The 70,341-nt window shown below is 45.0% G+C and overlaps 5 protein-coding genes across 8 annotated transcripts; 3 read left to right on the top strand and 2 right to left on the bottom strand.

Moving 5' to 3' along the window:
* Positions 1 to 11,828: 11,828 nt before the first annotated feature.
* LOC121989223 (glycine-rich cell wall structural protein-like) lies at positions 11,829 to 13,141 on the top strand. The gene is made up of 2 exons (XM_042543123.1): positions 11,829 to 12,380; positions 12,513 to 13,141. The coding sequence occupies exons 1-2, from the start codon at positions 11,864 to 11,866 to the stop codon at positions 12,941 to 12,943; spliced, it is 948 nt and encodes a 315-aa protein (XP_042399057.1). The 5' UTR covers positions 11,829 to 11,863; the 3' UTR covers positions 12,944 to 13,141.
* Positions 13,142 to 13,467: 326 nt separating this feature from the next.
* Positions 13,468 to 19,250, bottom strand: LOC121989218 (neutral/alkaline invertase 1, mitochondrial-like). The gene is made up of 6 exons (XM_042543116.1): positions 18,488 to 19,250; positions 16,543 to 16,708; positions 16,227 to 16,438; positions 14,884 to 15,377; positions 14,545 to 14,593; positions 13,468 to 14,424 (listed from the first exon to the last, which is right to left on the bottom strand). Exons 1-6 carry the CDS (start codon positions 19,142 to 19,144, stop codon positions 14,098 to 14,100), a joined length of 1,905 nt encoding a protein of 634 aa, XP_042399050.1. The 5' UTR covers positions 19,145 to 19,250; the 3' UTR covers positions 13,468 to 14,097.
* Positions 19,251 to 19,548: 298 nt separating this feature from the next.
* On the bottom strand, positions 19,549 to 21,669 carry LOC121989220 (polygalacturonase At1g48100-like). Of its 2 annotated transcripts, XM_042543121.1 has the most exons (5): positions 21,256 to 21,669; positions 20,996 to 21,163; positions 20,847 to 20,891; positions 20,467 to 20,756; positions 19,549 to 20,388 (listed from the first exon to the last, which is right to left on the bottom strand). In XM_042543121.1, exons 1-5 carry the CDS (start codon positions 21,667 to 21,669, stop codon positions 19,884 to 19,886), a joined length of 1,422 nt encoding a protein of 473 aa, XP_042399055.1. In that variant the 3' UTR covers positions 19,549 to 19,883. The 2 variants fall into 2 exon arrangements, with proteins under 2 accessions (XP_042399055.1, XP_042399054.1); XM_042543120.1 differs by having other exon boundaries at positions 19,549 to 20,756.
* Positions 21,670 to 21,706: 37 nt separating this feature from the next.
* Positions 21,707 to 39,361, top strand: LOC121989219 (cytochrome P450 709B1-like). 3 transcript variants are annotated; one of them, XM_042543118.1, is made up of 7 exons: positions 21,707 to 21,847; positions 21,938 to 22,038; positions 36,849 to 37,555; positions 37,640 to 37,863; positions 37,984 to 38,234; positions 38,324 to 38,687; positions 38,777 to 39,361. In XM_042543118.1, the coding sequence occupies exons 3-7, from the start codon at positions 37,291 to 37,293 to the stop codon at positions 39,206 to 39,208; spliced, it is 1,536 nt and encodes a 511-aa protein (XP_042399052.1). In that variant the 5' UTR covers positions 21,707 to 21,847; positions 21,938 to 22,038; positions 36,849 to 37,290; the 3' UTR covers positions 39,209 to 39,361. The 3 variants fall into 3 exon arrangements, with proteins under 3 accessions (XP_042399052.1, XP_042399051.1, XP_042399053.1); XM_042543117.1 differs by having other exon boundaries at positions 21,938 to 22,043; XM_042543119.1 differs by having other exon boundaries at positions 21,714 to 21,853; positions 21,938 to 22,043.
* An 833-nt stretch (positions 39,362 to 40,194) lies between these two features.
* Positions 40,195 to 42,103, top strand: LOC121991456 (cytochrome P450 709B1-like). The gene is made up of 5 exons (XM_042545455.1): positions 40,195 to 40,456; positions 40,566 to 40,789; positions 40,891 to 41,141; positions 41,227 to 41,590; positions 41,669 to 42,103. Exons 1-5 carry the CDS (start codon positions 40,195 to 40,197, stop codon positions 42,101 to 42,103), a joined length of 1,536 nt encoding a protein of 511 aa, XP_042401389.1.
* The last annotated feature ends 28,238 nt before the right edge of the window (positions 42,104 to 70,341 follow it).

Genomic DNA, 70,341 nt, shown 5'->3' with positions numbered 1-70,341 from the left:
GTATCCAGTCACTCATTTGACCTACTTGGACTTTCTAACACCAGGTGTCCGGTCAACCTTGACTCACCTAGATTTTCACGTGTCTGGCTTCACTCACCCAGTTTTTCCATCTACCTTGCTTCACTCACTAGGACTTTCCATTTGTCTGACTTCACTCACTAGGTCTTTCCATCTGCTTGGCTTCACTCACTAGGATTTTCCCATTACCCAGCTTCACTCACTGGGACTTTCACCTGCCTAGCTTCACTCATAGGTCTTTCACCTGACATCACTCATCAGGATTTTCCAACTGCCTAGCTCCACTCACTAGGTCTTTCACCTGGTTTCACTCACCAGGATTTTCCTTTGCCTAACTTCCAGTTATGACTTTCTTAGTCAAGTATCCAGTCAACGTTGACCTACTTGACTCTTCTTCATATCAAACTAGTCATCCCTTGACCAGGGAGAATTGTTCCAACAATCTCCCCAATCGGGAGATCGTTTCTGCAATATCCATATATTGTCAAACATTAAAATCTAAATATCAAGACTCAAGCTTGAGCTAACTCAAGTTCTGTCAACTTGGTCAACCTTGACCCAAGGGATATTGCACCAACACCAACAACACCGTGTTGCTGATCTTAAGAAATCAGCAATAATGTGTTGTTGACTTAAACTTTGAGAGACCATAATTTTTTACTCAAATTAAACCATGGAATGCACAATATATTAAATCGAAGAACTCTGAATGAGCTTCGACTTGATATATTGTGTGTTTTATGGTTCAAGCTAAATCAAAAGTTATGACCTCTCAAAGTTTATGATTCAACACATTATTACTAATTATTGTTGTTGATCTTTCAAAAATCAGCAATATGTTGTTGCTAATCCTTTGAAGATTAACAACTCGTTGTAGTAGCTACGAAAATGTGGCTACTACAACTATAAATTATATCCTTGAGAGGACATAACTTTTTATTTGTGTTGAGCTATGGAACACATATATCAAATTGAAGATCTCTGAATAAGTTTTGATTGGTTATATTGTGCATCTCATGGTTAAATCCGAATAAAAAGTTATGACCTTTTAAAATTGAACTTGTAGCAGCCACGACTTATAGCTACTACGTGTATGTTGGGTAAACTTTGAGAGGTCATAACTTTTGACTCGGATTGAACTATGGGATGCACAATATATCAAATCAAAGATCTTTGAATGATCTTCGATTTGATATATTGTGTGTTCCGTAGTTCAACTCTAATCAAAAGTTATGACCTCTCAAAGTTATAACTTATAGTTGTAGTAACTATGATTTCATAAAAAAAAAAAAGAAGTAAATCTATTACCTTAACGACCCTCCTAGTATTGGCCCCACAGATATGGAGGAAGGTAAATGCAGGTATACAGGTGTTAACTTTATGGTAGTGTAAACTCAGGTCATCAGTTCCTAAGAATCGACCCCTGACCATTATGCCAGAGATGGCATACGCCCACCTCTGTATTATGCCCTGGAGACAATAACTACGATTTCATAGTTGCTACAACATGCTACTAACCTTAAGAAGAACAACAACAATGTGTTGCTGATATTTTGAAGACCAACAACACAGTCTTTTACAGACCGACAACCATAAGTCAGTTTCGTCCCAAAAGCGGCTGATGGACGTAGAGATGTCTAATTCTTTCCAAACAATGTTATATGCGCTAGACTCAATCTCCTTATTACACCCATGCTATCAAACACCATCGTGATACACTATATTGAGAGCAGTGATTTTTCTTCAACTCGATTCAAGTATGATAAATGATGTCAAAAGTGCATATAAGGGTCGCGATGATCATACTCACTAACCAACATCACAAATGAGTTCTTAGGACTTCCATTTTTTCGAAGACATCAATTTTTTTTTATTTTTTTGAATAGCGTAGGTTGATAAGTAATTTCAAATGAAGACCTATGCACTCATCTAATGCTCCTGAATATATTCACGCCCTTAAATAATAATGTGATACACTATATTGAGAGCAGTAATTTTTTAACTCAATTCAAACATGAGAAATGATATTAAAACATCATTATTAGGGCCACGACTAATTTTCTTAACATATGCATAAACCTCATTAACAATATGTTGATTACTCAACTCTAGTTTTTTTTATCCTTATATTTTATTGTCGTTATTCAAATGTTCTACCTTTTGAAAACAATGTGAAGAATGACATTATCGTGGAATAAATTATGTTATTAAACGTCATGATCTTGTATTAGATTTGAACAGTAACACTAAAAGATTTTTTTATAATTATAATAGTATTAATCATGCTTTATTCATTTTTCTTTTGAATTAATAGAAGCATCTTTAATGAAAGGATATGAAGCAAGAGACATACCAAGGACTATCTGAACTATCTTACCACATAAAATCATCTAAGATACTTAAATGTACTAGAGAATTTGATTTTTCTTTATTGTATGATATGGAGAACTTTGCTCTTCCTAGCCAATATAATCACAATCTTGACTGATTGTAATTTTATGATATGACAGTTGTCTTTAATTAGATTATTTTAGTTGTTGAAATATTATAGTTTGTATATTATAAATTGATATTTGGTATATTATAAAATGATGAATTATTGATGAAATTATATCAAACAACTTATTAATATTATTATCTTAACAAGTGAGTATGATCGTCGTGGCCTCTAATAATGTGTTTTTGATATCATTTCTCATGTTTGAATTGAGTTGGAAAAAAATACTATTCTGAATATAGTATATCACATTATTGTTTGAGAGCATGGATACATTTAGGAACATTATTGTTTGAGGGCATGGATACATTTAGGAGCATTAGACGAGTACATAGATTTTTGTTTAAAATCATTTTGAGTTTTCAAGATCCATCAACCACTTTTGGATGAAACTAGCTGATGGACATTCACTATTCAAACAATTAAAAATTTGATATCTTCATAAAACAGAAGTCCAAGGAACTCATTTGTGATGTCAATCCGTGAATATGATCGTTGTGACCCTTATAATGTTTTTTTGACATTATTTATCATACTTGAATCAAGTTGAATAAAACTTGTTTCGTTGCTCTCAATATAGTGTATTGTGATGTGTTTGACGGCATGGGTGTAATAAGGAGACTGAGTCAAGCACACAAGATTTATTTGAAGTGAATTAGACATCTCTAGATCCATCAGCCACTTTTGAGACTAAACTGACTGATGGTTGTTGGACTACAGAAGACTGTGTTGCTGGTCTTTAGAAGATCGATAACACATTGTTGCTGGTCTTTTGAAAATCAGCAACACGTTATAGCGTCTATGAAATTATAGCGGCTACAACTACAAGTAATAATTTTGAGAGGTCTTAACTTTTGATTCAGGTTAAACTACGAAACGACCAATATATCAAATTGAAGCTCATTCAAAGATTCGATTTAATATATTATGCATCTCATGATTCAATCTGAATCAAAAGTTATGACTTCTTAATATTTACCTAGCATACACATTGTGCCAGCTACGAAACCGTAGTTGTTATAACTACAAGTTTAACTTTAAAATATCATAACTTTTGATTTAAATTAAACCATGGGAGGAACAATATATCAAATAGAAAATCTTTGAACAACCTTCAATTTGATATATTGTGTGTTTCGTAGTTTAACTTGTAGTTATACAGCTATAAAATCTTAGTTGTTACAACGTATTGTTAATCTTCAGAAGACTAGCAACAAAGTATTGTTGATCTTCTGAAGACCAACAACACAGTCTTCTACAAACAAACAACCATCAATCGATTTCGTTCCAAAAGTGATTAATGGACCTAAAGATGTCTTATTCACTCCAAACAAAACCCTATGTTCTAGGCTCAGTATCCTTATTGCACCCATGTTGTCAAACGCCATCGTTATAAACTATATTGAGAATGACGATTTTTTCAATTCGATTCAAGCATGATAAATCTTTTCATACGAAGACCAACAATAACATTGTTGCTAATTTAAACATTGAGTTATCATAACTTTTGACTGGAATTAAGCCATGAAACATACAATATATCAAATCGAATCTCATTTAGAGATCTTCAATTTGATTTATTATGCGTCTCGAGGTTTATTCTGATTCAAAAGTTATGGTATTTCAAAGTTTAAGTCAGCAATATATTTTTGTTGATTTTCTAAAATTCAGCAACACGTTGTTGCTGACTTAAACTTTTAGTGACCATAATTTTTGATCGGAATTGAACTATGGGATGCACAATATATTAAATTAAAACTCATTCAGAGATCTTTGATTTGATATATTATGCGTTTGTGATTCAATCTAGGTCAAAAATTATGATCTCTCAAAGTTAAGTCAGCAATACAAAGATTAGTAACATGTTGCTGGTTTCTAAGGATTAGCAACACATTATTGATAGTTTCTTAAGATCAGCAACACAAAGACTAACAATAACGATGTTGCTTTCTTAAATTTTAAGAGATCATAAATTTTGACTGGGATTGAACCACGGGACATATAATATATCAAATCGAAACTCACTCATAGATCTTCAATTTGATATATTGTATGTCCCATATTTCAATTCGAGTCAAAAGTTAAGGTTTATCAAAGTTTAAGTCAGCAACACGTTATTACCAATTTCTTAAAATCAGGAACGCGTTGTTGCTAGTTTCTTTAGATCAACAACACGAAGACAAACAACAATGTTGTTTCTCAATTAAACTTTAAGAGACTATAACTTTTAATTATAATTGAACCATGGGACACACAATATATCAAATCGAAACTCATTCAGAGATCTTTGATTTGATATATTACGTGTCACATGGTTCAATCCAAATCAAAAGTTATGATCACTCAAGAAATGAAGTTGGAAGCTCACTATAAATGGTATGACAATGATACTCACTATCGGGCACCATAAATAAATAGAATTTCCCAATGTAAGACAAAATTAAAATTTTATTTTTAGAATGTCTTAGATCCAAATGACTAAAAAAAACTTAATAAAAAATAATTGTCATGTTATAAATAGCATCAATTTACAATTGTCATACCATAAAATTACAATAACAATAGCGACAATAGTTTTATTGAATTTTACAACAACACACATTACAACAACACACAAAAAGAGTAGAGTAGTTTAGACAAAGCAACAATTAGATTTATATATCAATAACAATTATATAGACAACAATAATAATAAAATATTTTGAATATTTCTTTTCAAGATATATAGCAAACTAGCATGTTTGTGATAATATTAGCTAGAAAGAAAAAAAAAATCTTCATATCATCCAATAAAAAAATTAAATTCTCCAGTCTTTTCAAGTATCCTAGATGATTCTCTATAGTAAAATAGTTCAAGTGGTCCTTACTGATTCAACAATTAAAGATCAGATCTAGAAATATAGAAAGAAAGATAATAAAAGCATAAAAAAGTTAGAAATAACTTACTAGAAAAATTCATAATCAATACAAGTAAAACTCAAAAAATAGAAAATAGAATGCTAATTCACGTATGAAAAATTAATTATTTTCTTTATTATGAATATCATAATAGATAATTTTTTAAAAAAATTACATAATTTTTAAGTAAGATAAATGGAATTTATTACCATACATGTTAAATTACCGATACATCATTACTCATGAAGAACAAGTGACATGCACTCATAGTTTAAATTTAGCCTGCATACTATTAAGTATGTTTGATCAAATGTATACATAGTCTTATTTTTTCCTTTAAAAAATCTAATCTTCTCTCCATTCTCCTTCATTTCTGTCTCCACAAGTTTCCTCTATCATCATTTGCCTTGTCATTTTATCAAACAACTACTGGTAAAAAAAATAAAACCACCCTAAAACACACAAAGTTCAAATCTATAATCCGAAATAAAAAACTTACTGCACCACAGAAGATGCACTGACACTCTTGTGTCTGGAGTCACCCGCTGGCAAAGAATCGATGAAGTGAGTCTCATCCTCTGGAAGTGCTCATTTTTCTCCTCTCATGATCGACTTCTCCAACTCGTTGGGTGTTACCTCTAAGAATAACAAGAAACTCAAAAAAAAAATCAAATGCTGAAAAATAAAAATAATAAAAATGCAACGCAACGACACAGGAATCATGAAAAGATGGCAAATGGAGTTTGGATAGAATGTTGAGGAAAGATTAATGACAATAAAAAAATAGTTATCAAAAATAATCTCGAATTGATTTTAATTAATTAAGATTTATCATATTTAATATAGATATTTCACTGTGCACCAATCTTCAACTGTTGTTATTTTTCTCTTTCTTTCTAATTTTCTTCTCCCATAATCTCACGTTCCTTCCTCTTTTCTTCTAGCCAACCACCACGCAAGTCTTCCTCTTCTCCTTCCTCTATTCCAGCCAACAGCCTTCTTCTCTTTTTCCAGCAATTTGATCAACTACCCTCCTTTCCGGCAATTTGTCACCCCAGAGCCCCTTTTAAAATCTACTGAGTTGGCCACCACAAATTAGTAAAAAACTCAACATTGATTTCAAACTGTCGTCAATTTGGCGTGTCTCTTTGTGCTGCGAGGCGGAGGTAAAGGGGCGACGATGAACAACCGTCATTGGTGCTTCAACGATAGAGGAAGCGGAGATGAAAGAGGAGGGATGAAAGCAAAAAATTTAAAAAAATGAAGAGGAGTATTATGGGAAGGGATACGTGATTTGGTCAATTTCAAAATAGTTACTCTTTTTGGGTAATATACAAAACTAGGTACATGGTTTGATAAATCATCGTTATATATATATAGTTTGATAACCACCCATGTGCACCTAAATAACGCGAGTGAGTCTAGACGCTTAGAAATTATCTGGACACCCGAGTGAGTCGGAGTCGGAGCATCCCAATAACTTTCGGATGCCCTAACTCTCAATCGGCGGAGGTACTCACGAACCGCACACGACGTATCAAATATATATATTTCCCTTTAGGATCAAACTTAAAATCCTTTTAACAGAAGCATTGTTAATTGATTTTATTAAGCTGTCGTGCTGAGGTGTGGTGGGCAAATTAATAATAATAATAATAATAGTAATAATGAGTTTCTCTTCTTTAGGGCTGTAAATGAACCAAGCATTCGTGAACAAGTTTGGTGTTCGGCTTGGTAAGAGTTTGTTTATGTTCGTTCAATATACATAAGATTAATTAAACAAACAAGCTTGAACACATATGTATTCAGCTTGTTAACGTTCGTGAACAACGTTCATGAACAATGTTCGTGAACAACGTTCGTGAACAACGTTCGTGAATAATATTCGTGAAGAATGTTCACGAAACATATTTATTAATAAAACTCTTTTCAATATGCTAAATAAAAAATAAAATAAATAAATAAATTTAAATTATCAATTTTAATAATCAATCAAACAATTAAAAGCTTCAAACAATCAAACAAACTTGAATTGAGAGATTGATAACATCTAAACGAACCAAGCTCGAACCAAGCTCAAGCCAAGCTCGAATTGAGAGCTTGATAACATCTAAATGAACCAAGCTCAAGCTCATAGAAAATAAACCAAGCCAAGCTTGAACACTCATTTCAAAAGCTTGGTTCATTTTAAGCTTGGCTCAGTTCGGCTCGGTTATCTTATCAAATAAGCTTAAACACCCCAAAATTCGGCTCAACTCGGCTCATTTACAGCCCTACTCTTCTTCTCTTATTATTTTTATTTATTTGAATGATGATTTATTTTCTGATAAAGAACTAAAAAAACTTAAATGGTGATCCAGTTGTAATGCAATGAAATGTATTGACCAATACTTTGCTACGTCGAACATGTGATGAATTAAATGCATTTGAATGCTCCCTTCCATCATATTTTCAGTTAAATTGTTTGGTCAATTCTAAAATGTCGAGTTCAATTCCTCGAGTCTTTAGTAAATCAAATATTTATAGTCAATATGCCAATCTTACATTGTGTATCCATCTTCAATACTGTGTCGTTTGAATATATAAAGATTCAAGTTTATCTTCATGATTAGAAACTAATTTAAATTATTTCTCCTCCATATGTGTTTTCACTTTATGTATAAGATTATGTCCTCTCGGATGGGTCTAGTGACTAACGTATGAAGTATTGTCACAATGAGATCTGAAGTTCGAATCTCGGTAAAGTCGAGGTAAATGTCTCCCTTATGTGCTAGTTACTATTCCAAATGCTAGTAGTCGTCCGTGATTTACCTCCTTTGTATTGATCTTGGAACGGGTTGGCGGGGGCGTTGGGCAAATATATTTATCTTTTGCCACAACTTTATGTATAAAATTTACGACTTAATTATGATGTAGGATAGAGAATTTATTTTCAATAAACAATAGATCTAAGAATATTAACTATTTGAATGAGCCTCTATTAATATTTTATGATGAATCGATTATTTCTAAAAAAAATAAGCAATTCGAATAATTGGATATCTAAATTTAACAAACACACACACAAAATATCTAAAGTTGACATAAAATAAAGCAATGATCAACCCAAGTTTGTTTTTCTTTTGCAAGTGAAGGAGAAGAAAAAGGTTTTATACAATTAGTAAATAAACTAAGTAATTGATATAATTTATTTGTTTTCATTTCACTCAAGTAGATAATAAAGATGGCATAGAAAAGACTACAAATATTTAAATCTATTTATTTTTATTCTCTTTTTCCCTAACATTTCATGTGAAAGATAAAGAATATAATAAAAAAATATCTATAACAATTAATTCATGCATGTGGATAAAGTTATTTGTGTGCAAGTGCAACTATAGGAAACTCGAGCTGGCTAGCAGATCAGACTAATTAGCTAATTGCATTAAATAGGTTGGTGGTTGTTGGGGGTGGTAATTATATATGTACATGAATACTTCATTTTTAATAACAGATAATTAAATCATTTAAAAACTTATATATATATATATATACATGGGATGTGTATATGGGGTGTGCACCAAGAAGTGAACATGATAACAAGCCTTATATTGCTCCCTCTCGGACTCGATCCCAGTATCCGATGAGTAGGTGGGACATTTGAAAATAATCTGAGCATATCACAATTATATCGATACCGGTTGATCTTGGGACGGGTTGACAGGGTGCTGGGACGAACGTATTCATCTTTTACCATAATATCACAACTATATCAAAATATAATAAAAATCTTCTTATTTTCTATCGTGTTGCCAACAACGCAATGATGTCCGGCTCAAGGCATAGGTCATTAAGGCCAATGTCTAGGGTTCTAATAATATTAGGGTCCATTATTATTAAAAGAAATTTAAATAGATTTAATGATTAAAATTTGTATTCAATAGAACAATATGCATCATGAGCATGTAATGTTTTGATTTTGCCACAAATGGACGCTCAAAATGTATGTCATTTAAAGTCATTTATTGTAGCTCCACGTTTAGATTTTACTCCATGTTTTGATTAACCCAATTTTATTTCCGCTCCAGCACTCATCAATTAATTTCAAATTTCAATGGCAACTATCAATTAATTACATATTAATTATAATTATTATATTCTCTAGTTCTAAAATTCAATCTAGAGCTAAATATAAGATCAAATTTTATTTTGTTCATCCCATTTTATATTAATTGATGATCTCGTAACTTCATTGACTCATTTTCTGTTTTATATTTTTTTTTCCTGATTCTCTATTATCTAAGAAGACATCCTTTCCCTCCCTCACTTGGTAATATTTTTTTTAGTCTTTTATTCTTTCTTGAAATATTATTTATTATTCTATATAAATGATAAATTATGGATGGAATAGATTATGTATCTAAACATAGATGGAAAAATAAATTATTAACAATTAGATGTAATTTTTTTTCCTATTTTTCTTTTTTCGGTGCAAGCAAATTACTATCATCATAAATATGATTTATGCATTTAAAAATTATAAGATATGATTCATATATTTTTTAAATACTTTTTAAATGCACTTATATGATTTATTATATACTTTTTAAGTATTGATTTATTATATACGGCTTAAATTAATGGATTGAAATCAAAATTAATATTTTTTTATTTTCTTATTATTTTTGTGCAAGTAATAGTCGAACTAAATTTAATAATAATTTTACATTTCAAAAGTTAGAAAACTAAATTTTATATAAAAATTTATTTTAAAATTAATATTTTATTTTAAAAAAAAATTAAACATGTCGTTTTCAATCCCAAGTCCGAAAAAAAATTGAGGAAAAATTTTAATTTATTTAAATTTCTTTTAAAATTGTTAAAGGTCTAAAAAAAATTTGACTAGGACATCATGAAACCTTAAGACGGCCCTAACGCAATCTAACACTGTTCTTGCTTGACTTGACATATGATCAAGTTATAACTCATGGATCTTTGCTTGGAATGAAATGAGACTCATGAGGCTCTCTTTTGTTGTTTTTGGTATTTGTTTTTGTAAAGTTTGCTTATCAGGGAGAAAATCTTAATTTCTCTATTAACTAAAAACTATAAGGGTGGATTTGGTGACGTGGACATTTTTATTTATTTATATTTTTATTTATAATGCAGGCATCCGATTAATTCTGAAGACTATCTAGACCTCATATAAATTTTCCATTGATGGTTAAAGATCAACCATGTCAGCACTGTAGTAAACCATCTACAGTTGAACCGTGGTCTTTAGTGTCCTTGTAGGATTGTCCAACCCCGATACTTTTTATTATTTCCAGGGGTATCAGAGAACTCTATTACATGCTCACGTTGCTCCTTGCCGACACGTGGACGAGTTTAGTTGAGATATACGTGTGGCATTCAATGTCCCTCGTGGCGTACCATCAGTCTTTGACTAGTTTTGGTGACTTTTTTTTAGTCTCATTGAATGTGAAACCGAGAAAAAGGGCAGGATCATTATGAATTTGATTCTGATTTAGTGCATTCAAAATTAGGTCATATTACAAATAAATAAATAACATAGGAATTTAACTCGAATCATTTTGATCAGTCTATTGGATGCCACCACATGCATGGTAGATTCTTTATCTTATCAAATCCAATTCTTTCTTAATCTAATTAACCTATACTTCTCCTTAAATATGGATGTATAAACAACAAATCAAAAACAAAAAGAGAATTTTATTTTGTAAAATATTTAGGTACAATAGAAGGGGTATTCTTCAAGTATTCATATAAGTTATTTTATTTAAATATTTTATCTTAAATTTTAGATAAAATAGTTTTTAAAAAAATTGCATCTATTATTTTATTTATTCTTTAAATTTTAGATATTTAAATAATAATTCTTTAAATTTAAAAAATAGATTTCATTTAAAGGAGAGAGAATAAATAGAAAAATTGATATATAATATAATAAAAAAAATATTCAACCTGATGATAAAATGTTAACTATAATTTATCGATTTATATTTTATTACAAATTGAACAATATCTTCAATTGATAAAATTGATGTGCTGGCTGTCTATATATAATCAGACTAAGAATAAATATAATATAATATAATATAATTCGTTAATGATTTTTCGTTGTTAACAAGCTAGTTAGTTAAAAATATAGGCGAGTGAGAGAGAGATGTACATAAGTCTTAGTTAGTTAAAAGGCAGAAAGAGGATTGGAAGAGGATCGGATCGGATCGGATCGGATGGGATCCGACAAAGAAAAGACGGAGATCCAATTTGGGTTGGATCTCAAAAATCAAATTTCCCCAACTACCTCATTTATTGATTGGTTTATCTTTTAATTAATTAATTTATTTATTTTATTGATATATCTTTGTTATCGACCTTGTATTTATAGGCGTGTCCTTTGTCCTTCGGCAGCAGAGCTCAAGCAGTGCGTTTACTAGTGACTGCCTCATGGAGATGGGGAGGAGGAGTCTTCACGGCGTCGGTATCGCAATAATGGTGCTGGTGGCGGTGGTCGGCCTCGCCCAAGGTCGCCACCTCGACCACACTGAGCGCTTACTCCTCGGCGGAGGCTTTGGCGGCGGAGCTGGCGGTGGTCTCGGTGGTGGCGGTGGTGCCGGAGGTGGGCTTGGTGGAGGCGCTGGCGGAGGACTCGGTGGTGGCGGTGGTGCCGGAGGTGGGCTTGGTGGAGGTGCTGGCGGAGGACTCGGTGGAGGAGCTGGAGGAGGTCTTGGCGGCGGCCTTGGCGGAGGTGCCGGCGGTGGACTTGGTGGGGGAGCAGGCGGAGGTCTTGGTGGAGGTGCTGGAGGTGGACTCGGTGGTGGAGCTGGAGGAGGTCTTGGCGGCGGATCTGGCGGTGGTCTTGGTGGCGGCGGAGGCGCCGGAGGTGGGTTTGGCGGAGGCGCCGGAGGTGGTGCTGGTGGTGGACTTGGTGGTGGAGCCGGTGGAGGTTTCGGCGGAGGCAAAGGTGGTGGGCTAGGCGGCGGAGCTGGAGGAGGCGCCGGAGGCGGGTTTGGAGGAGGCGCCGGCGGTGGTGCTGGAGGTGGACTTGGTGGCGGAGCTGGTGGAGGTTTTGGCGGAGGCAAAGGTGGTGGGCTAGGTGGTGGAGCTGGAGGAGGCGCCGGAGGCGGGTTTGGAGGAGGCGCCGGCGGTGGTGCTGGAGGTGGACTTGGTGGCGGAGCTGGTGGAGGTTTTGGCGGAGGTAAAGGTGGTGGGCTAGGCGGCGGAGCTGGAGGAGGCGCCGGAGGTGGTTTTGGAGGAGGCGCCGGCGGTGGTGCTGGAGGTGGACTTGGTGGTGGAGCAGGTGGAGGTTTTGGAGGAGGCAAAGGTGGTGGGCTAGGCGGCGGAGCTGGAGGAGGCGGCGGAGGTGGTTTTGGAGGAGGTGCTGGCGGCGGTGCCGGAGGTGGACTTGGTGGTGGTGGTGGCCTCGGTGGAGGAGGTGGTGGAGGATTCGGAGGCGGTGGAGGTGTGGGTGGTGGATTCGGCGGTGGCGCTGGAGGCGGCGGTGGATTTGGCGGCGGAGGATTCTAGTTAATCACATATTAAACAGTTAATTTGGTGACTAGGAAAGCTTAATTGAGTGATCTGTGTGCTGGTTTGAATCGCGTGCATTAATTATGTGTTAATTAATCCCCAATAAAGTAAGCTCTATTGTATTAATGAAAATGTAATATCTATAATGATAATTCCATTGTTTGGGCCAAAGATGATCATATTATGATCATCCAACACTCCGCCAACCCGTCCAACACTAATAAACAAGATAAATTACGAATATTATTATTTAAATTAATAATTGACATATGAAAAGGATATTTATCTTAACTATATTAAATTCAAACTCAAATTTTAATTGATAGCACCTCATACATTAATTACTACATCATCCAGAGGAGACTATTATTTGTACAGAAGAGTTATTATGCGAAGAGGCTCATGTATTGGGAAAAAGATTTCTGCCACCCAGATCGGTTACAAGCTGACTCGTGAAAGTAATTTTAATAATAAGAATGATAAAAACATAGACATTGCTGAGATTAGTAATTTTCAACCGACAGTGGCTTGCAATACCTTGAACAGTCAGATGACTCAGATCCACATTTTCTTGCAAAAACAAGCCACTCACCAAAGGCAACAGGGAGAAGAAATAAAAATAGAAAAGAAAAAAAATTGTTCAGTCATCCTATCGAAAGAGTACAAATAGCAGCAAGTGCTTAAGGAATTGCCGGGCGGGTCTTCTCTTGTTCTTCAAAGCTCTTGAAAGAAGAGATAATCCACAAGTGTTTACTATTTGTGAAGCTATCTGTTATGTGGAGCGCAAAGCAGCACAAAAAAAAAATACAACAAAAAATAGTTGGATCGATCACCACAATGCCATAAATTGCATCAACCAATGAAGTATAGTTGAGGGCTTCATTTAGTCTTGTAGCTTTATGAATGAAAATTGCAGCAAAGCAATTTCTGGATCCAACATCTTTATGATAGTATACCGTGAAGGAACACGGGAAATGGCATCTGATAAAGTAATATGTACAAACTTATCCATCTTCTGATCAGCTATAACTTGATTCTCCCAGTCCATGTCACTCCTTTTTTTTTGTATTCTTATAAATGAATCAATCTGCTATGTGTTGTTTGTTCCAGGATTAACCGAGCTACACTATATTCCACCAAAAAGAGTGAGGCTAAGAGACAATCTGTGATTTGGCTGCAAGGCGAGAACACTTGATTCGAGCATTCTTGCTCAGACCACAAGCACAGGCTTCGAGAAGCTCAATGTCTTCATCACATGTTAGTACTGCTGCAGCAGCTGGATTTTCCAATAGCATTTTTGAAGCAAGGAATCCAGCAATGCTCCACGTCTGATACAACCGAGATTGTTTCCCGATAAACCTTCCAGTACGTGTATCATAATATTCGGGCCACCTGTCATTCGGCAATCTCTTCTCGGCCACTGCAACAGCTTTCTGTGCCAATTCTCGTCTGCCCATCTTAATGCAAGCTAAAGTGAACTGAATTTTAAAGCAAGAATGCCAATTAGATTCATAGTGGAAGAATCAGGATGCTGAACTGAATGCACATTTTCCAAAAAAAAATTCCTCAGGACTGTGCAAATTGAAACAAAGAATTACCTGCCATAAAAGTGTTGGCCAAGACCCACCATTGTGATATGACCATGGACTGAGAAAAAAATGACATTTTGTTAGATCAAATAGCCAATAACAAATTCTCTGAAGAAAAACCATTGATTCTACATTTGTTGTCAGAAGGTCAATCATCTATCCTAGATAATGAAAGAGATATTTGTATTGTCATCTGTAATGGAAACCTTAGACACATTAAGGTGACATGAAAAGTAAATCATGGAAGAAGAGTTATGTGTACCACGCCTAATGTATGGGCCATTGTAAAGAGACAAAAGCATTATGGCAACATAAAATATCACACACACAGGAAGTACAAATACTTACGTGTTTTTGGGATCGCTGCCTGTAATTATACGCCATTCCTCATATTCTAGAGCAGGATAACATATTTTAAGAGGCATATGTCCCACAAGATCATCCCATTTATCTTCGATAAGATTTAAAATACCCTCAGCTTGTCTCTGAGTAGCTAGAGAGGAGGTAATAGCCCAAAAGTTACCAAGAGAGAAGAACCGGAAGTCCATGTGAGCTGGCTGTAAATTGCCAATAAGATAACCTCCTTTCTCAGGAATCCAGTCAACTAACCAAGAGGGGATTTGTTCAGGATATATATTGAACTTGTTAATGGCATTATAGGAGTACTCCTCCGTCTTGTAGCGATAGATTTCATTTATCTTCTTCATATCAACCCAATAGTACTCTCTTATGTGGAATGACAAGGCACTCAGCCTGTTGTTGATAGCACGCACCAGATTCTTAGATCCATCATCAATAGTGATCATTTCACGTGAGCACCGCAAAGCAGAATAAAATAATGCCTGGGTCAATGAATCTATTAGCCAGCTAATATTTATTGAACATGACAATCGGATTTATAAAACATATTACTTTAGATGTAAATTTCATATCCACATGATAATTATTATTATGTAAATTCCTTTTGTAGTGTGGCTAACGCCAAAATATCAGCTCTAATTGAGCTCCCCCTATACACTGGCTAAGAAAAACCACAAGCAGGATTGAGATATTTGTAAATTACTTTGTGGATACATCCTTATGGAAATTGATTTTACTTCATTTTTATCACATTTTTTCAGTTGTTCGACATTAGGTTTGGAACATTCCCAAAGGTCAAAAAGACAAGCCTAGATGCTTGCATGGTCATAATAACCAAACGATCGTTATCTACAAAATAAAAATTTGTTATAGGACTTAATCATATTTGCTACATTATCAAATCTGAGGGTGCGTAGAAGAACATTTACCAATACCAAATTATAAATACCAATGGTCAATTTAAATCAAGAAGTTAAAAACTAAGCCAACAATATGATATAAGCAAAACCGATGACAACTCAAGTCCATACTCCATTGTTCTATATGTTCCCTAGAAGATGAATAGCATATCAAGAAGCAAAAGCTGGATTCAATCCATACAACAAAACATTACCATATGGTTGATAAATGATGATAAATTATGCACGGGAAGACTCAAAATTAGCTTCTTAGATAGTTGTGAAACTAGCAGTGATCCTTCAGTTGTGACTTGTGCACACCAAGTGTCTTACTGGCATGTGAGATTTACTGACTTGATATAAGAGTTTCAAAGAGTAAATTTAACAAAAATAATTTGGGCATTTCATACATAATAACAAATCTCAACTTACTTGGATCTCAAGCGGGTGCCCATGGATACCCATCCTTCGATCTATCATGCATGAGCCATCCGTGACTAAAAGAGAAGGAAACATGTCAAATCCATCTGACAAACACAAATTCATAATCAATCTAATTCCTGTTTGCACATCTACTCTCTCTTGCAATGCATAGTCCCCAGTAATCTTCCCATATGCTCTGAGCAATATAATCCACCATAATCCTGCAATTGCAGGACGAAAGAATTATGTTATCATTTCAAGAGATTTACTTTTTGACAATATTGTAAATGACTATTAATAGCTCCAGCAACAGCTCACCACTCACCAGAATCAACCGGAGCTACACGTCCAATTGCAGACTCTCCAAAATCAGGGTCCAAGACCTCTTCAAAAGCTTCATTACTTCCATCCAAGGGGAGAGTTCTAACTTTGAAACTAGCTGGCATCAACCCTTGTCCAGGGCTATAGCAATCAACAGTCTTCTCCCAACTCTGATTTGAATAAAAGAATATAAGTCAGACAATTATTTGAAGTTCACTTCCTATGAAACCCATGCCAGAGTCAACTGTGATTGTTCCAAAAAGAGTAAAGGTGGTTAAGTTCATGAACATCTGCACAAATTATTATGGACTAGGGCACTTGATGGTAAAGCCATCCTTCAAGCAATAATTAGAAGATCAATCAACGATGTCAACACTAGCAATACTCCTGAATTAGCTACTTCTATGTTACAAGATAGGATGATAAAATGTTAGCCTAGTCCCTATGGCAATTCAATCAGGAAGTCAAAACATTTTAGGAATGCAAGTTAAAAGATCATAGAATTATATGAATACATTAAATTTAAGTATATAAGACTAAAAGTTTAGCATCCTTAGTAAGGCACAAGAGTCTGGAGATTAGCATGTCGTTTAACTCATATAGCAGACTGTTTTGATTAAGGAATCAATATGAGAAAGAAAGTTTTGATGCCATTATATGAAAATACAATTGGCATCTATAATTCTAAAAGAGCTTATAGACTTGCACCCAAAATCTACATAAAAAAGGAGTATGAAATGAAGCTTAATATATAGAATAAACAATATTAAGCATCGATCCATCTTAGTCAAATGTTAAACTCAAGCTATTTTTTCTTGCAAATAAAACAAATAAATTATAGTACACTGAAGATTGATTTAGGGATTAACCCATACTTTTTCTTAGCTACCCAACACTGAACCATAAAATATGGTAGCTTGCCCTCATGAGTTGGCGCAGTTGGTACTTGCATGGGTGTTTACTCCAATAGGTCTTGGAGTCAATTCCCAACGGGTGCAAAATGCCTCGTTGGATTCCTAATCTCCCCCATGCAATGGGTTGCTACGTTACAGTAAAATGCCCCTCGTGATTTATCAGCATGTATCTTGATGTGGGGCCGGCAATACTAGCCCACTTGGGGTGAACGATATCACTTTTTGCTCCAATAAAATACGGTAGCTCATATCTGAATTTAATTAATTTGTTTTTAGCCTAAGAACACAGCATCATGATCATATAAGGTTCCATAGGCTCTCCATTTCAACTACCCAGTCCTTATCCGATTAATGAACTCCCTACTTGTTAAATAGTTGATCCAAGATATTGAAAACCCTTGCAGAAATTTTATGCCAATCCATGCTTCTTTTCTAATTATTGAAACTGCATTTTTATCCCGGTACCATAAGTTAATTAATTTATGATATGGGCATAAAATATGGTAGCTCATATCTCAATTTAATTAATTTGTTCTTTTAGCCTAAGAAAACACACAACCTCGATCATACAAGATTCCATAAGCTCTTCTTCGTTTTAACCAACCAGTCCTTATCCAATTAATGAATTTCCTTCTTGTTAAATAGTTGATCCAAGATATTGAAAACCCTTGCCAAATTGTTATGCCCTTCTATCTCTTGCTGCTTTTCTACTTATTGAAACTACAATTCTATATATGAAATTTTAATGCTGCACTTGAACCTTTTATTTCCAAAGTTTCTCCGAATAGTTTCAGCTTCAAGTTTATCCATTTGTACTCTCATCAATATCACAATATGATTTGCAAATAACTTATATAAGCGGGGTTTATCTTGAAGATGAATGGCAATATTCACCAGGTATTGACGTGAAAGAAAATAGATACTTAAAAGTTTCCCTTTGATGAAATCTGATAAATTAACCTACAGCTATAGGAAAATTATATGCTGCACTCCCAACAACTCTAACTAGTAACCTATGGCTAAGATTAATCATACCTGAAGCTGCAAGGTGTGGAGGAGAAAGTTCCGGACGATCTCACTCTCCCCTTTGAGCAGGAAAGCTATGGCAGACGGTACGAAATCCCTAATGAACACCTGATCGTAGTTCAGCGCTTGGTTTGCTGCAGTAGTCACATCGTTGGCTGCCACGGTACCAATTGGTCTCCCGCAGTAGCTCACGACCGCCTTGTTGAGAAGTCTCCACGCTTCCTTATCCACCTCGGACTCCTCTTTCACCTCCCCAACTTCCGGTTGCTCCGTTTGCTCCAATCCCGAAATTTTATCATCGGCAATCTCCTCTTTTTCCTCCTTCGACCCAACCGCCGCCGCTTCGCTTCCTTCTTCTACCGCGAGGCCGTCGATGACGACGGGCTTCACGGTCATGTTCTGGATGAAAATTCGCTCGAGGTTCTTATCGCCGCCAGAGAATTGATCGACCGACGTGGAGAAGAGCCGGATCCCCCACGCCGGATTCGCGGGGCGGAAGATGCGGCTGAAATAACTTGGATCGGCAGCGGCGATGGGGGCATTGGAAGAGGAGGCGTAGGGGCAGCGGCGGGGGCATGTTGGGGAGAAATCAGTAGCTCCAGTCCTCCTCCGGAGGAGGAGAAGGAGGAGCCGTCTACGGTAGGGTTTCGCAGCGACGAAGCTCATGGCAACGGGGAGGAGACGAGGAAGGGAAAGCGATTGAAACCGGAAGAGAGGAAGAAAAGCGGGTTTGGTTGGAGCGGAGGGTGTTTTCAGGAAAATAAGTTAATTAGAAGGTTAGAATTAAGAAAGAAGGGCTCATGGAAATTTAATCTAATTGGGAAGGAGATCGTGGCTGGCTGTGAATCAATAGCACTTTATTTGTCAGTTTGGATGCGGTGAGAATGGATTTATTAATGTAAAGAAAAAGGAAAGAAAGAGAGGGAAAGAAATTGTTTGGGAGGGAGGGAGGAAGGCTCATTATGAAGGAAAGAGATTAAAATAAAAGTTAAATATATAAAATTATAAAAATAGTTTCTTTCTTTAAATAAATCTACAAGTGAAAAAAAGTTAGAAAATTTTTTCTTCTCCTTCTTTATCCCAAATTGGGACTTAAAAAACTTCACTAATTTTCCTCCGTAACTCACTCCCTCCTAAATAAGGATCAAAATTCTCCTTCCCCTATTTATCCTACCCTTTCTTTCAGTCACCTCCTCCCAAACATCCTCCCAAACAGAGGGTAACAATTGTATGAGAGTTTGTCATTGTCTTTTAAATTGAATAGGCTCCACGTTCTCCGGCTCAACCCAAAGAAGGGAGGGGAGCATATATAATATAATAGTAGATCTACAACAGAAGAGCGGTTCAACTGACCGCAAAAATGCGGATCTAAGTGCGGCCCGATTCGATGAACCCGGTCCAATGATTAGCAACCTAGGTTTGGCATCTCCCGGAGGGCCTCCGGCTGGCCGTCCTGGAGGCAGTCGATCGGCGGGATGGTGGCGGTCTGCATCGCGCCGTAGGCATTCCAGCAGAAGGGGTCGTCGACCAGTTCCCCTTCGTGCGGCAGCAGCTCCACCTCGACCATCGTGATGTTGGTGCAGGGAAGCGTGTCGCTGCAGGCGAAGTGCACCGGCGGGCTTCGGACGTCGTACGTCCCCTTGATGTTGGAGTAAGACACGCCGGAGACGTACACCGCCGAGCTCTGGTTCGAGCATACGCCTTTGTTGGAGCAGTAGTACTGGTCGATGATGATGCAGTTCCTCACGTTCTCCATGTACACCGTGTCGAAGCTGATCCCTGACACCGCCCCCATTCCCCCTTGCCACGTCTTGATTCGCACCCCGTTGTCCGAGTTCCGGATCACCGCGTTTCTCACCGTCACGTTCGATACGCACGCCTGCGAGTTGTGCATCCCCAAGCTCCCGATGCTGTTCCAGCAATTTTCCCCTAAATTAGCAGTGCCCGATAAAATGCTCGACGGAATTTCACGATGATAGTTCCAATACCTGATGCCGTGCCCAGGGCCGCAGGTGACGTTCTGGATGTCCACGTCGGCGCAGCCGGGGCCGATTGAGATGCAGTCGTCGCCGTTGCTGATCATGGAGTTGTATATGGCAACCGACCGGGTGTTCTCGATATGGACGCCATCGGTGTTGGGGCTGAACGCCGGGGAGTTGATGGACAGGCCTTCGATATGGACGCCCTCGCAGCCGTCGAACTTGATGTGAAATTGGGGGCTGTTCTCGATTCTCAGGTCGCGCACTGTCACATTGCAGCTCATGAAGAACCTGATCAACTGAAACAAGGTACGCAACTTTTAGTTCGATCGAATTGGTTCGTGTGGATCGATGTCTAATGCCTCTCGATTGGGGGAGTTTCCACTCACCGCTGGGCTGTCGCAAGTTCCGGGCAATGTCGATCCGTTGGGACCCTGAAATGGTGGGCGAAAGGCGAAAGCTATCGTTAGCAACATCGCGAGGAGCTCAAGATTTCATTTTGGAGGTGCTTTAGATGGATTTGGGGAAGAACACATACTCGGTGAGGCTTACAAGGGAGTTTCCACCACTCTTCTCCGTTCCCCTCCACGGTTCCTTCTCCTCCCAAAGTCATCCCTTCGAGCTCGTAGAACACCAGCCATTGCCGTTTGCTGTCCTTCTTCGGCCAGCAGTTGGGGCCGTCCGGCGGCATGATCACTCCATCCACCTGCATTGATTTCCATGGTCCATCCCAATTCAGTAAAGGTAGAGAGAACCATAAAAAAAGCCTTTTTTTTTTGTTTGACGTTGTTGCTTTACCTGGAAGACGAGTCCTGGCTGGCACGGGCCGGAGAAGATAGTGGAAGTGAGCATGAAGACTCCGTCCGCTGGCACGAGCAGCGTGGCCGACTCGACCTCGCAAGCAGCCTTCCATGCTGAACGGAACGCTTCTGTGTCGTCGGTGCTGCCGTCGCCGACCGCGCCAAACGATCGGACGTCGAAAATGCAGGAGTCAGAGCCCTCATCGGAAGGTGGAGAGATTACGGTGGAAGTGTCTTCTGTAGGCGGAACCGAAGGGGAGCCGACTTGTGACTCCATTGTTCGACCACCACTTCTGCCTCTGTGACTTTGCTTCCCCTTGTGGAAATGGCTTCTTCCATAAACGCCGCGGGGACTCAACAACAAGAATGCGATTGCAATGCAGAAAGCAAGCACTGCACAGGGGATTCCCATGTCAAGGTCAATTAAAGGTGGAAACTGACAGGGAATTGGTTGACGGTGTGGAAGTAAGAACAGAGGTGGAAGTTGAGGGAGGAGAGGAGCTCGCTGGGGTACTCATTTAAAGCTACAGCGGTGACATGGGAGAGGAGAACCACGAAGGAGGCGACATCTGTCAGCTGCTTGCGCTAAAGTGCATGTCCTTGCCTTCTCTCTCTTTTTTTTTCTGCATGCAAACAAGAGGCCGGGATTTCTGAGCTCTTGGCTTTGTCTCGACGAACAGGTTAAAGGCCACAACATCAGCAATAGCATCAGATCATCTGTGACGGAGGAGATTCCTGGTTCACAAGTTTTCTAAATTGTGAAGCTTCTGGAGATTCACATGTTCGGTACTCCTCCTTTTGTGATCTTATTATTTATGTTTTCAAGCTTTTATACCTTTGGCACAAGCATTGCATATTAGATTGTAGTTTGCAGTATAGGATTTCTAACATACAAAAATAACATGAGGACAAATGGAAGAACAAGAGCATGTTACCAAAAGATACCCTTGATAAGGAAAATCAACCAAAAAAAACATTATATTATTTGATTATCTAAATATCATGTTTCAGGATGTAAGCTAATCTGCAAATTGACTTGTGCTATTAAAATCATAAATTTATACCATTCTAAGCTTTGGATATCATATGTAATTAAGGTTTCTATGTCTCTAGAAATAAGCCTCCTCGTCCTTTCTGAACTTACTTTCCTAGTTGAACTTATTTGATTCCCATCATCATAAAATAAGGAATGAAGAACAGACACTGCTCCTGACTCTGAGATTACTGTTGATCTTTAGTAATCCAACAAAAGTTTAAAAAGATGTTTATTATGTGTCCCTTATTAGAATGCTACAAGTAAGGCTTTTTTGTTAATAGATAAATGACCATTGGGAAGGAATGAAAGAGAAGGGAGAGGAGGCAGGTGGAACAGGGATTCCCATTAGTTTAATGCAAGAGTTTGTGGTCATGAAGTGGAGGGCAAGGGGAGTCCCGTGAACTTCTCTTGTTGTATATGGAGCTGCTTTGTGGCCATGGATTGGAGAGGGGGTAAAGGAAGGAATGACTTCACAAGGAGACAACAACACTAGGAAGTGAGTCACGGGCGGCTGGCTCCCTTCGGTGCTTTGTGTGGATGCTGTTTCGGACTCCATTGTGATGGAAGAGGAGCCAGGGGTTTGCTGCTGCCACGGTCCGTGTTTATCTTGGGTAGCAATGAAATGACTGCACAAAGAAATCGGAGGGCGTCTGGACGTCAAAACGGCCGTGCTAGGATCGGGACTGGTATAGCCCAGCTTAATCCATGTCAGGTTTAGCCCAGTCCTGTTCAGCTCGGCTAATAGGTATGTTGTGGCTGCTATGGTCTCTGTTATATGGGAAGCTAAGAAGATCCATGAAATGGTGAAAAGAAATCAGAGGGTGTCCGTATATAGAGATATCAACAGACTCCACGATTATAAAATTAAAAAAATTGATTTTAGATATAAAAAATAGAGGTGAAATAAGATTCTTTATAATATCTATAAAAATTAACGTAAATCATTATATCAGTTATTTTAAAATTTTCATTATTTCTATTTTTTATTTTTTCTCTCTCTCCCTATATATAGTATCTATTTTTCATTATCCAATCAATTTCCTTTATTTTTTTCTCTCTTCTAAATTAAATGATATTTTAATATTTAAGAAATAAATTTTATTTCTTAAATTTAAAGAAGTACTATTCATAGAATCAAAATTTAGAGAATGAATAAAGTAACTATGTAGAAGTTATGTAAAATATAAGATAAATTTTATATTTAGAAAAGTTGATACGAAGGCTCTACTAAGTGTTAAAATGGACATGTTAATATAATTGGTATAGGCATATTATTTAAAGATGTGTCATTTATTAATGTTCAAATCAACACGGAGGTCTTTAGAGGAACAATTAAAAAAAGTCATAATTTGGATCCCAACACAGGGATTAAGACCAACTCCAACCGGTGTCCTTTTATACCATTTTGGTGTAAAAGGGACACCAGGTCTCCTCCAATGGAGACCCCAAAACCTGTACCAAAATGGTGCAAGTATGGATTTTTAAAATATATTATATTTTAATAAGCAAGTTATATTAAAAATATTTTTAGGTGTTATTAGTCGGGTGAAAATATTTTTAAAAAAAAGTTATCTAAATTGTTTATGATTGTGTATTATCTTTAAATATTAAATATTAGTATGTTTATTAAATTATTTTTAACAAAATTATAAAAATACTAATTTTAATTTCCTTGTAACTAAAAATATAATATCATAAAAATTAATAGTAATTATTATCGTAATAAAAATATTTAACAAATTAATATATATGTTGAATATTAAATTATAAGATGAAAAAATAGAATATTCTAAAGAATATTCCTTTTAGTGTAGGAAATTGATCCTGTCCGAACCAGGAGCCAACGGACACTGGGCACGCGGCACGTTCCTAGTCGATGGGGTGAATCTCCGGCTGGTCGAACGAAGCTCCGGCGATCCTGCACGAAAGTCTAGCCGGGAAGGGGTTCCCGGCGACGACCCTCCGACACTCAAGTCAGGTAAGTAGTGGAGAAAGTGGCTGCCAAATTTGTATCATGCGTACCTTTGGCGAAGTAATAGCCTCTTTATATAGGACGGAGAAGGAACTGATGCACGCCCGCCGAGGTGCGTACGTGTCAGCGACCCATACCACGGTATGCACTTGTCAGAGAGCTTACCTGACACCATGCTGCCACAGTCCGAGCATGTTCTTTGATGGGACGGCAGGACCACCCGTTGTCAGACTAGAAGTATGGCATAGCCATACGACTTGACGGCTGCCAGAAGATGTCCCCGTCTTTTACCCCCCGTCTGACTGGGGTGTCCGGCCCGCCGGGCGGACGATGAACGTCGCCCGGACGGCCTTGATTCTTTGCGCCGTCCGGGCGGCACCTCCTTCCGCTCGGTCATTACGCACTGCTTTATTTGAGCGTCGGAACCCTGGTCCCTGCCAGGGTGCCTTTTACTATCAAATTTCCCTTTCTTCTGAGTCCGGTCGGCTCGCCCTTTTCCGGCGAGCCACTGGACCCTTTGACCTCCTCTCAGCGTTGACTCCTTCTTATGGGGTTCCGGATTTTTACTTCCGGATCACTTGCCTTCCTCTCGAGTCTAGTCGAAGGAGGCAAAGTCCGACTGACTGGACTGCCGATCTGTCGAACAATGATCATTGCCTTAGGCCGCTCGGCCAGGCATAAAGATGCTCATCCGTGCGGCGATATCTGTCTGTCCGGCGATACTTTGTCCATGCCTTGTACTTTCTGGGAATCGATGTCCGTTGTTCTCCCACACTACCCATCACGTGCTATGCGCAAGGTAAGGGGAGCTCATTAAATGCGGCTAGTAACCGGCTGACACGTGGCGACCGTGCATTTGTCAGAGTATGGCGGTTGCGTCACTTCCGATGGGACAGTCGCCGTTTGAAACGGACGATCCGATGACAACCTCGATATCGACGACCTGGATCGGACGGTGGAGATCGTTTCCGGGCGGCGATATAAGATCCTTGACTTTGTTTCCGCCGCATTTCGTCTTCTTCGTTTCCAGACTCCTGTCATTCCCCCTCTCGTCGGTGACCTTGTTCTCAGACTTTCCGACGATCACACGGCTTCTTCCGGTCATCTTCCTCGCTTGTAAGAGCCTTTTTCTCGCTTCAGACGCATTCTTCTTTCTGTTAATCATCCTTTTCAGCCGGTTTTCTTCCATTGCTTGAACCATCCTCTTCTATCCCGCGTTCTGGCCTTTCGATCATGACCAGTACTTCGCAGTCGACCGGCGGTGCTCCGGGTCTTTGGTACTCGAACATGGAAAGTCGGTTCGACGAGGAAGACGTCATGCGCCTCACTCGAGCATATGACCTACCGATCGACCACGAAATAGTGTTAGCCACGCCTTCCGATCGGCCTAACGATCCTCCGCCCGGCACTGTTGTCTTCTTCCGGGATCAATTCCTGGCCGGACTACGTTTTCCTCCTCATAAGTTTTTCTTAGAAGTTTGCAACTATTTCCACATTCCGCTCGGCCAAGTAGTTCCCAATTCTATTAGGTTGCTGAGCGGAGTGGTAGTTTTGTTCAAACTGAACGGCATTCCCTTAACCCCAAAAATCTTCCACTACTTCTACTATCCCAAGCAAGCTGAGTGGGACACCTTTGTTTTCCAATCTAGGATAGGCTTCGTCCTTTTCGATAATATGTCGAGCTCCAACAAACACTGGAAGGAGCATTTTTTCTATATACGCTTTCCCGAGCGGCCCACTTTCCGCACCAAGTGGCAGACGGCTATGCCTGCGCAACCGGAGCTCGGCAAGTTTAGAGGTGACGCAAACTATCTCCATGCAGCCGAACAGCTAGTCGGTCAGCGCTATCACATTGACAAGATGCTTCTCCCAGGAGTAATGCATATATTCGGCTTGTCTTCTACACCAGCCGATCTGCCTTGTAGCATGAGTAAGCTTCCCTATCTTCCCCTTTATTTTGTTCTAACTGATTTATTCTCTGCTTCTGCAGCTGAGGTCATGTGGCGAGCTAGAGCCACCGAGAAGCTCAAACTGAAGGCCGCTCGGATTGAGGCGGTGACGAGCCAGGAGGCCGCCGAATGGGGCATTGCTCCGGCTGATCCGGCCGACGCCAACGGTCCCAGAAGCCCCGGACGCCCCTGCCCCTCCTGATGAGGCCACGGGCAATATAGAACCTGCGAGTGAAGCCGAAGTGGAGGGCCGTTCGGCCGATGATGTGCCGCTGCGCGTTCGGAAACGCCGGCGACCGGAATCCGCACCTGCCTCTACACTTGATGAGCCACAACCTGAGCGGGGTGCAGATGCGCCGGTGCTGTCTGGAACAGTTTCTCTCGAGAGTACTCCGACCCCTCAGGATTCTCCGAGGGCCAGCTTGGAAGTGCCGCCGTCCAGCCCTTCGAGGACTCGACGACGTCTCAAGCGTTTAGGCGAGCTACCCACCTCTTATGCTGGCGGGCCATCTCAGAGCGGGCCGAGCGGCCAGAATTTACTTAAAACCGTTCTGCGCGTACATGGCTGCCGCCGATCGGCCAGTGTTTCCCGAGTAGATGATCACCCTGACGGGCCCTCTCGCACAAGCTTGGATAGATGCTCGGAGTCGGATAGCTAAGTTGACTCCCGGGCAGCTCGGCGACAGCAACCTTCAATCAGCCACCGGTATAGCCCTTCTTTCTCTTATTTCGTTTTTGAATTATGTTTAGAACTGGGTGGAGCAGATCGCCATTAGCGATCGGTTGGCCGAGTTGGAGGAGGACTGAAGAAACAAAAAACAGCGGGGGACGCCAGGCAGTCGATGGCCGCTCTGGAGAAGGCCAAGAAATCGCTAGAAGCCGAACGGAAACGAGCCACCGATCTGGCGAGCAAGGTCGTTCGGCTTGAAACAATGATTAAGCAGCGAGACAAGGAGATCCAGACGGCGACCACTCGGAAGCAACAGGCCATCAACGACATGGACCACATGAAGGTGGAGATCCGGGGGCTGGAGCAACGCATCAAGGACCTGGATGCTCTGCTGGCCACCGAAAAAGAGAGCCGCTCGGCTGATCTCCAAAGATTCGATGGAGACTTGAAGGATCTCCAAGCTGCTAGCGACGCTGCCCATGCCGCGCTCAAGGAATATCAAGAGGGGGAGTCGGCCCGCTCGGACGAAGTGAGGAAGGCGTTCCTCCGCTCGGAAGACTTCGGAGAGAAGTTTACCGATAAGATATCCCTCACGTTCGAGGAGGCAATCAAGGCGGCGGTGGGCTATCTGAAGACCAAAGGTCACCTGTCTGCCGAGCTGACCATCCCCCCCGAGGATCTGGCGAGCGTGATGGACGTCATCCCCGACGCTCTTTTTGATTTTGATGTGTGAGGCGCGTTTCTGTAAACTTTTTTGAATTCCCGCCGTTCGGCCCCGCTTATCTATGTAATGACTTTTTTGAATTCCCGCCGTTCGGCCCCGCTTATCTATGTAATGACTTTTTTGGCTTGCATATTAGATAATCTTCGCCTTTTTAATTCCGCTTAACCATCTGTTGCTTCGAGCCTCGTCTCAAAGGGGTTTTTGCTGGATTTTCGCAAGGCCTCCCGCTTGGACGTTTATAGACGCCGGCTCGTCTCTCGATATTTATCGTCGGAGCTCGACGGCGCTGATATTTATAGCCGGTCGGCGCGGCTCTCGATTTTTAACGACGGGGCTCGTCGGTTCGTCCGCTCGGATTATTTATAGACGCCGGCTCGTCTCTCGATATTTGTCGTCGGAGCTCGACGGCGCGGATATTTATAGCCGGTCGGCTCTCGATTTTAACGACGGGCTCGTCGGTTCGTCCGCTCGGATTATTTATAGACGGCTCGTCTCTCGATATTTATCGTCGGAGCTCGGCAGCGGATATTTATAGCCGGTCGGCGCGGCTCGATTTTAACGACGGGGCTCGTCGGCTCGTCCGCTCGGATTACGCCGGCTCGTCTCGATATTTATCGTCGGAGCTCGGCGCGGATATTTATAGCCGGTCGGCTCTCGATTTTAACGACGGGCTCGTCGGCTTTCCGCTCGGAGACTCCGGCTCGTCTCGATATTTATCGTCGGAGCTCGACGGCGCGGATATTATATTTATAGCGGCTCTCGATTTTTAACGACGGGCTCGTCGGCTTTCCGCTCGGATTATTTATAGGCCTCGTCTCTCGATATTTATCGTCGGAGCTCGGCGCGGATATTTATAGCCGGTCGGTAGCGGCTCTCGATTTTAACGACGGGGCTCGTCGGTTCGTCCGTTCGGATTATTTATAGACGCCTCGTCTCTCGATATTTATCGTCGGAGCTCGACGGATATTTATAGCCGGTCGGTAGCGGCTCTCGATTTTAACGACGGGGCTCGTCGGCTCGTCCGCTCGGATTATTTATAGACGCGCGGCTCGTCTCTCGATATTTATCGTCGGAGCTCGACGGCGCGGATATTTATAGCCGGTCGGCTCTCGATTTTTAACGACGGGGCTCGTCGGTTCGTCCGCTCGGATTATTTATAGACGCCGGCTCGTCTCTCGATATTTATCGTCGGAGCTCGACGGCGCGGATATTTATAGCCGGTCGGCGCGGCTCTCGATTTTTAACGACGGGGCTCGTCGGTTCGTCCGCTCGGATTATTTATAGACGCCGGCTCGTCTCTCGCTATTTATCGTCGGAGCCCGGCGGGGCGGCTATTTATAGCCGGTCGGCTCTCGATTTTTAACGACGGGCTCGTCGGCTTTCCGCTCGGATTATTTATAGGCGTCGGCTCGTCTCTCGATATTTATCGTCGAAGCTCGACGCGGATATTTATAGCGGTCGGCGCGGCTCTCGGGACTCGTCGGTTCGTCCGCTCGGATTATTTATAGACGCCGGCTCGTCTCTCGATATTTATCGTCGGAGCTCGACGGCGCGGATATTTATAGCCGGTCGGCGCGGCTCTCGATTTTTAACGACGGGGCTCGTCGGTTCTCAAGTGAGACTACACACCCGGCCGAACGGCTCGGCCTTCGTCGTCTAGCGCTTGGCTTGGAAAGCCATATACCCGGCCGACCGGCTCGAGCCTTCACATCGAGCGCTTGGCTTGTATATAATCCTCCCCGAGGTAGTCTCGGCTAAAATATACCTGGCCGAGCGGCTCAGGCCTTCGCTCCAGGCAATAACCTCCCTCTATCATCCTGAACAGCGCAGGGTTTTGGTTTCCTTCCTGCCACACTAGTATGCAGCCCGGCCGAACAGCTCGGGGTCTTCGATTTCGAATGCAGCTTATATTCTATACGCAGCCCGGCCGAACGGCCTGGGGTCTTCGGGTTACGACGATAATGCCTTATATTCGCTTTTTTGACTTTTCATCTCTGCATTTCAAGTATTTAGTCGAAAAAAGTACACAAGATGATTTACATAGGCACACCTTTCACCCTGCCCGGTAAGGCTGGAGGTGGTTCGCGCTCCACGGCCTATCTAGCTGGCGACCTTCCTCATCTTCCAAATAATACGCACCCGAGCGGAGCTTCTCGATGATTTTGAAGGGACCTGCCCACGGAGCTTCAAGTTTGCCGACGTCGCCGACCGGCTTGACTTTCTTCCAGACAAGATCGCCGACCTGGAACGATCTGGGAATGACGCGCCGGTTGTAGTTTTGCTTCATCCGCTGACGGTATGCCATCAGCCGAACGGACGCCTTTGCCCTCTCTTCTTCTACCAAGTCCAGCTCCATGTTTCTTCGTTCGGCGTTGTCATCATCGTAGCTCTGGATTCGGGCTGACTCAACGCCGACTTCAACCGGGATGACAGCCTCACCGCCATATACCAAATGGAACGGTGTGACTCCTGTCCCTTCTTTTGGCGTCGTTCGGATGGCCCACAAGACGCTCGGCACTTCATCCGGCCAACTCCCTCCCAAATGGTCGAGCCGAGCGCGCAGAATCCGAAAAATTCAGCTTGACCGTTGCTCTGAGGATAGGCCACGAACGTGAAATGTTGCTCAATGCCGTAGCTTTTGCACCAATCCTCTAACATCTTCCATGTGAACTGCCGCCCGTTGTCGGACACTAGTCGGCGAGGGATGCCGAACCGACAAATGATGTGTTGCCAGATGAATTTTTTAACCATTTGTTCAGTGATCTTTGCCAGCGGCTCCACCTGGAGAAATAGTCTACCGCCACTAGTAAAAATTTCCTCTGCCCGGTCGCCATCGGAAATGAACCCACAATATCCATTCCCCATTGATCGAATGGACATGAGATGGTTGATGCCTTCATCTCCTCTGCCGGTCGGTGGGAGAAGTTGTGATACTTCTGGCATGAAAGGCATGTAGATACTGTCCGAGCGGCATCTGTTTGTAAAGTTGGTCAAAAGTATCCGACCAAGAGGATTTTCTTGGCCAACGAGCGTCCGCCCGGATGACCCCCGCATGATCCTTGATGTACTTCCTGGAGGATGTAAGCTGAGTCCTCCGAGCTTACACATTTCAGCAAAGGGCGCGAGAAAGCTTTCTTGTAAAGCTGATCTCCGATTAGTGTAAACCGACCGGCTCTTCTTCTGAGGAGCCGGGCTGCATATTCATCGGATGGTGTGGTGCCCGAACGGAGGAATTCTATAATAGGTGTCCTCCAGTCATTTGGAAACGCGAGGCCTTGCATCTGGTCGACATGCGCCACCAGCAGCGTTTTTTCAATTGGTTGCTGAATGGCGATCGACGTTATTGAGCTCGCGAGTTTGGCTAACTCATCGGCCGCCTGGTTCTCCGTTCGGGGAATCTTCTGAATAAGCACCTCTCGGAAAGTAGCTTTGAGTTTTTCAAAGGCCTCAGCGTAGAGTTTAAGCCGAACACAGTTGATTTCAAAGGTGCCGGAAAGTTGTTGAGCGGCCAACTGTGAGTCCGAGTGAAGTGTTACCCGACCGGCTCCCACATGCCGTGCTGCCTGCAATCCGGCTATGAGGGCCTCATACTCTGCTTCATTGTTAGTAGCTTTGTAATCTAGCCGGACGGATAGGTGCATCTTTTCTTCCTGAGGTGAGAGTAGTAATATTCCGATCCCACTTCCGAGCCGAGTGGAGGATCCATCCACATATATTCTCCACATAGCTTCCGGCTCTGGCCTTTGCACTTCGGTCATAAAATCAGCCAAGGATTGGGCTTTAATAGCCGAACGGGGCTGATATTGGATGTCAAATTCACTTAATTCTGTCGTCCACTTGATAAGCCGTCCGGATGCTTCTGGATTCAACAGCACTCTTCCGAGTGGACTGTTCGTCCGGACAATGATGGTGTGAGCCAAGAAATACGGTCGAAGGCGCCGAGCGGCTAGAACCAAAGCAAAGGCCAACTTCTCGAGCCCGGTGTAACGAGATTCAGCATCTTTTAAAATGTGGCTTAGAAAATACACCGGCTGCTCTTCGCCGCTCGCCCTCACAAGTGCGGAGCCTATACATATACAGTGACTCACCCCCGATCGGCTTGGCCAGTACAGGCAGAGAATTTAGATATGTTTTCAACTCTTCAAATGCTCGGTCACACTCTTCATCCCATTGGAACTTAGTAGCCTTGCGCAGGATCTTGAAGAATGGCAGGCTCCGGTCGGCGGTTTTGGAGATGAATCTGGACAAAGCAGTTATCCGACCGGTCAACCGTTGTACTTCCCTTGTGTTTCTAGGAGGAAGCATGTCTTGCAGAGCTTTCACCTTGCTGGGGTTGGCTTCAATTCCTCGCTCGGTCACTATATATCCCAAGAAACGCCCTCCTTTTGCTCCGAACAGGCACTTCTGGGGATTTATCTTGACTCCATATTTGCGCAGCGTTCGGAAGGTTTCTTCCATGTTCTTGAAGAGATCTGCCGCTCGGACGGATTTAATAAGAATGTCGTCTACATAAACTTCCAGATTCCGCCCGATCTGCTCCCGGAATACCTTGTTCATCAAGCGTTGATAGGTAGCCCCGGCATTCTTCAATCCGAACGGCATCACGTTGTAGCAATAAGTGCCGTCGGCCGTTACGAAGCTTACTTTTTCTTGATCTTCCCGGGCGAGCGGCACTTGGTGATATCCCTGGTAGGCGTCAAGCATGCAAATTAATTCACAACCGGCCGTAGAGTCCACCAGCTGATCTATCCGGGGCAAGGGATAAAAATCTTTGGGGCATGCTTTGTTTAAGTCCCGAAAGTCGATGCAGACCCTCCACTTGCCGCCCGGCTTGGAGACTAATACCACGTTAGCCAGCCAGCTCGGGAACTGCACTTCTCGTATGTGGCCGGCCTCCAGAAGTTTCTCTACTTCCGCCCGGATAATTGCATTCTGCTCGGCACTGAAATCCCTTTTTCTCTGCTTCACTGGCCGAGCGTCCGGTCGGACGTGCAACTCATGCTGCGCTATGCCCGGCGAAATTCCGGGCAATTCATGTGTCGACCAGACGAACACATCATGATTTCGTCGGAGGCATTGGATCAGCTCCTCCTTCTGCTTCTCCTCCAGATCAGAGGCAACAAAAGTCGTGGCCTCCGATCGGGTCGGATGAATCTGCACCTCCTCTTTTTCCTCATAAATTAAGGCGGGTGGCTTTTCAGTGATAGCATTTACCTCGATTCGAGGTGCCTTCCTAGTGGAGTTGGATTCCGCTCGGACCATCTCTATGTAACACCGCCGAGCTGCTAACTGGTCTCCCCGTACCTCTCCCACCTTGTCTTCGACGGGGAACTTCATCTTCTGGTGGAAGGTTGAGACGACCGCTCGGAATTCACTGAGCGCCGGTCGTCCCAAAATGACGTTGTAGGACGATGGAGAGTCGACCACCACGAAGTTTATTGTCCTGGTCCTCCTGAGCAGCTCGTCTCCCAGAGAGGTGGCCAGTCGGATCTGTCCGACCGGCTGTACTTCGTTGCCCGTAAACCCGTAGAGCGGGGTCGTCATGGGCAGCAGCTCGGCTCGATCAATTTGCAGCTGATCGAACGCCTTCTTAAATATGATGTTGACCGAGCTTCCTGTGTCAACAAATATGTGGTGAATGGTGTAATTTGCTATTACCGCTTTAATGAGCAGCGCGTCGTCGTGGGGCACTTCTACTCCTTCTAAGTCCCCGGGTCCGAAAGTGATTTCCGGTCCACTTGCCCGCTCTTGGCTGCAGCCGACCGCGTGGATCTGCAGCTGCCGGACGCCCGCCTTTCGGGCTCGATTGGAGTCTCCTCCGGTCGGCCCACCAGCAATAACGTTGATCTCGCCCCCCGGGAAGTATTGCTCCTATTTTCCTCCTCCCGAGTGGACGGTCGGGACCGTTCTCTGGATGCCCGGCGATTTTCCTGTCTTGGGGATCGGTGCCAATCGGGCGTCTGGTGATGTCGCCTCTCGACGCGGGTCTGGTCAGCGTCATGGGTCCTTTGTCTCCTGTTGGTGGGAGACGACCGTCGTTCGGCTTTCCTGGGAACGGGATTAGCCACGAAGGGAAAACTTCGACAGTCCCTCATGTTGTGCGTATCCGACTGGTGGAAGGAGCAGAACATAGGGGTCCACCTCTTCTTTGGCTTGGGCCGAGCGGCAGCCACTTCTTGTACGTGCGATCTGGCGTGAGGGGATCGAATTGCTTCGGCCCTCGGTCCTCTGGGTGGCTGCTGAGCGGCGTGCTGTTTCCGCTCAGCATGAACAGGTGCCCGCTCGGCTAGAGCTTCCTTTTTCCGAGCGGCTTGCGCTTCTTCCACATTTATATATTCGTTGGCCCGATGTAGCATGTGATCATAATCTCGGGGCGGCTTTCGGATGAGCGACCGGAAGAAGTCCCCATCCACAAGGCCTTGCGTGAAGGCATTCATCATTGTCTCCGATGTGGCCGTGGGGATATCCATCGCCACTTGGTTGAATCGCTGAATGTAAGCTCGAAGCGATTCTCTCGGCTCTTGCTTGATGGCGAACAAGCTGACACTTGTCTTTTGATAACGCCGACTACTGGCGAAGTGGTGGAGGAAGGCCGTTCGGAAGTCCTTGAAGCTGGTGACGGATCCGTCCGGCAACCTCCGGAACCACCGTTGAGCCGATCCCGAGAGGGTGGTAAGGAAGACTCTACACTTTACTCCATCTGTGTACTGATGGAGCGTGGCTGTATTATCGAACTTACCCAGATGATCATCCGGGTCTGTTGTTCCATTGTATTCGCCGATCGTCGGAGGCACGTAGTGCTTGGGCAGAGGGTCTCGTAGGATAGCCTCCGAAAATTGACGATTGATCCGCTCGGGGGAGGAGTCCGCTCGGGGAGCTTTCCCCTTCCTGTCATCCCGCCTTGGCATTTCATCTGAGGAAGATCCTCTATCTCTTCGAGCTGGTACGGCTTCAGGGGTGCGAAACAAGGCTCGATGGAATGCGACGGTGGCTGGAGGCGCTTCCGCTCGGCCACCAAAGCGCCTCCAGCCACCTGACGCAGATGTTGCTTGTTATTCAGGCCGTTCGGCTGCTGCTTTCTGTTTTTGTTCCACAAGTTTGGCGGCCCTTATCTCGACCAGAGCTTCGAGTTCTTCCGTCGAAAGCGCCACCGTATGTTGTCGTCCAGCTTCGTCCATTGTTTCCAGTCGGATGCAGGGGCGTTCCCACAGACGGCGCCAATTTGATCCTGTCCGAACCAGGAGCCAACGGACACTGGGCACGCGGCACGCTCCTAGTCGATGGGGTGAATCTCCGGCTGGTCGAACGAAGCTCCGGCGATCCTGCACGAAAGTCTAGCCGGGAAGGGGTTCCCGGCGACGACCCTCCAACGCTCAAGTCAGGTAAGTAGTGGAGAAAGTGGCTGTCAAATTTGTATCATGCGTACCTTTGGCGAAGTAATAGCTTCTTTATATAGGACGGAGAAGGAACTGATGCACGCCCGCCGAGGTGCGTACGTGTCAGCGACCCATACCACGGTATGCACTTGTCAGAGAGCTTACCTGACACCATGCTGCCACAGTCCGAGCATGTTCTTTGATGGGACGGCAGGACCACCCGTTGTCAGACTAGAAGTATGGCATAGCCATACGACTTGACGGCTGCCAGAAGATGTCCCCGTCTTTTACCCCCCGTCTGACTGGGGTGTCCGGCCCACCGGGCGGACGATGAACGTCGCCCGGACGGCCTTGATTCTTTGTGCCGTCCGGGCGGCACCTCCTTCCGCTCGGTCATTACGCACTGCTTTATTTGAGCGTCGGAACCCTGGTCTCTGCCAGGGTGCCTTTTACTATCAAATTTCCCTTTCTTCTGAGTCCGGTCGGCTCGCCCTTTTCCGGCGAGCCACTGGACCCTTTGACCTCCTCTCAGCGTTGACTCCTTCTTATGGGGTTCCGGATTTTTACCGCCGGATCAGAAATGATGTCCATTGATTGGAGTTGGAAAAAATTTTGATGCTCAAATGACACCAAATTAGTGTTGAAAGTGCACCAAAATAGGTTTTGTGGTTGAAGATGGTATAATGTTGATGGTGTTATTGTTTATAAAATTACGATTTTGGATCATAGGATCGCACGATCCTATGATTTAGAACACTCAATTGATCCTGGAGCATACAAGATCACTTTCTATTTTGGAATCGTAGCGAGATCAGTGGGATTATAGTAGGATCTATAGAATCGGAGCAGGATCAATAGAAACTTTGAAAAATTATAACTTTTAACTCGAGTTAAATTACGAGACTTATAATATATCAAATTAAAATATGTTCAGAAATCTACAGTTAGGTGAAACAACTGTCCAGTTTCAAATTCAAAATATCATTTAAAATTTTTAGATTTTTATTCTCTATATTAATTATTTTTGACTATTTTATAATTTATATTATTTTCAGCTTTCTTAGAGTTAAGATTAGATTCTGAGACTATTTAAATATCTCTTTGTGATTTTTAGTTAGTTTTTCTATTCATAATATTTTATTTTATTTTCTAAAATGGTGAGATTTTTGATGTTTTATTTTTTATATTCGTATTTAAATTAAATATTTCAATAACTTTGACATCAGTTACTTTGTTTGTATTCAAACTTCGCCGTTTTGTGAATCCAGAGATATTCTTGAGGTTAGAATGTGATTATTATTGTATTAGTAAAAAATTTATGATTTTTTTATAAAAATATAAATATTATAAAGTATTATTATACTGATAATTAAATTATTAATTAATTTAAATTTATACAGAATGTCGAATTTTGGTTGTCATTGCTGTTCTCAGGCACGCAGCAATGCAGCATCTTCTCAAGAGTTTCTTACGCGCTAGATGTTACGATGCCATTTTTTTCCTTAGTTAATGATTTAAAATAATTCAAGTGGAGGGCCTCTCTTGGGCATATCCATCGAATGTATCGCCAATTCGCTGCTAGTTTTAGCTTAGATGATGCATGCATTTTGGATTTTGGATATATATATATATATATATATATATATATATATATATATATTTTTTTAAAGTTTGGAGTAGAAGAAAATATTTAAGAAACCATTCATACAAACAAAGATTTTATTATCTAATATTAATCTCAAGTATATATATATATATATTTTTTTTTTTTAAAGTTTGGAGTAGAAGAAAATATTTAAGAAACCATTCATACAAACAAAGATTTTATTATCTAATATTAATCTCAAGTTGTGCCTTTACACAGGAGACTCTGCCGGCGAGCTGCTCTCTGATCCGCTCTAAGGGCCTGATTCCGCATCTTAAAAAACAAAGGGGCACGCAGTTTTCGTCCACGCGGAGTGTCTCTCTGATCGAATCGTCCAAGTTTATCAACGTCGCTGTATCCTGCGTCAACCAACACAAGAAATCTTGCATTTTATTTCCCTATCTCTTTTGTCTCGCGTGTTCACACACTCAGCGGGCCCCACCGTAGAGCCCACAGACGTTTCCAACCTGAACCAGATAGACAGCCACGGACAGCAACAAGATTTCGCGTCATGATGTGATCCAATCTCCGTCTTCCGCGTGTCGAATTGGAATCTTTCAGTTTTCACGCCGGCAAAGTCACCACCTTCAAAACGGCTCTGAATTGACTATAAATCAATACAACAACAAGAAGTGGAAGACTGAATCGTCCCGTGAAGCGGATGGGATTGGTTTTGGGAGCTCTGTCGTTGGTGCTCATCTCGATCCTAGGGAGGATCCTTTTCCGGCAGATTTGGCGGCCCTACGCGATCACAAATGACTTCAGGAAGCAAGGTGTGACCGGCCCGAGTTACAGATTTTGGTCGGGATCCATCGAGGAGATCAAAAGTTTGAAGAAAGCCGGAAGCGACTTGATTCTCGAAAACGACTGTCATGATATCACCAAAAGAGTTATCGTGCACTACCGCGAGTGGATCCCTCGATATGGTCAGTAATTGCCCGTCTGATTGTCGAGAATAATTTGTTCTTTTAAAAGTTTATTTGTGGCCATTCAATTCATTTGTTGGGCAGGGGAAACATTTTTGTTCTGGATTAGATCGGAACCCAGGATTTGTGTGAGTGACGTGCAGATGGTCAAGCAGATTTTGTCAAACAAGTCTGGCTTCTTCCACAAGATGGAAGTGCCTCCCAGCGTTTTGTCCCTCTTCGGTAAGGGATTGGTGTTGGTGGAAGGAGAAGAGTGGGAGAGACATCGCAGGGTTGTCAACCCTGCTTTCGCCATTGACAAACTCAAGGTCAGTCACTCTTTCATTGCAATTGTCACCTTAAGCTCACAATATCATTGTCATGAGTTCATTGAAGTTGTAACTAGTTGAGATCGGTCGCATGACTTTCATTCTCACTTATGTTGCTAGCTCCTAACGAAAACAATGGCGGAATGCACTAAAACAATGATTGATGCATGGCTATACGAAACAAATACAGAACAAGATCGAAGAAAGGAAATCGATGTCGCAGAACGCTTCCAAGAATTGACAGCAGATGTGATCTCTCACACAGCATTTGGAAGCAGTTACAAAGAGGGAAAGGAAGTGTTCTTAGCCCAAAGAAAACTTCAATTTCTGGTCGCAGCTTCATTTCTGAAACTGACCTTCCCTGGATCCAAGTACTTATTGCATTTTCGCTTAAATTATGGATCGAATTTTTTTAACTCTTGCATATCCTTAATCATGAACTTGCGAATTGGCTTTGCAGGTACTACCCTACAAAGAACAATTTGCAAAAGTGGAAGTTAGAACGAATAATCAGAAACACACTGATAAGCATCATAAAGAGTAGATTGGACTCCAAGGATGGTTCTGGATTTGGAAATGATCTACTTGGATTGATGTTAGAAGCGAGTCGAGTGCAAGATAACGAACTACTGAGCATGAATGAGATTATAGATGAGTGCAAGACCTTCTTTTTTGCGGGGCAAGAGACAACTTCACATTTGCTAGCTTGGGCTATGTTCTTGTTGAGCTCAAACCAAGATTGGCAAGAGAGGGTTAGGGATGAAGTGATCGAATATTGTGGAAATGAGATTCCGAATCCTGAAATGCTCAGCAAGTTGAAGTTGGTAAATTCACCTCCCTAAAAAACTAAGGATAATTCACTCTCTTCTTATTCGACAAATTGATCATTGGATTTGAACATTTGTATTTGTAGGTCACCATGGTGCTCCTTGAAACATTGAGGCTCTATGGCCCGATAGTATTGTTAGGACGAAAGACTGCTAAAGATATTAGTTTCAGAAACATAAACATACCAAAGGACACTAATTTGATGATCCCGATAGCGATGATTCACAGGAATATGAAGCTTTGGGGAGCTGATGCTAATGAATTCAATCCTCTTAGGTTCGAGAATGGGGTTTCAAAGGCTGCTACGCATCCAAATGCATTGCTTTCATTCTCAATCGGACCGCGTGCTTGCATTGGACAAAATTTCGCCATGTTGGAAGCTAAGATGGTGCTCGCGATGATCCTGCAACAGTTCCAATTTACCTTGTCGCCTAAGTACAAGCATGCTCCTGTCGATGTGATCACATTGCAACCTAAATTTGGGCTCCCTATTATCTTAAAGCCCTTGCTTGTCTGAATCATGATGTTGCTAAATTATGTATCCATACGCAAACATATACAGAATGTTTGACCCATTGTCTCGATACACCGCTGACATGGATGTTCAAAATAATCTTATAGATTTTGCCCTACGATAGGTTTGCTCGTGTCGTAGTGGCCTTTTTATGAACATATATCTTTAATTTCACAACTTCAAGAAGCCATGCCTTCATGTTTGTTCAGTTGTTTATGCCATATATGGAGAATATTAACAACAAGAGCCTTCTATCGCTTGTTTTCTTCTATTTATAGCAACTCAAAGAACTTAAGGATTTTAGAGAAATGAAGAAAGTGCATCGTTAATTTCTTACTATTTGTATCTTAGTAGAATAGAAAGAAATGCTTCATTCATCGTCTCCGATTAAACTAAACAGAGATAACAATAGGATTGAAGAGAAAATTCAAAAGCTATATGCATCATAGAAATCATCACAATTGAAGACCAATATGTTTAGTTTACTCAAATTGTTTTTTTTTATTTGATACTTATTTTTCTAATCTCTTTAATTTTAAGGATACCATAGTTCAAATCAGTTAATGAAATTTCATATATGTTTAGTTATATAAAACTTTACAAAATTTAAACACACATAAAAATACATTATATATCTGTTCCCTTCCTTTAATAGAAATTACATTATTAAAAGTAATCTATTCACTTCCTTTAATATATTTATTAAAAGTTATTTCTTAGCTATTCTCTCATCAATAACTCTCAAATATATTGCCCTTTCCTTTCTGGTATTTATAATAATTTTTTCCCTCATTAATTTTAGGTCTTATATATTTATCTATAAGATATAATTTTAAATTGATAAAAGTAGGTATAATAGATTAGATTATATATTGAATGACACGATTCATTTATGACAAGATTTAACATAATACGACAATAGTTGGCCCCTATATAAAATGCCAACTATGACTATAAGTAGAAATAAAAGCTAGATTGGAATTCACTCCATGGATTTGGTTTTAGGAGCTTTGTTGGTGGTGTTCATCACGATCCTAGGGAGGATCCTTCAACAGATTTGGAGGCCCTATGCGATCGCAAAATTCTTGAAGAAGCAAGGAGTGAGCGGTCCGGGCTATAGATTTGGATCAGGATCGATCGAGGAGTTCAAGAAGTTGAATCAAGCCACGGATGATTTGGTTCTTGATAACCATTGCCATGACATCACCAAGACAATTCGCGTCTACTACAACAAATGGTTCTCTCAATTCGGTGAGTGTGATGATCCTTTGATGGTGAATTCTAACAAAATTCAATCCTTTTTCTTGCCCATTTCTCTTTTTTAACAATCACTTTTTGTTTTTGTTTTTCCTGTCGATAGGGAAAACGTTTTTGTATTGGAATGGAACCAAGCCCCAGCTTTGCATAAGCGACATGGAGATGGTTAAGGAGGTTTTGGAAGACAAAGTGGGTCTCTTCTCCAAGATGAAATTGCCTCCTACTGTTCTTGCCCTCTTGGGCAATGGTTTGGTGTCAGTCGAAGGCGACGATTGGGTCAGGCATCGTAAAGTTTTGAATCCCGCTTTCGCCATCGACAAGCTCAAAGTTAGTTAGTTTTTCGTTACTACTCCATAAGCTTAAGATAACAATGTGAAATCGTCATAACTATTTGGGGTCAGCTACATGTCTAACTTATGCCATGACAGTTCTTGACAAGGGCAATGGCGGATTGCACCAAGGCACTGATCGAAGAGTGGCACTACAGAATAAGTCAAGAACAAGATCGGCAAAAGGAAATCGAGGTCGAGGTCTCGGCTAACTTCCATGAATTGGCTACGAATGTGATTGCTCACACGACCTTTGGCAACGACCACAAAGAGGGAAAGGAAGTGTTTTTAGCTCAAAGAAAATTTCTGGCAGCAAGTTCATTTGGGAGTCTGAACATCCCTGGATCCAAGTACTCGACTCGAATGATCGATCGATCTCTCTCTTTTTGACATCTCTTACGTACCAACTCATCAGCTTGCTCACTTGATTTGTAGGTACTATCCTACTAAGGAGAATTTGCAAAAATGGAAGTTAGAAAAGGTCATTCGAAACACATTGACGAGCATCATAAAGAGTCGACTCGACTCGAAGAAGGGTTCAGGCTTAGGAACTGATCTACTCGGGTTGATGTTAGACACGAGTCAAGTGCAACATAACAAAATACTAAGCATCGACGAGATCATAGATGAATGCAAGACTTTCTTTTTCGCCGGGCAGGAGACGACTTCACTTTTGCTAACTTGGACTATGTTCTTGTTGAGCACGAACCGAGATTGGCAAGAGAAGCTCAGGGAAGAGGTGATCCAACATTGCGGGAACGAGATTCCGAATGCACAAATGCTTAGCAAGTTGAAATTGGTAAAATTCGCGCTCCTAACAAACTATAACAATGTTGTCTTCTCCATTTTCTTTTCGATAAAATGTCGGTATTCGCAGGTCAACATGGTTCTCCTCGAAGCATTGAGGCTCTATAGTCCAATTGTTTTGTTAGGGCGAGAAACCGCTAAAGATTCGACTTTGGGAAACATAAAGATACCAAAGGGAGTTGCCTTGATGATACCAATAGCTACAATTCACAGGGACAAAAAGCTTTGGGGGGCTGACTCGAACGAGTTCAACCCACTTAGGTTCGAAAACGGAGTTTCGAAGGCCGCAACGCACCCGAATGCGTTCCTTCCATTCTCAATCACTCCGCGATCTTGCATTGGGCAGAACTTCGCGATGCTGGAAGCTAAAATGGTGCTCGCGATGATCTTACAACAATTCTCCTTTGTTTTGTCACCTAAGTACAAGCATGCTCCTCATGAAATAGTCGTAGTATTGCACCCGAAGTTCGGGCTCCCGATAATCTTAAGGCCACTGCATGTTTGATACATGATGGATTGCTAAATCGAGTAGCTATGTCCTTTATGTTTTACAATAACTTGTTCTTCATTTGGCACACAAAATATTTGTAATTTCATTTCAAATCCAATATGGATGATATATGAGGTTTTAACCTCAAACTATGAAAACCACATATAAGATTAAATAGTTTAAATTATATATTTTTTATTGTTCATCATAGAATGCACCAACCAATCGAATTAAACTTGAACAAGCATTAAATTTTTTTTATGATAGATCTGTTGAATGATATAAAATAATAAATAAAAAATATTGGAGTGTGATTTGTGTATAAATAAATGGACAAGTTAATGGAAATGAAATTGATCCGGCGATGAGATAGGGGGGCCCTTCGCTGAGGAGGTTCAGCGATCGGAGGGTCGTCAAGGTCAAAGGAGAGTCAGCTAATATAGACTAGCCGATCGGCAGGCCCTGGGGTCGGGCGGCAGGCCCATGTGTCCGATCGGCAGAATAAGCCCCCAATGGTAAGGTCGAGTCCACAACCTGACCAGGCTATAGAGTTCAAAGAAGTCGATCTGAATCTAGGATGAGCCGAGAGAATGAAGCCCAATCCGATCGGAATATATATGTGTATGTAGAATGTCAAAGAGCGAGCCGACCGGATAGATCAAAGAAAGTACCATCAGATTAGTGGCTGACATTTAAGAAGGGAAGAGAAATATATCTTAACATCCTTTTGGGAGTCAATGCCGCCGGCTGACGGCGCGAATAGACAGAAAATCATACGGACGAAGATTGCGCCGCCCTAGCGTAAATGCGTCTGCCCCTTTAAGGCAAAGTGTCAGGGATCCTTTCCCGATGTTAGCTATTGAGGAAAGCTTAGGAAGTCACGTCCACCCGGGAAGCGTGCAGTCAACCCATCGAAGCTCTATATAAGAAGAGGAGAAGTTATCCGCGGAGGTACGCGCATATACGTCTGAGAGCATCACTATTTCACTTCTCTATTCCTTTCTCTTTTCTTCCGGCCGATTGTGTGACTTGAGCGTTGGAGGTCCGTCGCCGGGAACCCCCTCCCGGCTTGGCACTAACGACTTGTGATTGCAGGAGCGAGACGTTTCCACCACACGAGGAGATCCACATCAGCGGTACTTCCCGGTAGCCATCCACTCAGCTTCGGGGCAGGATCAAATTGACGTCGTCTGTGGGAAATCAACCTGAACCCAGAAGCAGAGGATGGAAGACGCCGGACGAGCAACGACTGTAACGCTGACGACAGAAGAGTTGGAAAGGTTAATCCAAGCCGGAATAGCAAAAGCAATGGAACAGCAGCAGCAACGAATGTTACCCGATCGGCCAGCACAGGAGCCAGCCATCTCAGGGTCTGGCCAGTCGGCAGACCCTGGGCGTGTGGCTGAACCTATAATCCAGCCAATAGGAGGCAAGAGATCAGACACGACTGGACCAGCGCCCAACGCACCAATTCCTTTCCACCGAGCGTTATTTAGAACACCCTTAGAGGAAGGTGTAGCCAGACGAGACCGAGGCTCCTCGTCAGATGAGGCGCTTGAGAGAGATGCAAGGAAAGGAAAAGCGCCGCGAGATGAGGACTCACCCGAGCAGATTAACGGGCAGTTCTCACGAGGTATCATGGAAGATCCTTTACCTCTCCATTACACCCCACTGGCGATTGGGGAGTACAATGGGAGCACCGATCCAGATGATCACTTGTCCAAGTTCGACAACGCGGCCACTCTCCACCAGTACACCGATGGAGTAAAGTGCAGGGTATTCTTGACAACACTTTCAGGACCGGCTCAACGGTGGTTCACCAGGTTACCGACCGGCTCCATACGTAGCTTCAAGGATTTCCGGGCTGCTTTCCTGCATCACTTCGCAAGTAGCTGTCGACATCAGAAAACAAGTGTCAACTTGTTTTCACTCAAGCAAGGTCCCCGAGAAGCGCTCAGGGCGTACATCCAGTGATTTAACCAAATGACGATGGACATACCAGCAGTCTCATCAGAAGTACTGGTAAACGCTTTCACTCAAGGGCTCATGGAAGGTGAGTTTTTCCGATCCCTCATTCGTAGGCCCCCGAAGGATTTCGCTCATCTCCAAAGGAAGGCCACGGAATACATCAATGTAGAAGAGGCACAAGCAGCCCGCAGGAAAGAGGCGCCAACCGACCCTCAGCAGGCGCCCGATCGGAGGAGACCCAGCAATCACCAGCCTCCAACCGGTCCTAGGGCCACGGGGCCACAACCATATCCCGAGCCAAGGACACATGCAGTCCACATGGAGGTTGTCCAACCCAAGAAAGGCAGAAAGTGGACCCCGATGTTCTGCAAGTTCCATCAGTCAGGGACACACAACACGTGGGAGTGCCGAGGCGACCCCAATATACATCGGCCCGAGCCCAAGGAGTATAGACGTCGGTCACCCCCGCGGGACCGACATCCTGAGCGCTGAATCGATCGAAAAATTGAGGGTCGAGGAGCTCAGGAGCCGCGGGAGCATCGTCCCCGAGAAAGAAGCCCCGCCCGAGCCTCAGTCGATCGGAATAGGCGTTCAACACGAGAAGAGGAGAACAGGAGGAATGCCTCCCGTGGAGAAATTGGGATGATCTCAGGTGGCCCAATCGGGGGAGATTCCAACCGAGCTCGGAAGGGCCACGCACGGCAGCTGACCATCTACGCTGTAGGATACAGCAAGGAGAAGGCAGAGGGGCCCGAGATCAGCTTCGACCTCAAGGACCTAGAGGGGGTCGAAATCCCTCATGATGATGCGTTGATCATCAAGGCGGTGATCGTAAACTACACCGTCCACCGGACTTTCATCGACACAGGAAGCTCGGTAAACATTATTTTTAAACAAGCATTCGATTTATTGCAGATCGATAGGTCTGAGCTATTGCCTATGGCAACACCGATGTACGGTTTCACTGGCAATGAAGTCTCGCCGATCGGTTAGACAAGATTGGCCGTTTCGCTCAGAGAGGAGCCCCTGGTAAGGACGCGCACCACGAACTTCATCGTGGTAGATGCGCCCTCGACGTACAACGTGATATTAGGCCGACTAGCTCTCAATTAATTTCGAGCTGTGGTATCGACCTATTGCCATAAGATTAAATTCCCCGTGGGGAATTTGGTGGGCGAAGTGCGAGGGGACCAGGTGGCAGCCCGGCGGTGTTATGTGGAGATGGTCAAGGCGGATGTTAAAGCTGCCAAGTGCCCCCGATTGGAGGTAAACGCCATCAGAGAGAAGCCGCCCTCATTGGTATACGACAATAAGGAGGAGGTGTAGATACATCCAAGCCGATCGGAAGCTACCACCTTCGTAGCAGCCGATCTGACCAACCTGCAAAAGGAAGAGTTAGTCGCCTGCCTTCAAAGGAACCACGACGTGTTCGCCTGGTCGACACACGAACTACCGGGCGTCGATCCAAGTGTGGCGTTGCATGAACTGCATGTTCGGCCAGACGCCCGATCGGTCAAGCAAAGGAAGCGCGATTTCAGCACTGAGCAAGATTTGATTATTCTAGCTGAGATCGAGAAGCTATTGGAGGCCGGACACATCAAGGAAATTCAGTTTCCGACCTGGCTCGCCAACGTAGTGTTGGTTTCCAAGCCAGGTAATAAATGGCAGGTGTGCATCGATTTCAGGGATTTAAACAAAGCCTGTCCCAAGGATTCCTATATGCTACCTAGGATCGACCAGATGGTGGATTTGACGGCCAGAAATGAGCTGATTTGCATGCTTGATGCCTATCAAGGCTATCATCAAGTGCCACTCGCGAGCGAAGACCAGGAAAAAGTCAGCTTCGTAACGGCTGATGGGACGTACTGTTACAAGGTCATGCCGTTCGGATTAAAGAACGCAGGAGCCACTTATCAAAGAATGATGAACACGGTGTTCCGGAAGCAGATCGGACGGAATTTGAAGGTATATGTCGATGACATACTCATTAAGTCACTCCGATTTGTTGACCTGTGTGCAGATGTGGAAGAAACGTGCCGAACACTGCGAAAGTACGGGATCAAGCTAAATCTAGCTAAATGCCTATTTTGCGCTAAAGGTGGTCGGTTTCTGGGATACATAGTCACCGAACGGGGAATTGAAGCGAACCCGAGCAAAGTGAGAGCTCTCCAAGACATGGTGCCACCTCGCAACCTGAAGGAGGTTCAAAGGCTGACTGGAAGAATCACGGCCCTATCAAGGTTCATATCAAAATCGGCTGACCGAAGCTTGACATTCTTCAAGATCTTAAGGCGAGCGACCAAATTTCAGTGGGATGGCAAATGCGACAAGGCGTTCGAAGAACTCGAGCAATATCTCAGCTCTCTGGCCATCCTAGCCAAACCGGCTGTGGGGGAACCACTTTTAATTTATTTGTCGTCCACCGAGCATGCCATCGGTTTAGCGTTAATCATTGAGAAAGAAGGAAGTCAGCAGCTGGTGTATTTTGTAAGCCACATATTGAAAGACGCTGAGTTACGCTATACAGGGCTCGAGAAACTTGCTTACGCTCTGGTCCTCGCCGCCCGAAGACTTCGGCTTTATTTCTTGGCTCACCCCATAATCGTGATGACTAATAGCGCCTTGGGTCGAGTCCTGCTCAATCCTGAAGCGTCCGGCCGATTAATCAAATGGACTACAGAGCTCAGCGAGTTTAACATACAATATCAACCTCGGTCGGCTATCAAAGCACAGGCATTGGCAGATTTCATCACAGAAATACCAGACCCCGAGCCTGAATCCCCATGGAGGATATATGTTGATGGCTCATCCGCCTGACCATGTAGTGGAATAGGTATCCTGCTTATATCCCCGAGAGAAGACCAAATGCATCTGTCCATTCGACTAGAATACCAGGCCACCAACAACGAAGCTGAATACGAAGCCCTCATAGTTGGTCTTCAAGTAGCTCGGCAGGTCGGGGCCACCAAGGTACTCTTACATTCGGATTCACAGTTGGCAGCACAGCAATTGAACGGAACGTTCGAGATCAAAAGTGCTCGGCTCCGATTATATGCAGACGCCTTTAAAAAGCTCAAGGCAAGTTTCCAAGAGGTCATTATTCACAAGATACCCCGATCAGAGAATCAAGCGGCAGATGAACTGGCGAAGCTGGCCAGCGCGGTAACGCCGATCGTCACCAGTTGTCCTGTCGAGCAGGTCTCCCTAGTGGCGTACGTTGATAGGGTAGTAGGAATATCACTTCCGGAAGACTAGAGGGCACCCATCATTAAGTTCCTCCAATCTGGAACCTTACCAGGAGATCGCGAAGCTGAGCGAATTTTGAGAAGAAGAGCCGCTCGGTTCACTATGGTTGGCAAGCATTTATATAAAAAAGCCTTCTCACGTCCTCTGCTCAAGTGTGTTGGTACCGAGGATGCCGAATATATCCTCCAAGAGGTACATAAGGGCTCCTGTGGAGGGCATCCGGGCGGACGATCGTTGGCAAGGAAAATCATCCTAGCAGGGTATTTTTGGCCAACACTCCAAAGAGATGCGAGCCAGTCAGTAGCCACTTGCTTGTCGTGTCAAAAATACAATAATTTGACTCATCGACCAGCCGCCGAAATGAAAACATCAACCGTTTCCTGCTCATTCGATCAGTGGGGAATGGACATAGTTGGTCCTTTACCCATGGCAACCGGTCAGAGAAAATTCCTGCTAGTGGCTGTGGATTATTTTTCAAAATGGGTAGAAGCCGAACCATTGGCCAAAATAACCGAACAAATAGTCAAAAAGTTCATCTGGCAGAATATAATCTGTCGGTTCGGCATTCCACGTCGGCTCATCTCGGACAACGGGCGACAATTCGTGGGTCAAGAGCTTGAAGGATGGTGCAAAGGGTACGACATCGAACAACACTTCACTTCCGTGGCGTATCCTCAGAGCAATGGTCAAGCCGAAGTAGCCAATCGGGAGATCCTGCGAATTCTGCGGGCTCAGCTCGATCACATGGGGCGTAGCTGGGTGGACGAGTTACCCAATGTGTTATGGGCGTTACGAACGACTCCCAAGGAAGGAACTGGTTTCACGCCATTCCATTTAGTGTACGGAGGAGAGGCGGTCATCCCAGTGGAGGTCGGGATAGAGTCCGATCGGGTGCTTCGTTATGACGAAGAAAACGAAGGAAGGCGACGGATGGAACTCGACATGGTAGACGAAACGTATGACAAAGCAGCCGCCCAGCTAACCGCTTACAGACAAAGAATGCGACAGAATTATAATCGTCGGGTAATCCCCAGATCCTTCCAGGTGGGTGACCTAGTATGGAAAAGGGTCAAGCCAGTCGGGGACGTCAAAAAGCTAGAAGCTCCATGGACAGGTCCATTCAAGGTCATAGAAAGGTTGCGGTCGGGGGCATACTATTTAGAAGATGCGGAGGGAAAGAGGTTGGATAGACCGTGGAGCGCAAATCACTTCCAACCTTACAGAGCCGGATGAGAGGTGAGCGAATAAATTCATGTACACATGCATGTATGTATGTTTCCTTGAACGCAGGAAGAAAACAATCGGATTGCTCCCAAACTCCTTCCCATTAAAACGCAACCCTCACGTCATCGACGGTCGAGCGGCGACCTTAAAACCTCACATCATCGACGGTCGAGCGGCGACCTTAAAACCTCGCGTCATCGACGGTCGAGCGGCGACCTTAAAACCTCGTGTCATCGACGGTCGAGCGCCGATTTTCAGCGCTTGCGTGATCGGTCAACAAGTAAAAGCAAGACAATCAACTAGGTACATTCAAAGACGAGCAAAATATTAAAGAAAAGCATCACAGATAACATAGAAACGAGTCACGTCATCAGAGTTTGTGCCAACCGAATACACACGGTGGCCAACCGGATACAATCCAAAACATCATTTAGTGAATTAGGGGGTGTTTGAGGGTTCACTCCAAATAATCCAAAACATCGTCGAGAATGGAGGCATTAAGCTGGTCGCGATCAATCGTGGAGCTGGGCAGGTCGGCAGGTAGATGCCCCTTTTGCTGGAGTTGGGCAAAGATGTTCTCCACGGCGCAGCCGAAGAGTTGAAGAGCACGGTTGACGAACTTATCCACAAAAGTGTCAGACCGGATGTAATCCACCTTCATCTTTTCGAAGCGACTGGGCTCATTTTCTTTGTAGGTCACCAGGGCCGACTGGGCGCTCTCTAAGTCCGCTTTCACCATCGCAAGGTCGGCGTCTTTGTCGGATAGCTGGCTTCTTAAAGTAGCCTCCTCAGACTCGCGAGCCTTCTGCTCGGATAACAGCAGACCTTCAACATTTTTTTAACTTGTCTTCAGCTTGCTTTAATTTTTTCTCGAGAGCCCGGGCTTCTGCATTCTTCTTCTCCAAATCCTCGACAGCCCTTTGCTTGCGGTTGGCGGCCAAGGTAATCTTGCCCTCAAAGGTGGATATCTCTTTTTTAAGTCGGTCAATGTATCCGGCTTGCTCGACGCTCTTGCCCCGCTCGGCAGTCAATAGTTCCTCGCTCTTAGCCAGGTCGGCTTGCAGTTGAGCCACCTGGGTGTCATTTAAACCATGAGTGGTTCCCGACTGGCCAGGTGCTTCCTGTAAACGTTTCAACTCATCTTCCACGAAGGCGAGCCTCTGGCTCATAGCCTAGCCGTCTACCCAAAACTGTGGAAGTCAAAAGCAGGAGCAGGAATGGGTCATAAGCAAGGCTAAATTAATAAGTGCAAAGGTCAAAAGTGAAGCTTACCCTGGTAATCTGCTTAGTAAAACTGTTGGCTAACATTCCAGGAGGAGCGGCGGCCGCCCGGGCGCGGGCATCTTCCCATATCTCCGCTAACTGGCCTCTGATAATAATACGGTGTTCAGTCTGATCAGCCGAGCCGACTAGCGCTGAAAGGTCTTCAGTCGGAAGGTGTAGCGTGGCCGTTACATGTCTTCGACGAGCTGTGGCCGGATGGGAGGAGACCGATCGGCACGCACGGGAGGAGGTGGGTGCCGGGTTGATGCTGGACCTCAGAATGCAGCCTTGAGCCGATAAGGGCGGCAGACTAGCGACGGGAGAGTCGACGAGGGGGTCGGACGGTGTGCGGTCGGACGAGACATGGGCGGCCTCCGACGACATTGGGCCAGAAACACCAGTCCGACCGGCTACTCTTTCAGCTGAAGTCGCCGAGCAAGCAGCTTGTTTAGCCCGACGCCTTTTACGTGCATTCTCGAGCGGTGCCTCAGATTGGGAGCCCTCCTCCGGGACAAGTTGAGCCACCGTAGGCCCTGCGATTGGCTCTTTCACCACCGCTGAGCCGACCGGTGCTACATTCGACTCCCCTCTCGCTTCTTGGGTAAGCCCTGGAGTGGGTATTGGCTGCTCGGGAAGATCTGACGGTTGAAACCCCCGCTCGGCTAGGACTTTAACCACTACCTTATCAATATCGGCATTAGTGAGTTTCGATTGCCCGATCAAGCGCGCCCTCATCATGATGTCAGCTGCAAAATAAAAAGAGAAATCAGTTAGATAAAGAAGAAAAAGGTAAGGGGATTATGTACCTAGGTTGACTGGCTCGGATGGGCTAATCGGGCTAAGGCCGAAAAGGGCTAGAACTCCTTCCTCCAGCAACTTGTGAATGTTGAACTTCTGGCTGGCCAGCATGGAAGCAGCAAGCAAATAAGCAGGAGTATTCTTGTACCGAGGCAATGAGGGTTGGGGACCCAGGGAAATTTGCCAAGTGGTCTGGAAGGAGGGCCGATCAGGGAAGTTTACGTAGAAGAAATATTCTGTCCAATGCTTATTAGAGGAAGGCATCCTATCAAAAAAGACCAAGCCCGGTCGAGCTTGTAAGAGGAAAGTGCCTGGCTGATCGGATAGCTTGGGGTAATAAAAAAAGTGGAAGATCGAAGGGGTCAGAGGAATGCGATGTAATCGGAACAAGATAATTACCCCGCATAGGAGGCGAAAGGAGTTGGGGACTAGCTGAGAAGGGGATAGACCGAAGTATCTGCAAACATCAAGGATGAAGGGATGAAGAGGAAGCCGCGGACCGGCACTAAATTGGTCTCGAAAAAAACAGACACAGCCGGTTGGCGGATCGGAAGGACGATCGGTGGCTAGGGGGACATGTATCTCGTAGCCAGGAGGGAGTTCGAAGGTATTAGCTAGGGTTCGGGCATCGTCTTCGTCAAACCGTGACTCCATAGTCTCATACCAAGGACTCGAAGCAGAAGAAGGCTGCGATGTGCTAGCCATGATAAAAGGGATAGAACGAGAAGAATCGGGAGAAAATGCAAAAAGAAAAAAAAGGCAAAAGCAAGAACAGAAGCCCAATGGACAATCACAAAGGACCAAGCATTAAGGGTTATGGAAGAAGGCAATGAACGCACCTGGAATAGGAATGACAAGAAGCAGAAGGGTTCGCTGAAGAATGCAAAGGGTTCGCTGAAGAACGCAAGGGGTTCGCTGAAGAACACGGGAAGATTCGCTGAGGAGCATGAACGAAGTCGCCGGAAACAAAAGCAAGAAAAAGAGGAGACGGCGGCGATAAGCTTATAAAAACCAAGAGACTTCGCTCAACCGTTTGATCAACAGCACAGTCACCTAGGAGCAGATCCAGCCGTTTAAAATTCAAATGAACTCAAAGGTCACATCCTAGTCTGTCGCCTCAAACGTGCGTCGGCAGGGAAGGACGCTTGGCGTGCGTCGATAGGGCAGTTGTCGGGACAATTAAAGAGGCATGCGGCACATTAATGCGTCAGAATGATACGGTTTCCTAGAGATTTCGTGGAGATTACCCCGGCAACGGCCCCATAAGCCGATCAAACAGGTTATGCAATTCGGACAGTCCTCCGTTCCTGCCGATCGGCTAGCCAAGAGCACTTCGTCGAAAGAAGAACCAAGGCCAGGTAACCGAGCGTTGGCCAGGGGGTCACAGTCGACCCGGCAGAAGAGGTCTTCTCATACCAGTGGGTCCAGTCAGTCGGACTTTTGACCTCCTACGACTAGACTTAAAGGGGAGGCATGTGATCCGGCGATGACATAGGGGGGCCCTTCGCTGAAGAGGTTCAGCGATCAGAGGGTCGTCAAGGTCAAAGGAGAGTCAGCTAATAGACTAGTCGATCGGCAGGCCCTGGGGTCGGGCGGCAGGCCCATGTGTCCGATCGGAAGAATAAGCCCCCAATGGTAAGGTCAAGTCCACAACCTGACCAGGCTATAGAGTTCAAAGAAGTCGATCTGAATCTAGGATGAGCCGAGAGAATGAAGCCCAATCCGATCGGAATATATATGTGTATGTAGAATGCCAAAGAGCGAGCCGGCCGGATAGATCAAAGAAAGTATCATCAAATTAGTGGTTGACATTTAAGAAGGGAAGGGAAATATGTCTTAACATCCTTTTGGGAGTCAATGCCGCCGACTGACGGCGCGAATAGACAGAAAATCGTACGGACGAAGATTGCGCCGCCCTAGCGTAAATGCGTCTGCCCCTTTAAGGTAAAGTGTCAGAGATCCTTTCCTGATGTTAGCTATTGAGGAAAGCTTAGAAAGTCACGTCCGCCCGGGAAGCGTGCAGTCAACCCATCGAAGCTCTATATAAGAAGAGGAGAAGTTATCCGCGGAGGTACGCGCATATACGTCTGAGAGCATCACTATTTCACTTCTCCATTCCTTTCTCTTTTCTTCCGGCCGATTGTGTGACTTGAGCGTCGGAGGGCCGTCGTCGGGAACCCCCTCCCGGCTTGGCACTAACGACTTGTGATTGCAGGAGCGAGACATTTCCACCACACGAGAAGATCCACATCAACGGTACTTTTTGATAGTCATCCACTCAGCTTCAGGGCAGGATCAGAAATAAAGAAGTACAGTACGTATATGAGGATGCGTATTGTGAAATTAAAATTAAAAATAAAACAAAATAACCAATTAAATAAAGAAAATGAAAAAAATGTGGCTATTAGGAGTCTCCACGGCCAAAATGTGAAATTCTAACCACTAAACTATAGCCATTTTATGTCAACGGGCAACTGTAAATTTATCTTTTTAAATTATAATAATATTATTTTCAATAAAAAATCTTCATTTTGTGATTTTAATTATTATTGTATTTTCCTTACAATCATCATTCAATTGTAAGGTGCTGTAGTAGTTTTTCAAATATTGGTAGTTTGAATTTTAGCTACGGTATATTATAGGAATCTTAGCTATGATATATTATAGGATATTTTTTTTTTGGTGTGATAAAAATCTAAGATGTTAATTGATCAAGAAAGTAAGGGCACATGTGGCAGACCCTTGACCTAACCAACAGGTAGACCGGGTGGCATTTTCCAAGAGTTGGTCAACGTAGGGATTATGCCCTCTTAATGGGGAACCTCTAGGACTTTCTATTGGTGCTAAAAGTATCATATTATTAAATCTGATTTTGATATTGGCAAAGATTTCAAATTTAAGATGTGTTATGATCTAATAAGGTTGACTAAGTATATAGATAGTTAAACCAAAAAATCATAATAAGTCAAGTTAACTGGATGCTAAGCAAGATAAAAAATCCTAATGAACACTAGGTAAAAGGAAAATCCTAGTTGTGGTTAGGTAAAGAAGTCCTAATCGGGTGGACTAGACAGAAGACTTGATAGATTGAGGATGTTGAGAAGAAATCCTAGGGGTCGAGGACACTAGGCGAGAAGACCTAGGGGTCAATGACAACATGCAGAAGTCTAGAGGGATCAATGATCCGACGTCTAGTGAAGTCCCGAAAATCAAGATCGAATACTGAGCAAAAGTCAAAATAGATCTGGAGGATCGGATTTTTGGCAAGTCAAGTAAACCCTCTTGAGAATAGTAGGTGAGTATGCATTACTTTGAAGTGAATAGTAGGTGTCAATCTGACCTAGGGTTTCAGTGAAATCTAAATGTCAGGACCGAATAGTTCTGAGACTGTCAAATTGATTATATTATCTTTATTATACTTGTGTATTAACTCTATGATGAAGGCAAATAAAGCAAATGATCTAGAAAAGTTTTCGCACGCCTGTATATATTCCAGACGCATAGAGATCTAGGTGCGGATGTAGTTCCCGAAGCCCAATTTGTTTTAATTAAAGGATTTATTTGATTAATTTAAATTTAATTATAATTGATTAATTTAAATAAATAAATTTAATTGATTAAGTTATCTTGTATTTATAGAATTTGTATTGATCAATTCTATTAAAAAATATTAGATATAAATATATATATAATGTATTATATATCTAAATATGTATATAAAAAATGTATATGATTTAGTATAGAAGTCATGTATATAAATTTTTATTATGTATATAAAAATTTATATAATTTAGTATTAATAACAATTTTATATGACTTATGATATAAATCTTTATTATTGATATAAAAATTTATATAACTTAATATATATAAGATTTATATGACTTAGTATATATATATATATAAATTTATATAATCCATGGATATAAATTTTTATTATGTGTTGGACCGCTTGCGGCTGGCTAAAGGGGGTGAATAGTCCTGTAAAATTAAAACGAACCTTTCTCGATCTTTATAACTTATAAACTATCAACACTTGCATAAACAAAATAAATGACTAAAAAATAAGAGGCACGAAAGGATTACTTGGTTACAATCAGGGAGGTTGTTAATCCAAAAAAGTTGGAGCTCAGTAAACAATCTCATTCAGGTGGAGAAGACTCTTACAGCAGTTAAAATACTCAATTACATAACAAAACAAAACTAGAATGAATCACAAGTGTTGTCTAAGTCTTGTCTTAGCTTCTGAGACTAAAGTTATATTTATAGCTCCAGTCGAGGTGCCTAGAAGGGTTCTAGGTACTTGGAGGAGGATAAAACTTTATTCCCGTCGCAATGGATTGCATTTAATACGTTTCGATTTTATTATTCTCTTTCAACTCGGACATAATCATAAATCAAGTTATTTTCTCTCCAATTTTACCAGTATTAAAGAGTCATGAGATCGATTTTATTATTCTCTTCCAACTCAGACATAGTCATGAATTGAGTTTTCTTTCGAGAGGAAGACTATAGAGTTTTCTCTATGTAAAAGTATAATGGACAGGTACGAGGGGATTTTTAAATTATGTTTTTCTCTATTTTTTTACTTATGTCGGCTACTATCAAAATTTCCATGATAATTTAGACATCAAAATAGTTTCTCCGGAACTTTTATATACTGAATCCTTTGATATTTGCTACTTCTTACAGGAAATCATAGCGATATTGAAAGAAATCTAGAAGAAAATCTTTGTGTCGTCATTTTTTAATTCGGGATGAATTTTTACCGTCGCGTTGATCAAATTTTTAAATTGGAACATTGACTCTTGGTCGAGGAACTCTTCCGGATTTGCTTGATTATTTTTAAAAAAATTAAAGCTTCGAGCATTACAGCTACATAAATATTAGAAAACTTTTATACCTAAAATGGATAAAAAATTCTTTAAGATATTCTTTGTAAAATTATTGTCAAACCACATGATGATGCTTGTTCTTTTCCTTTAGTCTCTCATTGAAGATGCATAGTATTCGTTCGAGACGGTCCCATATAGCCAGATAAAGATTATTATAGGAAAAGTGTGATTATGCTCGTCCAGTTAATTTTTTTTTACTTTTCGTCTCAGATTATAGCAAGAGGATCATTTTATAATCCACTGTGATCCCGTCCGAAGGCTGAGTCGGACGGAGACTGGTCGCGGTGGTCTGGTTGTTGACGGAAAGTCGTAGGTAATCCGGCTCCCACGGGTGGCTGACGCTGCTCCAGGACCCTGCGCACACTCAGACAATCCCCCTCCTCACGTTAGAGACCAGAACCCAGGGAAAAAGTCCCCGGATCAGGCCCTCCGACGCTCCAGTCATGTCCCTTTTTCCCCAGAAGAAACAGAGAGAGTTGAAAATGAAAAGTTGTGAAAGGAAAAAATGACGAGAGTGCGCGTACCCGCATACGAGGAATCTCCTCCTTTTTATGCACCCGCCTCGCTTCCAGAACCTGCCCTCCTGTCAGAAAACGTTAGACGCTGGACTTTGTCGTGTAGTCCTGGACACCTGTCGTGCTGCTATTGGTCGTGAAGGCATCTTCCTGTTTAGGAACCTCCACCTTTACACATGAGCTTTGTCTTGTAGTGAGGGACACCTGTCAGGCCGCTATTGGTCATGAGAGCATCTTCTCCTTTAGAAACCTCCGCCTTCGCACCTCTCACTGGTATGTGATGATTAACCTTGACGGACAATTGTGATCCTTCCATTCCTGCACAGCTTGGCTCACCCTATTTATCGCGGTCGGCATCTACCTCGCACCCCTCGACCAGATCTCGCCTCTAAGCGTTACTTGTTAGTCGGGCTGACCCTACGCAGCCCTGTCGCTTCTGACCTGTGACTTGTGGCTTGCCCTTCCGGATCTTCGAGTAGCAGACCCGCAGACCGAGCCGTCTGTACCTAGCTCCATCGCTTCCGACCTTTGATTCGTGACTTGCGCTTCCGGGCCTTCAAATTGCAGACCTGTAAATCAGGCTGTCTCTACCCAGCTCTGCCGCTCCTGACCCATGAGTACTTGCTGGCCCTCGACCGTAAGCCCGTAGATCGGGCTGTCTCTACATAGCTCTGCCGCTCCTGACCCATGAGTACTTGCTGGTCCTCGACCGTAAGCCCGTAGATCGGGCTGTCTCTACCTAGCTCTGCCGCTCCTGACACATGAGTACTTGCTGGCCCTCGACCGTAAGCCCGTAGATCGGGCTGTCTCTACCTAGCTCTGCCGCTCCCGACCTATACCCGGTGTTCCGCCTGTCGTCTTCCCTTGTCTTTCGACTACTTTGCCTCCTTGATCAACAAGTCCGCCTGACCTCTGACTACCCCACATGCTTGCCTTTGACTGCCTAGCCAACCTGACCACTAACTGCTGAATCACCCTGACTATTGACCGCCACGTCCTCTTGACTCTTGACCGCTATATGACCTTGACTTTTCTAACCCTTTCCTCTTGGGCCCCTCCATTGCCACCCGTATCACAAGCCTCCCTCACAAGTCTAGTCGAAGGAGGACGAAAGTCTGACTAACTAGACCTCAGCACATCTTTAAGATCTCAGCATATCTTTATGACCTCAGCCTATCTCTGTGTCCCTGCCTCAGCATATCTCTGCGCGTTTTGCTTCCTGCCTCACGCATCAACCTTTGTGTCGCGTCGCCTGGGATACCATGCCTCCTTAATCGCTTTGCCAGTCGCTTGGGGTACCGTGCCCACGTAGTTGCTTTGACTTGCCCACCCGCCTTCTTTATAAAGAGCCTCACGGTCACTTCTTTATTCCATCCTTCCTCTTTCATGCCTTCCAACTTCCTTTTGCTAACCCGTGTTCTACCAACTTCTTTGCCACATGATGCCTTCTCCTTCTTCTGAGGAGGTTGATCAACCACCCTCCCAAGTGATGATCAATCAACTCGCCTCGCTACTTTCCGCGAGGGAACGCGAACTGGAGCGCGTGTCCCAAGAGCGGGCTCGCTAGACGGCCGCCCTGCATTCCATGGAAGCTCAGTATCGTCTCGCAAAGTATTGCGTGCATGCGGAGAAGGCGAGGAAAGAGGAATGCCAGGCTAGCCTGCAGCGCCAACTCAGCCTTCAGGAACGCTTGAAACAAGAGCATGAAGCGGAGCTGTCTCTCCTCCGTGCGTATCTTGACGACAAGCAGGACACGATCGCCCGGCAACAAACAGTCATCGACTCCCTCCACGCGCAGCTGGCTCGAGCCTTGAACGCCCCAAAGGCTCCTGAGTCCCCAGACATTTCTTCACACGGCAGTGCTCATTCTCCATGACCAATCCTTTCCCCGAGTTAAGACTAGCTCGGGCCATAATTGTCTCAGTGGCTCCTTCCCCGCAAAACATTCCCTCTTGTAGCCTTAGCTATATCGCCTGCTTATGGAACTGTGCTGCTGTACCTGTATATCTGTCCTTTTCCGGCGTAGTCTTTCCTGCTCAAATTTCATCTAGCAAGCATTTTTAGAAACTGACCCGTATGTGAGAGCCAAGAGTTGCTTCATGATTCCTTTTCATGTATGAATTTTGGATAATAAAACCGACATAGTGCTTGAGACTTAAAATTGTAATGAACGTGCAAAACCTGATTTCGTAGTTAATATTGACGCTCTAGGAGTAGGGTAGATGGCCTCCCGCATCCCTTGCCCTGTATATTTGCTGCATATTTGCAATTTTGCGTAAAATAAAGCCAGATGTAGCTGACCTGATTATTGAAAACGCTCCGCTCAATGTGAAGCATATCCCTCTGAAAGGTAGTCAGGTGTGGGCGCCGAGCTCACTTATGGTTTTCGCAGGGGAGTTGATTTTTGATCCCCGCGTGGGGGCCGACCTGAAAGGTCGTTGGGCGTGAGGACAGAGCTCACTTTTGATTCTATCATGGGAGCCAACCTGAAAGGTCGTTGGGCGTGAGAATAGAGCTCACTTATAACTCGCACTGAGGCGAGAGTCTGGGACTACCGACCTAAAAGGTCGTTGGGCGTGAGCACAGGGCTCACTTATAATTCTCGCATGGGAGCCGACCTGAAAGGTCGTTGGGCGTGAGCACAGGGCTCACTTATAACTCGCACTGAGGCGAGAGTCTGGGATACTCCGGTCCGAGACCGGTGGCGATGGCGCTGGTCCGAGACCAGTAATGATACTCCGGTCCGAGACCGGTGGCGATGGCGCTGGTCCGAGACCAGTAATGATACTCCGGTCCGAGACCGGTGGCGATGGTGCTGGTCCGAGACCAGTAATGATACTCCAAACGGCAAAGGCATAGATGCCTTGCTCTTCTTCGCCTTCATTCGTCTCGCTCATGCCGACCTGATCGCTTTGGTTGATCTGGTCGTTATTGTTGGCTTTGCGCGTCGCATTTCTTCCTACAATTGCGCTATGTACAATATAGAATTAAGAATAGAGGAGGGAGCGTAGAAACCTTACTCAACCCCTGGGCCACAGTGCCCTTGCAGCTTATGATGACCCCACGGTTCCCGCGATGCGCCCGGTTAGCTGCTCAGATCAGGGGCTGTCTACGCAGGGCTACTCGCCCTCTTGATACTCCTCTGATCTGACATCCACTTCTGCTGACTTACCTCGCCTCATTCGCGACCCTTTTGAATTGCCCGACTTCTGCAGCTTCATGAAACTTCCCGCCTAGCCTTGAACCTTTTACGAAGAATGCTTCTTTTTTGAGGCCACGCCCCTTCATGATTACCTTGCCTTATCGATCTTTAATGCGCTTCTTCTCGCGGTGACACCTGTCCGACGCCTTTACTGCGCACGCCCCCTGACGCCAGCCTCTGACCCCCTTTTTGCACCCTTCGACGCTTATTTCCATCCGACGGCGTTGAGGTGCGTTACCCAAAAAGATACTCGGCTCGACTCTCGAGGTTTCCTAGGAATGAATGAGCTTTAAAAACCCTAAAGGCAGTCCGCTTTCCTTACTTCGACGCTTCGTTATCCTCCTCCTCTCGTTCGTGGCCGTTTCTGGCAGTGCAACTACTCGTTCTCCTGCTTGTGCCCGACCTGTGACCCCTCTCGTCTTCCTTCCCCTCGCCTGCTTACTCCTCGTAATCATGGATGGTAAGGAACTCTTCTGGTATTCCCGTTACATCTCTGATTTAGACCATCACGACCTGTCTTCATTGCAATTCAATCTGGGGCTAGGCGCCGCATATGAGTTTCGTCTTCCCTCGCCAGATGAGCATCCTTCTTCTCCTCGCGAAGGGTTTATCACTGTTTTTAGGGACCAAATCTTAGGTGGTCTTCGCTTTCCTTTGCATCCTTTTTTCTCCGAGTTGAGTCAGTATTGCGGTATTGGTATCTCTCAGTTTGCCCCCAATGTATTCCGAGCGGTCTGCGGAACCATCATCTTGTGCCGCATTTATCAAATCCCCTTGACCGCTAGACTATTCCATCACTTCTATTCCTTCCGGCGAGCCGAAGCAGGGGTATTCAACGTTCAGGCCAAGCCGGGCCATAAGTTTTTTTGATGACCTACCTTCTTCCAATAAAGGTTGGAGGTCTCGCTTTTTCTTCCTCAAGCCCCCCGTCCCCTTAGCCGGGCCTTCCCAATGGCGTCCCCTCCTCGCTTCGGACTTCCCTGCTCCGCGGCTGTGGACAAGCTGAGAGGTGTTGTTGTTCGCCTGTCTGTGCTGATGCTAGAAGGCATTCTGCACGCTTTTGGCCTTAGTCCTGTCTCTACAGAAATCGGAGCTCCTTTTGGTAAGTTGTTATCTTTTTGTATACCGCTCTTCGCTAACTAAGGTGCTTTTTCTTCTTATTTTTGTAGTGGCTGCCATCCTCCGTTCCTTCGCCAGTCAGGAGACACCCTCGGTGACCGTTCTGCAAGCTCTGAATGAGGAGCTAACACAGGGTCTACCTTCTGATCCCGTCGTCGCCGCCGGTCCGCAGCTTTTGGAACCCCGGGCTTCTGATGCGGAGGACGCCCCGATGCTTATTGAGCCACCTGCTCTCGACTCTGCAAACCCAGCCTTACCCCGCATCTCTGATCAACCTACAGCTGAGCCATCGCCTGCAGGACAAGTGCCTTCTCTCCCTCCAACTATGAAGCTACGCCAGACACGCAAGGGCAAAAGGACGGCCCCAGTCGCCGCAACTTCTCCTCCACCTCCTCGCCGTCAACGCGTAGTGAGCATCTCTTCCCCCACCAGGTCCTCGGACACGAGCTCGACCCAGGAGACAAGCTGGGCCCGGGAGAAGGCCTCTGATCTGGAGGTGGCAGACCCGCCATCGGACCTGACCGCTCCGCTGCCAATCCAGAGTATATGACCTGCCCCGCCTTCGCCCTCTGGCGATCAGCCCCTGGGCTCGCTAACTCGCTCAACCTCTCCTCCTCTCGTGCCTATGAGCTCAGCCGTGCCGACTCTGGAACTGCCATCTGCGGACCTGGCCTTTGAGGCTTCTTGGAGGCTTCCCTCAGAGACCGACCCGGCCTACACATCCGCTGCCGACCTATCTCCTATCTTTGGTAGGGTCGATTTCTATGGGGACTTGGCTACCTCCTGGCAATCAGCCAATCGGCAGTTCTGGGAGAGCAGTTCCCCTTTGGAGGAGTTCGATCAAATTGCTCGCTCCCTGGTAGCAGTAAGTTCTTTCTCTTCTTCTTCCTGGTATCCGTGTGTTTCTGTAACCTCCTTTCCCTTCTTCCGGCTACTGGCAGACCTGCTCCGCGAGTCTGAGCGCCGTGCAACGAGCGGCCGAGCTTCAGCGAGAGAACGCAACGCTCAAGGCACGTCTTCAGGAACTAGAGCACCCTGCGGCTCCCTCAGCTCCTCCTGAGCCTTCTCTTGGAAGCTTGGATGCTTATCTGCGTGCCGCCGGGGAGTCGGCGGCCTCTGCTCGGGCCATTTCCCATGCTGCCTTCGCTAAACTTCAACAGTTGGAGGCGGCTTTGAAGACGAGTGAGTCTTCCTTGGCTTCTGAAGCGGATCGTCATCAAGCGACAGTTTCTGAGCTGAAAGCCAAAGAGGCAGAGCTGCTCTCCCAATCAGAGGAGTTGACGCTGCTACAGCAAGGTCAGGAGCTCTTGCAGATGAGGTTGGCCGATGCCCAGGCCCTGGCTAGTGCTGCCGCTGCCCGAGAAACAACCATGCGGACTCAGTGGGAAGCTTGCCAAGCCACTCTCCAATCCTTGCAAGCGGAGTTATCGAAGGCCCAGGAAGCGGTGTCTCAAGGCCAGAGCGATTTGTCCGTGGCCCGCACCGAGGCTGCGGAGAACCAAAACAGTTTGGAGGTGTACCGGGCTGGCGAATCAGAGCGGCTAAAGGCGTACAGACTGGCATACGTCCGCTCTTCCTTCTTCCTCCATAAGCTGGGACGCTGGATGGTCTTGTTGCTCTGTCATGGGGCCGCTGGTGGGGTCAGACAGGCCTTTGAGCAAGGTTTCCTACGCTCGGCACCTCCTGCCACCTTCTTGGACACAGCTCGCCTAACCAGGGAATTGCCGCAGGAAACCTTCCCTTCCTTCGAAGTGGATGAGGGACTTTTCCTCTTGGAGGCTCCTCCCCCTGCGGTCGATCCAGCTCCCGGGGATATTTCTGCCCAGGCCCCTCCTCTTGCTGCACCTGATGCGTCCGCTGATCCTGCGTCTCCCGACATAGTGCCAGCCGACCCCGGGCTCCTTCCGCTGGCCTCCGTTGATTCTGCGCCTTCTCCCCCGGATGTCGTATGATGAGTGATGTATTGTAATGTTCACCTTTTATGTGTTGATGCTGAACCTTCCGTGATTGTACTTATTCATGTGGTCTTACTGAACTTTGGATGGCTGTACTTAGCTTGCTCTTGCTTATTTTGCCTTTGCTACTTCGCTCTCCTCCCAATAGTCGCTTTTATACCGAGCCTGGCGAGGGCCAGTTTTCACTTTTTGTCTTTGACGCGTGTCCATGCAGTTCGCTGATCTGCTCCACCTTTCTTTCTGATGGCCGCTTCCGCCCCCGCTTGTCCTTACGAGGCAATCACTTGTTCGGCGAAAAGCTGGCTGAACTGAGTGCGCCCCTTTTTCCCCTTTTTTCTCTTTCCTCTTTTTTCGTACCTCATGAGGCGCCTCGTACCTCGAGCCCCTGCCTTTCCTATAATGCCCTCTCGTTATATTCTCGAGGCTCATCACAGGGCGCTCCCTGTCTGCTTCCGCCCCTGTATCAACCGTCCGTTGCTAACTTACGAAAATATCCTTCCCCCACCATACCTATAAGTATCTTCTTCCTCTCTCCCTTCTGTTATGATTCGCTATCACCACGGAACACTCAAACGTCGCCGCCGCCGACTGACTTTTCCCGAGATCACGCCGCGCTCCTTCCTTTTTTCCTAGCCCCCTCTCTTCGTTTGTTCCTTCTACCTCCTGAGATAATCTCCCTTGCAATGGTCTCTCCTTCTTGGGTTTCCTTGTTGGCGGAGCACTTCCCAGGCGCTTCAACTTTAGCTGAGTTGGATTGGGATGACCTACGGTACACTTACGAAATCCCTACTAGCTTTCGCCCCATCATCCCTACTGGTGTGAACTTGTACTTCGATCCCCCGCCTGGTTTTTGTACTTTCTTTACTGAGCAATTTGTATCTGGTCTTCGTCTACCCCCGCATCCTTTTCTGTCTGGAGTGTGCCGCTACTTTAAGATCCCTTTAGGTCAGCTAACTCCCAATTCCATAAAGATTTTGTGTGGCTTTGTAATACTCTGCGAAGTTTGCGAGGTTTCCTGGTCCGCTCCCCTCTTTCACTGCTTCTTTGCTCTTGCTCGGCACGCTGATGGTCTTTTTGACTTCCAAGCTCGCAGCCATACCGCTTTCTTCTCTCCTCTTCCTCCTCCCAGTGCTAACTGGAGGAAAAAAATTCTTTTTTCTCCGATTTCCCGAAGAACTAGACTGGCCTCTGCGATGGCAATCTGCGCTGCCTCTGACTCCGGCGTTGGAAGACTTCCATATGGACCTCCCGTATACGGTGGCTGCGATCCGCATGGAGGATTGGCGCTTGAATCTGACGAGACTGTTGTCTGAAGACCTACTTTCCTTTTTCCGGCTGAGCTTCGTTTCCTCTGAAACATCGCACTCCTTGGGTAAGTTCACGCTGAGCTCCATCTCCCTTTCGATCATATTCTCCGCTAGAATAACCTTTCGTGTTGGTGCCTATAGCTGAGGTTCTGCATCGCACCTCAGAGGTTATGCCTTTGCCCCTCGATGATCTGGAAATACTGCGACGTGGTCGGACAATCTTGGAGAGGAGGCTATTCCCTCATCTTGGATCCGCCTCATTTGGGGCAGCGACTCAGCCTGCTCCCAACCCCGCCTCACACAACGCTTCCCCTTCATCTGCCGCCCTGAGCCGAGGTCAGGGTTGTGATCCAGCCGGCCGTCTGGCCAGACGCGTCTTCCGGGGAGCCCCCCGGGCCTCCAGCCGTGGTCGCGCAACTCTTCATCACGCAGGTCTAAGCTCATCCGGCCGGGGCGCCACAGACAGGGGTGCGGCAGCCTCTTCACAGGGTCAGCCTCGCTCTGATGACTCTGACTCTGATAACCAGCCCCTGCTTCACAGGCGGCGTCGAAAACCAGGTCTGACTTTATTAACGCTTGATTCTGTTCCTTATACTACCACATTGCCCCTTGCTGCCGTCGTGACTGGCTCTGACATCACTTCCCTCTTTATTTTTGTTTTCTTTATCTGACAGTCTCTCCCAACCCCTACAGGGGACGACCAGCTGTGTTCCGCTCTGCCCCTACTACTGCAGAGGAAGACAGCCCAGGCGATCATCAAAACCCCGCGCCCACTGAGTCACTTCCCGCTCCTCCTGGTGCTGACGCCGGCCCTTCTCAACCTTCCTCCTCCACCCGCCATCGTTACAGGACCACCATCCCCTCTGAAGCTGCTCTAGCTCGGCGGTCTGACGCCCCTACGAGCCTTCTGATGATGAAAGGCTGCCTCGGCAGTTTGTGGGCAGAGAGCATGGATCAAATGGGTAACGCGCCGCCGTTAGTCCAGATGGATAGGTTCTCGAAGTCCTGGGCCAAAGTACGTACTCCTCACCTTACCCTTGCTATTGTATTGCCTTAACTGAAGGTTATATCTTCCGCCCAGACTCACGCCGAATCTTTGGTGCTGAACCAATCCTTCCACACCCTCCATCATGAAAGCAAAGAACTCCGGGAGAGAGTCTCCGAATTAGAGCTGCAACTGAACGACCCTGCCCAAGCCAGCTATGCTTTGCGGGCGGAGATTCAAGCCCTAACCAATCAAACCGACTGTCAGAAACGATCCCTGATACAGGTGAAAGATGAGCTCCGAGCTATGAGGGAGGAGAGAGCTGCATCTGAGGCAGGGTATCAGCAACAGCTAGTATACTCTTCTACAGGAAAAGAACAATAAACTGGAGGTTCAGGCGGTACAATTGGAGACTCAAAGGGCTGAGCTGGAGGCCCTGAGGGCGGAACTATCCCAGTCTCGGGCGGCTTTGACAGGAGTATCCACTGCTCTGACGGTCTATCAAGAAGGAGAGGTTGATCATTGCCTGCGAAGTCGAAGGTCCTATCTGAGCTCTCCTGAATTTTTATCCCAGGCTGGGGCACGCTTTACTGCGTCCGTACCCTACACGGCGGCTGGAGTTATCAGGCAACTGCATGCACAGGACTTCTTGAGGTCCGTCCCCTCCGCAAACTTTTTGAACCACGACCAAATCATTCAAGGCTTTCCGGATGAGATTTTTGCTCCTTTCAAATGATCTGTACCAGCCACTCAAACTGAGAAATTGTTACACGTACACATGTCTTTTCGAATTTTTACTTGACTATCCTATTGTCTCCACGGCCCCTCACCTGACCCGGCCTACGTCAACAGAGTCAGCCCCCTCAAACTCGATAGGGCTGTAGGTAGTTAGCACTCCAAGGTCGATCCAGCTTCCTTCCTTGAGCGTCCTGCAAATAATAGGCCCCCGATGCCAATTTCTTGATAACTTTGTATGGTCCGTCCCATTGAGGAGCCAACTTCGTCACTTCCCCTAAGGGCTTCATTTGCTTCCAGACGAGATCTCCTTCTCCGAAGAATCGGGGGATCACCCTTCTATTATAGTTTTGCCTCATTCTCTGTTTATAGGCCTCCAACCTAGCAGCTGTTTGTTCACGGATTTCGCTGATGAAATCTAGCTCAGCCAGTCGTCGCTCTGCGTTCCCTTCATCATAGATCATTCTTCTCACGGACGGTATCCCGACCTCCAGAGGTACCACTGCTTCATTGCCATATACTAAGTGGAAAGGTGTCAGACCTGTACTTTCTCGGGGTGTCGTACGATAGACCCACAAAATGCTCGGCAGCTCGTCCACCCAACTGCCTCCCGTGTGATCCAGCTTGACTTTGAGCCCCCGCACTATTTCTCGATTGACTACCTCTGTCTGACCATTGCTTTGCGGATGAGCCACCGAAGTGAAGGCCTGAGTTATGCCGAACCCCTTGCACCAATTTTGTATTTTGCGTCCTTGAAATTGTCTGTCATTGTCCGACACCAATTTGTGAGGCAAGCCGAATCTATAAAAGATATTTTTCCATAAGAATTGGATCACCGCATCTTCAGTGATTTTGGCCAAAGCTTCCGCTTCCACTCACTTGGAGAAGTAATCCACTGCTACCAGCAAGAAACGTCTTTGCCCGGTAGCCATCGGGAAAGGTCCTACGATGTCCATACCCCACTGGTCAAAAGGGCACGACACTATGGAAGTTCTCAGCAGCTTTGTAGGTCGGTGCGTCAGGTTCTGGTACCTTTGGCATGACAAACAAGTATTCACCAGCTTCTGTGCGTCCCTCTGCAAGGTAGGCCAGAAATACCTGGCCAATAGCACCTTCCGAGCCAGCGTTCTTCCACCTGCGTGGTTGCCACAGCCTCCCAAATGTATCTCCCGCAAGGCCTGATCTGCTTCTTCCATATTCAAGCACTTGAGCAGAGGTCTAGAGAAAGACCTTTTGTACAGTTGATCTCCAATCATAACATAAGAATGGGCCTGTCTCCTGAGCATACGTGCCTCTTCTAGGTTGGCGGGTACAATTCCCTGCTGGAGGAAACTCATTATGGGCGTCCTCCAATCAATAACTCCTCCCAGGTTATTTTGTAGATCGATCTGAGCTATAAGGAAGGTCTGCGCTATAGATCTGTCAAGTACCCAAGTAGTCAGGGAGCTGGCCATTTTAGCTAGTTCATCTGCCCTTTCATTTTCCGACCTGGGAATCTTGGTGACTGTGACTTCTTTAAAATCTTTCCTCATCTTCTCATAGGCTTCCTTGTAAACTTGCATCTTTTCGTTGTTTGCTTCAAAATGTCCGGTCACCTGCTGAGTTACTAGCTACGAATCCGAGTATATTACGACTCGGCTTGCCCCCACATGCCGAGCTTCTTGCAAACCTGCTAATAGGGCTTCATACTCTGCCTCATTGTTGGTAGCTCTGAAATTTAGCCGTACAGCCAGCTGCATAATGTCTCCCTGCGGAGATATTAGAAGTGCACCTACACCACTTCCCCGCTGGGTAGCTGATCCGTCTACATAAATTTTCCAGACCTCCTCTGAGTCTGCTTGATAAACTTCTGTCAAGAAATCCGCCAGAGCCTGTGCTTTGATCGCGGTTCGGGGCTGATACTATATATCATATTCCCCTAGCTCGGTCGCCCATTTGATAAGCCGACCCACTACCTCCACCTTGGTGAGAGCTCGGCCCATTGTACTGTTTGTCAGGACAGTGATGGGATGCGCCAAAAAATACGGTCGGAGGCGCCGAGCCATTAGAACAAGTCCGTAAACCAACTTTTCCAGGGCCGTGTACTGAGACTCAACCCCCTTCAATAGATGACTGAAAAAATACACTGGCCGTTGTACACTATCCTGTTCTTTAACCAGCACGGCCCCCACGGCCTCGGGGGTGGCTGACAAGTAGACCCAAAGGGGCTCTCCCACAACAGGCTTGAACAGTGATGGCAAGGACTCCAGGTATTGCTTTAGCTCCTCAAAGGCCTGTGTGCATTCTTCCGTCCACTGAAACTTGGCCGCTTTTCTGAGCACTTTGAAGAAGGGCGCCGCTCGATCTGCAGATCTGGAGATGAATCGGGACAGTGCTGTTATCCTGCCGACCAGCTTCTGTGTTTCCTTCAGATTCTGAGGGATCTGCATATTCCGAAGTGCTTGAACCTTCTCAGGATTGGCTTCTATCACTCGTTCAGTCACCAGGTAGCCCAGAAACTTCCCTCCTTTGGCCCCGAACAGACATTTCAGGGGATTCAGCTTTACCCCATATTGCCTCAGAGTCCCACAGGTTTCTTCTACATCTTTTATTAGACTGGACGCCAGGGGGGACTTGATCAGGATGTCATCAACATAGACCTCTACGTTCCGCCCGATCTGACTCCGAAAGACTTTGTCCATCATCCTTTGGTAGGTAGCCCCAGCGTTCCTGAGTCCAAATGGCATGACCGTATAGCAAAAAGTACCGTCGGCTGTTATGAAGCTGACTTTCTCCTGATCCTCCCTAGCCAAGGGTATCTGATGATATCCTTGATAAGCGTCCATCATGCATATCCTCTCACAGCCAGCAGTTGAATCCACCACCTGATCGATCCGCGGGAGAGGATAACAGTCTTTGGGGGTGGCCCTGTTGAGGTCGCGAAAGTCTATGCACACCCTCCACTTGTTGTTAGGCTTCTTCACCAATACAACGTTAGAAAGCCAGGACGGGAATTGCACCTCTCGAACATGTCCTGCCTTCCTGAGCTGATCCACTTCAGCTCGGATAATCTTATTCTGGTCGGCAGAGAAGTTTCTCTTCTTCTGCTTGACTGGCTTGGCCTCGGGTATAATATGCAGCTTGTGCTCAGCTACTTCTGGTTTGACCCCAGGCAGCTCTTCCGGTGACCAAGCAAAAACGTCCCTATTGCGGATCAGACACTGTATCAGCTCCAACTTAAGCTCCGGTGGTAAGTCACTGGCAATGCGAGTGATGCTCTCTACTCTATCCGCATGCAGCCGAATTTCTTCCCAAGGGATAGGCTCCTCAGCAATAGACAGAGGATCCTCTTGGATAGCGTGTACTCCCCCATCCTGCGTCCTCCGGCTCTTGCGCGCCTCCACACGGACCATGTCAATGTAGCAGCTGCGGGACACCTTCTGCTCCCCCTTGACTTCCCCGACCTGCTCGTCGACCGAAAACTTGATCTTTTGGTGAAAAGTGGAGACGGCAGCCCGGAACTCATGCAGAGCTGGCCTTCCCAGGATGACGTTGTAGGAGGAAGGCGAATCCACCACTATAAAGGTACTCCTTCGGGTGCGCACCAGTGGCTCAGTGCCCATGGAGATGGCCAGCTTCATCTGACCCATGGGCTTGACTTCGTTGCCTGTGAACCCGTACAAAGAAGTGGTTACGGGTTGGAGCTCAGCGGCGTCAATCTGCATCTCCTCGAACGCAGCTCTGAATAAAATATTGACCGAGCTCCCGGTATCCACAAAGACCCGAGCCACTCGGCTGTTAGCAATAACGGCCCTGATTATGAGGGCGTCGTCGTGAGGCAGTTCCAGACCCTCCAAATCTTGTGGCCCAAAGCTAATGACAGGGCCAGATGCCTGCTCGTGGCTGCATCCCACAGCTCCCACATACAATCACCGACCGTGTGACTTACGGGCTCGGCCTGAGTCCCCGTCAGTGGGCCCTCCTGAAATCATACCGATCTCTCGCACAGCAGCGTTGCCCCGGTTCTCCAGTTCTCCGGCATCTCTTCGGTCTTCCCCGAGTCCAGCTGGGTTAGCTGGGCCGGCTAGGTCGGGCCGGATCTGCCGAGCACGCCCAGCTGCAGCCCGTTCTTCTTCCATTCTCTGTATTTGGGGCGCCAACTCCGGGGGAGGCAAGCCCTACTCTGCAGCTCGCCTGGAGTCATGGGAGAATTGGAAGCAGTTACTGAGATCGTGCGTCCTGGACCGAAGATATGAGCAATATGGTGCTCCCCTTGGTCCAGGCCTGGGCGCGTGTATGACAGCGACTCGCGGAGCTGGCCTAACTCCCTGAGCGGGCTGAGGGGCAGGCCTGGGTTGAACGCGCTGGAAGGGCTGAGCTGGCTGTGGTGCTCTCCTTTCAGGTCGGTTGCCAGGAGTCACCGTCTTTTCAGCCTTCCGCCTAGCGGCCTGAGCTTCCTCCACCTTGATGTAGCAAGAAGCTTTCTCCACCATATCATCAAAACTCCGGGCGGGGTTCTTGATGAGGTCCCTAAAGAACTCCCCTTCTCGTAATCCGTGGGAGAAGGCGCTCATCAATATTTCTGAGGTGGCGGAGGGGACGTCATTGGCCACCTGACTGAACCGGTTGATGTAGCTTCGCAAGGGCTCGGTTGAATCCTGCTTGAGAGCAAAAAGACAGTGGTCAGTTTTTTGATACTTACGGCTACTGGCGAAACGGCGTAGGAAGGCCGTTTTGAAATCCATGAAGCGATTGATGGACTCCGGGGGCAACCCATAGAACCACTTCTGCGCCGACCCGGACAAGGTGTGTAGAAATACTCGGCATTTGACAACATCGCTGTATTGATACAAGATATCCGCGTTCTTGAACTTTCGCAGGTGCTCTTCCGGATCCTTGCTCCCATCGTATTCTCCAATGTTCGGGGCTCGGTAACCCCTAGGCAGGCTTTCCCTCAGGATCTGAGCCGAGAAAGGTACCTTGTCGTCCGGATCTTCAGGCAGATCTCTGGCAGAGGCTATAGCTTTTCCCTTCCCTGCATCCCGGGGTGGATGTAGAGAGC

Source organism: Zingiber officinale, chromosome 6B (assembly GCF_018446385.1).
Source record: "Zingiber officinale cultivar Zhangliang chromosome 6B, Zo_v1.1, whole genome shotgun sequence".
Taxonomy (NCBI): Eukaryota; Viridiplantae; Streptophyta; class Magnoliopsida; order Zingiberales; family Zingiberaceae; genus Zingiber; species Zingiber officinale.
The sequence above is the reverse complement of the archived record's forward strand: the minus strand, read 5'-3'. Positions and strand labels throughout refer to the sequence as shown.

Bases quoted from the DNA above. Each gene is read 5' to 3' on its own strand.
- LOC121991456 (XM_042545455.1), top strand. From the start codon at position 40,195: ATGGATTTGGTTTTAGGAGCTTTGTTGGTGGTGTTCATCACGATCCTA. The intron at 40,790-40,890 runs GTTAGTTAGTTT...ATGCCATGACAG, and splicing joins TCGCCATCGACAAGCTCAAA to TTCTTGACAAGGGCAATGGC. The intron at 41,142-41,226 runs GTACTCGACTCG...CTTGATTTGTAG, and splicing joins CTGAACATCCCTGGATCCAA to GTACTATCCTACTAAGGAGA.
- LOC121989219 (XM_042543118.1), top strand. From the start codon at position 37,291: ATGGGATTGGTTTTGGGAGCTCTGTCGTTGGTGCTCATCTCGATCCTA. The intron at 37,556-37,639 runs GTCAGTAATTGC...TTTGTTGGGCAG, and splicing joins CGAGTGGATCCCTCGATATG to GGGAAACATTTTTGTTCTGG. The intron at 37,864-37,983 runs GTCAGTCACTCT...TTATGTTGCTAG, and splicing joins TCGCCATTGACAAACTCAAG to CTCCTAACGAAAACAATGGC.
- LOC121989220 (XM_042543120.1), bottom strand. From the start codon at position 21,669: ATGGGAATCCCCTGTGCAGTGCTTGCTTTCTGCATTGCAATCGCATTC. The intron at 20,892-20,995 runs GTATGTGTTCTT...CCACCATTTCAG, and splicing joins TCCCTTGTAAGCCTCACCGA to GGTCCCAACGGATCGACATT. The intron at 20,757-20,846 runs GTGAGTGGAAAC...ACCTTGTTTCAG, and splicing joins GAACTTGCGACAGCCCAGCG to TTGATCAGGTTCTTCATGAG.
- LOC121989223 (XM_042543123.1), top strand. From the start codon at position 11,864: ATGGAGATGGGGAGGAGGAGTCTTCACGGCGTCGGTATCGCAATAATG. The intron at 12,381-12,512 runs GTGGTGGGCTAG...GTGGTGGGCTAG, and splicing joins AGGTTTCGGCGGAGGCAAAG to GTGGTGGAGCTGGAGGAGGC.
- LOC121989218 (XM_042543116.1), bottom strand. From the start codon at position 19,144: ATGAGCTTCGTCGCTGCGAAACCCTACCGTAGACGGCTCCTCCTTCTC. The intron at 16,709-18,487 runs GTATGATTAATC...TATTCAAATCAG, and splicing joins TCCACACCTTGCAGCTTCAG to AGTTGGGAGAAGACTGTTGA. The intron at 15,378-16,226 runs GTAAGTTGAGAT...TCATTGACCCAG, and splicing joins GGCACCCGCTTGAGATCCAA to GCATTATTTTATTCTGCTTT.